Source organism: Nyctibius grandis, chromosome 11 (assembly GCF_013368605.1).
Source record: "Nyctibius grandis isolate bNycGra1 chromosome 11, bNycGra1.pri, whole genome shotgun sequence".
In the NCBI taxonomy this organism is placed as follows: Eukaryota; Metazoa; Chordata; class Aves; order Nyctibiiformes; family Nyctibiidae; genus Nyctibius; species Nyctibius grandis.
In genome coordinates this window covers 15984564-16056652 of record NC_090668.1, presented here as the reverse complement: position 1 = coordinate 16056652, position 72089 = coordinate 15984564, and the positions used below count along the sequence as shown (strand labels likewise).

The following is a 72089-nucleotide window of genomic DNA, read 5'->3' as shown; positions in this document are numbered from 1 at the left end:
AGGGGTAGTTTATTACATCACCCAAACTGCTGTTGCAACTTGAAAAGCATCGTGTATGTCAGTAGCCTGAAGGAAATGTATTTCCAGAATGTCTCCCAAAGGAGGTTTCTGTCAAGTATAGTTTCAATTATAATTGAAAATGATGATTAAAGTTTGTGAAAGATTAAAGTGCATAATTAAAAAGTAATAGAGCTGCTTGTCAAATAGAATCTTGCTAATGGTAAACAGCTGTTTGTTATTGTGATGAGCTGTGGTCTCTGAAGCAACATCAGTGAAATAATTAACCTGTTGAGGTTGGTGGAGCTGCATCCATTCACAGCAGACCTGATTATGACTTCAAATGCCTTTGTATTTGATGGTTAGCAGAGTATGAATATATTCCTTTCTAGAATGCAATTGGTTAAAACTTAGTTCTATATTTCATAAAGGTGTAGCATTAAAAGTAGAACTATTAAAATTGTTGATGCATTAATAAAAATTTCTTATCCTTGCTATCCATCTCTGGTCTCTTGAATAAGTCAGGTTCTTTAGTTAGGAAATTCTTAGCAGTCTCTGCCTTTCAAAGAAAGAAAGAAACTGTACAACATCTAAATTAATCTCAAAGGAACTTTAACTTTTTTCCCCTCAGGGAATGCTACAAAATCAGAACTTCTGAGATAAAGCTAAGTTTAATTTGGAAGTTATTTCACATGAACCACAGTTTAGGGTCCAGAGTCGTAATCTGGTGAAGCAAGTTGGTATAATCGCACATGGCTGACTACACTACTAGTAAAGTAATTTTTAGTGAAAATGTCCAGAAAGAATCCTTAAAGCATGTTAGTTCATGTAAATCATGACTAGGGAGTTAGTCAGGAGACATAAGTGATGGTTTGGTTGTCCCATAGATCAAAAAGACTGAAAGTGACTATTGATTGAATAGATCTGAAGACTAATTCTTTTAGTCTGAATGTTCTAAGTAGATCTTGTTCTTGAACAAATGCTTTCATAAAACTAAAGATTCTGGTCTTATTTTTCCAATCTATGAAATGAAAGTTCTCAGTAGAAACTCTTTTCCTTAAGACATTCATTGTATGTGTTTTACCCTCTTAATGCTTTGTTTCGTCACTCTTTTGGCTTTATTTTGTCAGCCTTTTTCAAAGCTGTTAGAGCTTGTGCTAATCTTGCTATGATCTTCATTTTCACTTAAGAAAGCTAGGGATCAGGCTCTGTATGCCTTCTAAGTTCACTTCATTGAACTCCGAAGTTGGATAAGCCACAGGTGCTTCCTAAAAGCTTAATTATAATAAAAGGCTGAGTAATAGCTTGGACATAGGTCTGAATCAGCTATTGGCTATATTACCTTTACCACACCCAGTAAGAGGCTGAGAGTTATCTTCCAAATTTGTAGAATTCTATTTGTTCCATTGCTTATAGACAACTCTTCTTACAGTAGAAGCAGCTGCTCAGTAGGGGATCAGTTATCTCTCAGAGAATTAATTTGAAAAATCCTACCAACGTTAGTGGGAGTTAGAGCCCTGTCAGCCATTCTAGGAAAAATGCCTACTTTGCACAGAACTAAATCTAACTGTTCAAAGCATACTTGCATGAAGCTTGTGGAGTCCTACTGTGGAAAGGCGTGTTGGAAAAATTACTATATCCATGTTTCTGAAATTAATGTTTGCTGATCAAATTATTTTTCACTTTAAGAATGCATTTTTAACTATTTGCCTTGCAAAAAGCTCTGTTGTAGATGAGATTTGAAAGGTTTAGCTAGAATACTTCCAGCTTGTGAAAGTCACTAGTAGTCACAATTTTACTTCTGAATTCCTATGTGTCATCTTCCATTTGTTGGTTTAATTTTTTCATCTGCAATACTGCCTTTGTATTCACAAAAGAAGGAAATAATCTTAAAAAGTGAAAGCAGGGACATTTAAGTGATTAAAATATTTACATATGCTTGCTCTTAAAGAGGAGCTGAGGACCTGCTCCGTTAGTCATGTGTTTCTGCCCAGAATATATGGCCATGTTTTTACTGCATTGCAGGTTTGGTACAGAGTGAGTGGACACATAGTCTCCTACTTCAGATTCCTCTGTCTCTTAATGATTGATAGGAAAATACACCTCTGCTAAATAAAATTAAACATATTTTGGAGTAATTTAGACACTTTTTTGTTCTGCTTTGTATTATGCATTGCATTATCTGAGGCTAATTCATATCAGATCTTTACTAGTGTTTTTTTCTATAAAAATGAACTTACAATGGAGATTAGAAAGCAGTATTAAAATACCAACTGTGGTTGACTTCTGGAAATCAGAGTACTTCCATTTTGGAGACATTTAAGTTTTAGGAGTCACAGTATATTTTACTTGTATTCTGACTTTCAGCAGCTCTTTGGGTAAGTTGTTCTCCCATCAGATAACTTCTCTTCTTTAGTGTTGTAAGGAAGCCTTTTCTCCTCTCATCATATGCTTTCTCCAGGGTTTTTTTGTGGGGCCAGTACCTCTGCACTTTTGATCAAAATGTTTGTGCTCCTTTACTGTTTCTTTGAGCCTTGATGGTCAGCTGGAATAATGTTGCAGATAAGTAATTTAAATTTCCAGGAAGTTTTATTCAATAGTATACATGGATGAAGTTTAGCATCCAGAAAACATGCAAACATTCCACTTTAATGAGTCTGTGCTAACGGTGTACTAAACAAGAACATCCAGTAGGGAGATGGAGTGAGTCTTGATGAAGAGCCTGTAGTACTAGGGAAAGGTGTGCTGAAAACTATCCTTGTGACAGTGACTAGCTCTTGCTGCACTGGAGAATGTGCCAGAGGGAGGTATGGTTGTTTGAGAACTCCAATTGCTTCTCTTGCTGGCTGGCCCCCGAGGAGACTTTGTGTTGTCATGCCACACCACCCCCTACCCTCCATTCCTGCCCCACAACTTTATGGCTAATGAATGGTGTCAGTTCAGGGATTGCACAAATAAAACCTTATGCATGTAAACCTATCTCAACATCCTTTATGCAACAGACATGGAATAGGAAAAAAAGTTTTAAGGCCTATGGAGTTTGACAAAGGAAAGTAATCTGGGTGAAAATGCTTGACAAAATATCATGATTTAACAGCTCCGAAACAGGCATGTTCAAGTCTTCTGGATCAAGAATACACAGGATCCAGAGTATTAGCCTTGGAGATGTGCTGGTGCCTCACAATTCATTCAGGGCTTGGGTCTCATTTTCTTTTCACAGAGATAGCCTGGATGGTGCTTTTGTGTGTTGTAACAGACACACTTTTGCAAAAATTGGAAGAGAACAAATTTGAGAAGCTTGTTTTGTCTCTAATATGCAGTGTAAAAGGATTTGTGAATAACTTGTTGAGATTTTTTGTTTTTTTTTTTTTTTTTTTTATGGCTTAGACTTGAAAGGATTTTTTTTTGAAAAACTATAATAAAATTACAGTAGTGAGGATAATGTGTAGTAGAATAGCAATATAAATCAAATGTACATTCTAAAAGGAAGTTGAAAGAGGTTTTATTTTGAGGTATCTCATCCTTTGTTACAAATTAGGATATATAGCTGTTGTAGCAGTTATGCTAAAGTTATCTTGTAAAAAGTTATACTCAATTTAAATGATCCACAAAGTGCCTTTTTGTATGGGCAAGTGAACCTGTGCAGCTTGTGCTGCACTTTGCAGTTATTTCAACAGATGTGCCTTCCCTGCACCTGCCTTGCAGTGACATCTGCTGGGAGAAGCGGGAAGCCTTTAGTATAATTACAATGGTTTGGCATGAGCGTTAAACTCAAATAAAGAGTGTAAGTATCCTTTTTCCAAGCATGTTTATGTTTCTCTGTGCAAAAATCTGGTGCTGCTGCTGCTAAGATGTAGGTAATACAGAGCATTCAATACTAATTTTTAAATGAAACTCAAATCAGTTAGGATTGCAGTTGTTTCTTCCTTAGCTACAGCCATATATATTGCTAGCATATTAAAAGAAATAATTACAAAATACCCGTAATGCTAAACTTGTCACTTAATTATTTTAACTGCCATACTGATGTATATTCCAAAGAAATGTGTATTTCTTTTTTTCTTCAAATTTTACAGGTGATATATAACTCCCTGTTTTTTTCCAAAATGTTTTTTGCTATTTTTCTTTCTGAACAAACTTTGATCTGTGTTTTATATGTGTTAGTTAATGCAGTAGCTTTAAACAAATGAAGTATTTCTGTGTTTGGGATATATAGGCATTTAAAGGTAGTTTAAAAATGACTGAATATACAGTGAGTCTTCCTGGTATGTGGTGTGGTACTTGTGCCAAGTTAATACTGAAAGGATTTGAAAAGTAGGGAAAAATCTGTGATGTAGAAGAGAAACTGCATTTTCTTTTTGGAAAATTTCAGAAGTGAAAAATGCTGTGTTTGGTAGTTAGGCAGTGGTGAAGAGGGAGACAGGACAAGATAAGAGTGGTCCCTGTCCTCCAGTAACCCAATGAATGAAAGTGGTATTATAAATATTTAAAAAGAATACTTAAAACAGGGGAAGTATTATGGAAGATTATAAAGTAACTACTTTCAATAATGTTATGAAGTAATGTTATGAAAATACTTTGAACACGCATACTTTTATTTAAGGATATCAAAGTTTTGCAGGTATTTTTCTATCAGCTGATGAGAGATGGATAGTATGTTTATTTTATGGATGATAACAAATAACTTCAGATTTGGATTACTCAGTAGCTCAGGGCAGCCCTGTGCTAGCCACGTGATTTAGCTCCATTATTAGAGCTTCACTTGAACTGCTTGAAGGTTGCATGTGATTCAAGAACCACAAATTGGCCATGCCTGCATTATGTGATCATAAGGAGCTTTCTGGACTTCATATAAACAGATAACTCTAATTTGCTTTAGTTTTTAAAAATGCTTGAAATACTTTTAACAAGTGAGCTTGCTTTTCCCTTGCTTCCCCTTGAATGCCTCTGAAAGTCAGTAAAATGTGTAACAAAACACAGCAAGACATAAGAAAAATCAAACATATTAGGGGGAAGAAAAAAAACTTGTGTGCATTCTCCAATGTTTATGGAGAACCTGCGCTTTCTCTTCAGTGTGGGCAAATCTGTTGTGCCCATGGTGAGAAACAGTAATTATTCTTGGCAGCAATACAAGTAGTTAGGAGTTGGGGTCTCAAAGGCATAGTGTAAACAAACTCAAAATAGTTTTAGGCAAAACATGCAAAAGTAGCAGGTTGGCTGTGGCAGCATAGAGCTCAGTAGAGTGCATGAAATTAAACCCAGAAATGGTTCTCTGCTGTGCTGGTTTTCTTACAGGCAGTGTAGATGCACATGAATTTCATGAGAAACAATCTTGTCTCCAAAGCCACAACTTACTTTAAAATTTATTGTTCATTATAGAAATTCAGCTACCATAGCTACTTACAGAGCTCTAATCAGTGCCTACTACATAAGCATTATGTTGGCTTAGAGAACGCACTAATGTGACTTGATAGGGAACTGAGTTCCCTCTCTTATAACTGCAATTGCTGTGGTATCAGAGAGCAACATAGTCATTAATGTATTTATCTTCCATTGCATAGCTCACTGTCATAGACCTTAATGTATCTAACATGATTTCAGTGCAAAACTTAAATACTGAAGTAAATCTATAATGTAGACTTCCCTTAGGACCTTTCAATGTACATGGTGGGGTGCCATGGGTAAGTGGACGTAGCAGCATTGTTTTTCATGCAGGCGGCAGGAAAAAATATACACGTTGAAATGCCAAAGTCGTTTATGTCTCTAGTATCTATGGAGATGCGGTGTAAGTATTGCTAAATAACTACAAAAGACAAACATCACCTCACAGAGCATTCTTCTGAGCTGACAGCCACAAGGCTAGATTCTGAAAGAAATAAAGCAGTAGTATTGCTGATCTCACTGCTGTTGTCAAGTTTCTAGTTCAAGGCTTTGCTAGTCACTAGTAAAATGTTATCATTCTAATAACTGTAAACAAATACGCTTTTTAGAATTACGTCAAAGGCATGTTTTCTGACACATCACATACAAAATATCTGTGGGGAATTTGAGCCATTGATTTTGAAGGGAGGCATTTAAATGAAAAAGCAATAAATTAAAGGAAGCCATTTTCTTTGTATGGTTTATTTAAAGGAAGACATCCGCTTGGAAAAGCTGGGTTACTTTCCATTTTGTTAATGTGTAACAGTAATGTAGAAAGACAGTAATAGATCACTTTGGGTGGGGGGAAGAAACTTGTTTTAGCAAATGGTTTCTCAAAAATAAGTTATTTTACCAGCTTCAAAGACAGTCATAAAAATGTAATGGTTATTGGATGTTGAGCTAAGAATGCTTTTTTAAATAAGTATTGACCATATGTGTGTTAGAAATGGAAAGAGCTTACTGTAGCTAGGGAGTTCAAACCCAAGAATGCTGCACAAGGTTCTTCAAACTTACATGGAGCAGTATATTTATTCAGAAAATAGGCTCATAGCCTGAATATTGCAGGATTTAGCCCTTTAACCTGTAACTGGCCTTGCTTGATCAGTGCAAAACCACTTCTGAGAAATGTCAAGAGGTTTTTAAGCAATAGTGGTAAACTGTAGTTTGGATAATATGTAAAACAGGTATATTTTTCATAGACAGCTTAAGGTGTGTTTTCAATACTTTGTGAATTGGTGTCATGATTCAGATTATTATAAACATTGAAGAAAGTATAGACCATTGACTTATACATGTAAATAAAATTTTTTAGTTGGAAACTAGAGGAAGGACTGCAATCAATTTATTAACCCTAACTGGATGTACATTGAACTGGTGGAAGCTGCAGCAACATTTGAGACTGGTGGCAGACTTTTATACTTTGAACTTGGAGTTTTGTATGTTAATTCAAATCAGATATGCTTTTTAATCTGAAAAATTATAAATAATTTTATAGAATACTTAATGTCATTAGGTTTGCATTCAGAATAAACTCTTTTCATCTCAAAGGGTGGGATTTTGTGTGGAGATACAATTTTTAATGAAAGTGCTATATATTCCTTAAATGTTTTGCAGATGCTGGTGCTCACTTCATGTTTAATGTTGCAGTTCTGCTGTAACAGTGATAACCAGGTGAACAACTGAATCTGAACTGTTCATTGGTGACAAGTAAGAAAACAATATTGCAGTTGATGACTTAATTTTTAACTATGAGATTATATTACTGAAGTCTAATGACTTTATTTGTATTTTATACTGTTGAGTTATATATATAAAATGCAAAGTGATATTTTCTCAGTCTTACTTTTGAACAAGTATAGGAAAAATTGTGCTGAGAACTAGCTTGATGTGATTACAATTCAAGATCTTTTGGTTTAGTTAATTGTTTCCATATGGCAGTACTGCTCTTGAATAGAGTGGTTAAGGCAACACTCAGTATTACTGTGTACTGATGTGGTCCTGTGGGGCTACTGTATTTTTTGCAGCTAATTAATTTACTTTGTTTCCAATTACTGTATTGAAAATCCTTAAACTAAATCTAAACTAATGGTCTGAGATTTCTGGAATCCACATAGAATACATTTTTTTGTTAAAATTCAGTCATCTCATTAATTTCCTGGTTTTTTTTCTTTCTAAACCAAGCTGGGTAGAAATGCAAGGAAATTCTTCTAGAAATGTGTAACTTTTACAGGATAAAACTTTTTTCACTTGAAAATAGCAAGATAGCTGCTGCTAAACTCAAGAGTTTATATCTTTTCTTATGTAATATTATATAGAGAAAAACTATTATCCCAAGCTGTTTGTAGCCACTTTTTTATTGGCCATTGCTAATCTTCTTGATTAGGACATTTCATATCTTATGTGTAGAAATCCATGCAGCAGAGGTACTTAAACTCGGGTATTTCAGTGTGCCCTAAAAGGGGAACTCTTAGAAGCTATGCAGCAAACTTCTTGAAAGATCCTATCACCAGTCCTTTTCCAGCTGTCCTTGATTCTTAATGACTTGCGTGTAATAATGAGTGTCAGTGCTCTCTGAAAGATCTAGTAAATAAAAACATTGATATTACCTGTCATATTTGTGTGTTTATATATACATTTTTAAATAGAAGAGCTTAAAACTCACAGGATTACAGCCCTAGTTATGCAGTATTAAATTAATAAAGGCAGCAAAGTATTTTTATTCCTTAAGTCAGAAAGAAAATAAAACACCACACCCTATCTTAAGTGATATTTAAGAAGCCTGGGCTTAAACATAAACTGAAACTCCTGCTTTTGTCCTGCTGTGTTTTAAGTGAAACAATGTATCCAAAGAGAATTCACAGAAGTCTTAAATGTGTATTAGTGAATAGAATTTGAAACTGCTTTTTGGATGACCCAGTTGCTGAAGCAGAGTAAAATTTGGCCTCTTAGTTACTTGATAGTATCTGTTGTATGGCCAAAGCAGATGGACTACTTGATGCTCAGCATTTTTTTCCCCCGTGCTCTCTGATGTCTTGCCCTTAATCTTTCACCACTTGTACACCACATGCACCAGACAAAGCAGCCATCAATGCAGTTAGTCATAACCAGATAAATCAGATCAAAATTCCTAGTTTCTGGTATATTCAGCTCTATTTACAAAATTTTTGCTTATAAACAGATGCTAGCAGTTCTCATTCAAATCTTCTCTTAAAATGTCTTTGCATAGTACATCATATTGAAATCATGCTGCTGTTATTATGGACACATGTAAGTCACACACAGAGCAGTAATGAAAAGCAGTCCAGTCGCTTTTGAGTTTTGTATGCTGTCGTAATTACAATTATATCCTTTGTATCATACAAGTGAAATTTGAATAAATAGGATCCTTACTGGGAAGAATATTAGACAGTCTATTCTTGTACTTTTCTTTCTTTTTGGGTGTTCCTCAAACATCTCTTCTAATAGATTTGACAAAAATGGCAACACATTCACTTTTTCATTAGCAACAGATTCTGTTATTACATAGTTTGAAAATTGAATAATACAGAGCTTAGATCCACTGTCCTTTTATAGTAAATGATGTGGGTAGTTCTCAATCTTCAAAAGCAGTTCTATATTTGAATATATTTAATATCTGTCCATATGTATCTATGCATTAAGTGAATCTGCCCAGACATTCAAGACAGAATTTCTTTCCTTTGTAACTCTCTTCCTTATCATTCAATGCATGAAGATAGTGGTACTATCTCATTTTATTTCTGCTGTCCAGTCAGATTATTCCATTGTTCAAATTTTAAGAAATAGCTGCTTTTCCTTTCATATTTTAGGCATGCAAACTCAGTAAGTTTATATAAATGTCTAAGTGATCTCATGCATTTGATGGAATTCTCTTTTCCCATTCTTGTTATGACTGAGGATATATGTCTGCCAGGGTGATTTTCCTTGGCTGGGACTTTCCTGATTATTTTTTCCTTCCGAACACAGTAGTATGGTGTTAAGGAGCTGATGGGTCTTCAATTAGTCTGCAATTTGTAAGATATGTGGATGATCTCTGGGATGAGGTACCTTTCCAGTTATCAAGACAATTAAAATGTATTTTTTAGGTTTTGTCTTAATTCTAATATTTAACACAGTTGCTATGTAGACAAAACAGAACTTTGTAATTTGATTTATTTCATGTCTTGTAAGAATCACAGAATGTTAGGGATTGGAAGGGACCTCGAAAGATCATCTAGTCCAATCCCCCTGCCGGAGCAGGATTACCTAGATCATGTCACACAGGAACGCGTCCAGGTGGGTTTTGAATGTCTCCAGAGAAGGAGACTCCACAACCTCTCTGGGCAGCCTGTTCCAGTGTTCAGTTACCCTCACTGTAAAGAAGTTTTTCCTCATATTTATGTGGAACCTCCATATTTGATATGGCTATAAACTTATGATCACATGTGGATTAATTTTTATTCTTATCAGTTTGGTTTCTATCCCAGGATTATGATAGATGATAATCTGAGACTGAGGCTCCCTTTCTGGTCTGTCTTATCTTGTGAGGAATGAGGTGGGTTACCCTATCTGTATGTTTGAAAGCTGAGCTGCTGCTTGGCTGTTACAATGACCAGAGATTCTTACAGCAGCTCTTTCTATGTGGTCCTGTCCCTCTGTATACTTTCACAGGCTTTGAACTTTTTTATACTTGGCAGTGCATTTTTAGTGCCTTACTGGTAAAGGTGTCTATATTTTATTCGGAAAGGTAGAACCAAAGCAGAATTGCTGATGTTCTGCATTGCTGGTTCTATAGTCTCTTGGCAGACATTTTATGTAATGCCAAGAAGGTGACTGATCATGGACTTATGGAAATAGTGCCTCAATTTGCACAAATAAAGTTCAAAATTATCATTTTCAGCTTCACAGAAAGGGAATGGGTTTATAATTCCTGATTTTCAGGATTCCTGTTTCTAGGTTATCTTTGCTTTTAAATCAAGATCTTAGAGAAACTTTAATTTTACAATAGTCTAGAAACATTATCAGAAGAAAGTACTTTCCTTGGAGAAGCAAGATACTTTGAGGTTAGAGTTCAGTTATTTGAACATTAGATTTCACATAAAACATCTAGAATTAATATGAGATAGTCCTTCTGCTGTAAGACTATGTTCAGGCAATCGGGCACCCTAAACACTGATGGTCTCAGTCTTTGTTTCATTCCATGATTGGCTCAAAATCTGTCATAAGACTGTGAGATCTTTGATCAGAATGCAACCAAGTAAATAAGCTACATCACTGGCAATAACAAAGAATATTTGTGTGCATTCTCTGCAACTGAAGAAGAGCCTGCTGGAGCTCATGCACATTTTCATAAGGCATCACAATGCCAGAGATGCACAGAAATAGTTTTGTATCTGGAAAAGTGGTTCAGCAGTTTCTGTTCGTAGCATGTCTCTGAGAACCCCTGACTGGGGTAAGTGAATCTCTCTTCATGACTGAAGTTTTTCTGTCGATAGTCAGTTGTAGGTTTTTTGGTGTTCTTGATTCGTATTTTTGTGTTTCTTAATGTGTATGTAAAAACTCAGAAACATTTACAAATGAAGCACATAGTATGGAAATAATCTTTACATGTGTTTTGGTGGGCTTCATAATGGGCTGGAAAACGAAGTGAGAGAAGATATTAACACAGTATTCAGAACAAGACTATATTTTGCATAACTTTTCACAATGAATACTATGTGTTAAAGGGCAGAGCTAGATCCTACAAAAAAGGTATAATGCAAAAAGTATATCTAGGAAAGGCAATGGAAAAACTTGCTACGACTTTTGCATTTAAAATTTTGTAGTGTAGGCTACCTGTGGATATAGTACCAAATGCTTATTTTGACAAAGAAATTTTGCAATATTGGATGTCACTTGTGCATGTTGGCAATATCTGGCATCATTTAGGACTAAGAGGATGATCTCTGTACTGCACAGCTAACTTTCTGCTGATTTATTTTCCCTAGTATTCTGCTCAGTGTAATATACAATAACTTAATAATACCTGCAGTTCTCTTCCTTACAAACGTCTTTCCCCAGCCTCACAACATACCCAATAAACAAATTCTTTTTACAGGGTTATGAGTTTCTTGAGTTCTTTTCAGTGTTCACAGCAGCTTCCTTTGTGTTTGCCTTCATACTCGGGGCATATATTGAAGGAGGGGTTATTCATATTGGTTTCCCTGAATGTTTCTGGTGTTCAAAAACCTTTGAATTAAACTACAAGTATTAAAAAAAAAAAGTAAATACCTATAAGATTTTTTTGTCATGGCTTTCTCTCCACTGTTTAAGAACGCTGAAATATAAAAGGGTGTGATTATGTTGCAATTTGTGAATACCTTTGCTAGCATTTAAAATGATTTTTTTTTGTTGTTGTTGAAATTAGATTTTTTTACAACCACAGCATAACTGAAAGCTGTCACCCTTTATCACTTTGTATTTGGATTAAAGCTTTTATCCAAAAGATAAGTGTTATTGCCAGTTTTGAGTATATTTCTGTAATCATCACCCATAGCTGTTCTGATATGTTATAAGTAATATTATTTGAGTTTTGTCTTAAAACACAAATATTAAAAATGTAGCTCACAGTTTTCTGACTATAGAAGTATGCTCAAAAAAGGAAAGCTAAAGTAATATCATGTTGATGATCTCAAAGCAAGAAACCTTGTAGAATGCCTATTAAAGGGCATCTGGCATCAAAGAGAAAAGAAAGGTGGGAGGATTCAATCTGGAATTTATTATTGAACTGGCAAAAAATCCATTTTGAAGTATTTAATTCCTCTAGATTTTTTTTATGTCTCAAAAATGACCATTTGCAGACATTTTGAGTGTTGCACACTTTGGCACTTGGTGCCAACAGAATAGTTTCTGTTGTACTAATACTAGATGCCAGTACTTTCCTGACTTGTCCCATTTCAAACTAAAAGGTCCAAGTTGTTCAGCTGCCTTTAAGTATTCCTGTTCTGCAAAAAAAAAATAAATAAATTAAACTCCTTGCTCTTGTATTACTATAACACCAGTTCTGTTTTGACTGGCATTTATATAGCAAGGCATTTGGTTTGGCATAACTTTTTTTTGCATAGATTAGAGCTTATTGCCATATTTTTTCTATGTGACTGTAGGGAAGATAGTGGTTTGGGGAAAGACAGAATCATTGTACAAATCTGCTTGGTACACAAGATGAAGTGTAGGGGGCAGATCTCCAGCTGAGGATCTGCTCATAGGAATCTTGATGATATACAGACAACTTTGCTGATACTTTTGGGTTCTCTTTGATCCAAATTCTTAGCTTGTGAGACATCGACACTTAATTTTCATTTTCACATCAACTGTTATGTTTCCACTCCAACTCCTTGACAGCTTTAGACTGTCTGGTCGTGCTATAGGAGGAATGAAAAGAACAGCTTTATCATGGACAGAATATCACTGGTACTGTCTCCTACTGCTTTTCCTGTTTCTTTTGGAATGGAGGACCTATTTTAATGGTTTGTAGGAGGTTGATGGGCCCCAGATATCTTTGGGGAATTAATAATAAAACACAGAAAATATAGCCTGTCTTGGTAACTTAGAGAAAACTGTTCTGTCCTATGAAAGTGATGCTTTCTCTTGAAAATTTGGATCCTGCTCTCTTGCTGTATTAGAGTAGGCTTGTTCAAAGCAATAGGAGGAATGGTATTCATAATGTGAATGAAAATAGACCCATATAAAGTGCATGAAGACTTTTTATTGTCTTACTAGAAAAGGAATAAAATATCATTCTGCATTCTTTTAATTTTGTAATTGTTTAGGTACTGGAACATTATGATTTTATAGGCACTCATGACTTATTTTGCTTATTGCTACTTTTACGTAGAATCTTGGATGGAATACATAGTGTCATTTGGGCCATAAGCAGATGAAAGGTTTAAGAATTGGTCTGCTGCATATATTTAACATATGCAGCTAGTCAAAAGCTCTAGAACTATTGGAATGCATCAAGTCTTTGTTATAGAACACAAGTTTAATTTATTTGACACTGGAACAGGTTGCCCAGAGAAGCTGTGGCTGCCCCCTCCCTGGCAGTGTTCAAGGCCAGGTTGGATGAGGCTTTGAGCAACGTGATCTAGTGGAAAGGTGTCCCTTGCCTGTGGCAGGGAGGTTGGAACTAGATGATCTTTAAGGTCCCGTCCAACCCAAACCATTCTATGATTCTATATTCTATAAACCCTGTGGACAGGAAAGTGCTTATAGTCAGTTGTGATTCCATTCCATTTAGGAACGGAGCAAAATGACAATTAAGAATCTTTTGGATATAGTTACTGCCCCAGGATTATAACTACACAGCAGTCAAAATATTATATGGTGCCAAAGGTTATCAACAGGTTTGCCAAACTAATCAAGGAAAAATTACTAGTTTTGCTATGAACAAAAGTCTTTAATAATCAGAGGTCCCGGTAGATTTCTAAAGGCTTGTTTAGAATTTCTCTGTGTGATTGTCCAGCACATATGTATATTTCTTAATGATTTAAAGGAACATGTTTTAAAACAACTCTTACTGAAAAACAACTTGCTTAGAAAGAATTTTCAGTGGCAGTAGGTGTAAAGAAGCTTTTGAAGCTTTGAAAAAGTCATACCAGATGAGGGAAATGAAACTTCAGATACTGTGAGGGTATCTGTACACAGTGTGGAAAGGCTAACCAGCCTGTGCAGGTCATTCCACTAACTTAACTTTACTGCTTCTAAATATGGGTCAGCACATTAGCAGTTAATTAAGATATCTCTACTTGGCACTGTATTGTGCTGTCCCTTACTAAAAGTAATGGGTGGCTTGTGTTGAGCTACAGATGTCTTATTCAAGAGCCTATTAATTTCATGTGTGGAAAAACTCAAAGTATTTGATATTTCACATGTATGAATACTGATTTTCTGTTTGCTTAAGCTGCTGTGTCTGACTGTTCTTAGTCAATGTGGATGCTTTATTGATGCAGTGCTTTCCAGACAGACTCTTCTGTGGAATCTTGCATTATAAAGGAAAAATAAGATGTTATGAAATGGGTTTAGTAATAAACTTCATACTTGCACTTTTTTATGTTGAAGCCCCATATTTACACTTTCCTTAACAGAAATTCAATGTATGAATGTCTGCTTGTGCCTGTCTTGCAATTCTTTCCCCATCCCTGCCCACACTTGCTGAAAATACTAGTTAAGTAACTTCTGACAAAAGTGTGTGTAGATGGGACAGAGCACAAAAGTAGTGGTCCAGGCAACTGTTTACTGAATGTGCCCAAGTTGAGGCTTGTTTATTTCCAAATGAATATTTACAGCTTCGAAATAAGATGACTTCCAATAATGCTAGACACAGCTTTGTCAGCCAGAGAGACTGAAATATGGGAAGTTCAATAGAATACTGTATAGAAGCATACTGTTACAACTTAACGTTGGGTTTAGATATGTAAATTTATTTTTAAATTGATGCACAAATTAAATGAATTTCCACTGTAGTTAATGTCTCTTAATTTTATGTGACTCAGATAAATGTATGAGGACACAAACATGTATACAGGAGCAAATACTTTTTTAATGTGAACTTAAGGTACGTGGCATTGCCACACAAAATACTTGCACGTATAAAACCATGTTTGTTTTATGGAAGTGAGTTTTACACTGAGATTTGTGGATTCAATGGGCATCATTTCCACATCATGAGAGGAATTTACTTGCTGCTTGAGTAAGCATGATCATTGTTTGCCTGTTATAGTTGTAGTACCGAATTTGTGCATGTAAATGTTTTATGTTTATTCCTCCTACTGTTGTTAGTTTTAAAAAGCCTGATTAACTGCAACAGGATTGTACTTAATTTTTGTATTGAGCACAACTTGGTAGCCAAGCTCTTGTTGGGATTAGTAGTCTTTAATTGTTGATTTCATTCTTGACAGATGAACAGTAGATTGTCTAGGCAGCGTCATTTAGATATGAGTGAACTACAATATACAACATTCATTTGGGATATGAAACTGAAGACTGCGGATCTAAGATTCCATTTAGATTGCTTGTAAAGATTAAAATTTCCATCTTGATTGACTTCTATCTTAACCTAAGCTTTGTTCTACAAATTATCTGGAGAAATAATACTGAAGATAATTATGTTTCCTACAACTGTTTTCTTTAAAGATTATCCAAATGCATTAGTGCACCTGTAAAACTAAATAAAATTAAGTTAAATGTGCTGCAACTAATATATATTTCCCAACTTAAGATAAAGTACAGAAGACAATAGAAATGGAAAATTAGTGCATTCTGGCTCTAGATGAAAATGCTGCTATTGAACTCTTTCCAGAACAACATGTACTTGGATCAGTATTAAAGGGAAGTGCTGTGCATGTCTAAGCCAAATGACCTAGTACATTGATAGTGCAGAGTGTATTTCACAGTTATACAAATACCTAAACTGTTTTTCAATCCATAAAACAAGTAAATTAGAATTTAAGCTAAAAGCAAAGCAAACCTGTCTGCCTTAAATATTTTTGCTCTGAAATTGACTCCAGTAGCTCAGTACTGCTATATTACTGTTATAGAGAAGCACTCTATTAACTCTTAATGATTTCAGGAGTCAAGATATCATGCTACTCTATTTGACATTAAAGAACCCCTCAAAGCTGCATTGTTACACCTACTGTGCCTTTAGGTAAAAATGTCAATAGGCTTCCACTTTATTTCAGCTCTTCATGTTAAAGTAGTATTTATCAACGAACAGGGCTTTTCCTCTATTATAAGGAATGCCAATATAGGAGATCATTGCAAATGCTGGCAACAGAAAATATTTTCCAAGGAAGTGAAAAAGAGCCTATTGTCTCATTTCTAGTTTCATTTCATTTATCTACATCTTTCACATTGCTTTGCTTGTTTTCATTTCCTTTTTCTGTCAACTGCTATCTTTTCTCTGTACTCATGCAAGCAGTGGTTTGTCAAAGACTGTTTTAGTCTATATGAATCACCAAGGAATCTTATGGAAAAAGTTAAATACTTATGTCACCAATAAAAAAAATGTCATACTTTCTTTTAAAGAAGGTTTGTTAATAAATGAGCACACTGTCAACTTCAGATTATCTTAAGTGTTCATTTTGTATTTTAATGCTACAGTTTTTATACCACTAAGTTTAAATAATTATCTGTAACTTAATAATGTTTTAACTGTGAATGTTTTCTTTTATATAGATTACAGAATAAAAAAATGGATGAATGTAAGAGTTAGTGATATCATTAAACTTCAAACTATATATATTTTGTAGTGCTTGTGACAAAAAAAGATATTGTGATCAAACACCAATACGATCTGGGTAAAATTTAAGGTCCTACAGTTTAAGGTGCTACATGGATGTATAGAATACTTGCTAATTTGTGCAGATCTACATTAAACAGGTTAAAAAGACTGCAGGTCTGCTCACAAATGTAGCTCTATGTTAAAGCAATCATATTTATTAATATAACATTTCTATTATGCACATCACAAAATCAGTGTCTTAGTAAATAAGTATCACTGTTGCTAATATTTGGCCATATACTTACACTAGGCAAGTATTTATTTATTTGTTTATTGTCATAATTTTCATCTTTTCTTTCTCATACTTTGTTTTCCTTCTGGTTTATTTGCATTTTATAACTCAGCAAAGGGAGGAATGAATCTAAATATTAAGTACCACTTTTCTTTTTTCTTATTGTGAAGCTTAAGAATTATTGCTTGAGAAGACTGCTTAAAAACTAATATTCTTAAGTCCTCGGGTATTGTATTTAGTTTTATTATTTTATAATAGTCTCATTATGTTAAACTATCAAACTATGTTTTAAAAACCTAGTAAGCTTTTGGAAATGACAATACTGTAGCCTATAGGCCAGTTAAGTAGGCTGACCTGATGAAGGGATTTTTTCCACATCAACACTGGAGGATAATAAAATTGAGGAATTTTCACACATTCTATTCATTCTCATTAATCATTCCTTCACCCTTAATCCCCCCATTTGTTTTCCATTAATAATCTGAAGCAACCTTCTCTTCACTCAAGTGCAGCTCCTTAAAACACTCTTGAGCTATAGCTGTGTGGTCCTGAGAAGAAATAGGAAACAAACCCTTCAGCTTTCACTGTTTTGAAGAGTCCCTTAGCATTATAAGTGCATTTTGAAATACACCCTATTGCTCTCAACACTCAGGATTTTGTAATTCTTTAACTTTAAATATTTAAGCAATATTTTTGTTGATCCTTTGTCGTCTTCCCTCAGTTATATTATCTTCTAGTATTTTGTAGAAAAAACTGTACAAATAAGAAATCTTTAATTTCTAGTTAAGTTTGAAGTTTTGGAATGTCTCAAAACTCCAAGTTAGTCTTATAATATTTGTTATACATTATATGTTGTCTTGAAACTGCTTTCTGGAATGTTTGACCTTTAATTATAACAATATTTAATACAAATAATATTTATTACTCAAATTTGGTATGTTTTTAACTCTAAAGAGAACCAATTGCTTGGGTAAGAGTAGCAGCCATTAGTTTTATGACTGAGCCAACTGGTACTTTGTAATTTTTTTCCACAGATGTGATGCTTCTGGTATTTTCCAGAAAATACAGTACTAATTTTAAATTAAAACTAACTATATATACATGGATTACTTTGTACTGGAGTAAAGTTATACTATAGCTCTCTGTATTATAACTGCAAAATTGTATCAGTTGTCTTCTGACATAAATATTTTATCTGTGGAAAACATGTATGTATTTTTCCAGGTAGGATAAAAATTTTTGGTCAGGAGATTATATTTTTATTGAAAGAACCATTGGGTTCTCATGGTCATCTGTTACACAAAGTCATGATGCCATGAATATATACCTTATACATACATATATGCAATGGACATATACTTCAGTTAACCAATCTAGCTGTGTTGGTACAGCACTTTACCTCACCTACTTAGTCGTAATGGAAAGCAAGGTTGTATTACTTGAGTAGAGAATGGCTGTTTTAATAGTCAGACTCTTACAAAGTTCGCAATGCATTGCTGTGTGGGTATTGATGTTTTCTGAATTTCTTGAATAGCTTGAAATTGCCTTCTCTGAGGCCAGAAAAGGACATGATATAACTCTTACTGTTCAATTTTAACTTTAATATGCTCCTAGTTTCATTTATAGGTTTTGTACCTTACTCTGACCATGGAAAGTATTTGCTAGGCCCTTCTACAATAACTTTCCAAAACACGCCTGCTTTTAATTGTGAAATGTAGAAGGTAGACCTAAATGATTGTTTTTATTGGCTAGTAGTTTCCTTTGAGTCCCTTTCTAGTATTTCTGTAAAGTTTCCTGTTTGTTTATTCACACTTGAGCTGCACTGAAAATTCTCTAACTTTTATGAAATGCATTTTAAACAAAGATATAAAAAAATGAATGAAATTGGTTCATGATATCTAAAAACCTGGTTATTTTTTGAATGTTATAATGTAAAAACAATTCTATCACTTCTGAACTGATTTTTGACTGATTCTGGTTGGGGTCATATTACAAGAGTTTATAAGATCCACTCACATACCTCATCTTCTGAAGGTCTGAAACCCTCTTAAATACTGTTTCTTATTAGTTGCTGGCAAATTAGAAGTTGTTCTGGAAACTGCTAAGGGAAAGGGCAGAAAGTGGCAAGTGTGTTGTTTGGCCGGATGGTTATGGATGTCAGTGGAATCAGAGTTTGAATTTTGGATTGACTCTCAATTGATCCCACTCATGGTAGAAAGATCATTATGAACATATATTCTGGATGGACAGATTAAGGTAGTTGATGTGTAGGGGTCTGAGTGTCAGAAACTTACTTCCTGACATGGAGGTCTTGGCTAGAATACCAAGGTTCCTGCTCTGAAGGAGTGGGGAAAGTCAAGGTACCCATTAGGGAATACAGTAGAGGGTTGATTTTCTTGCAGGCAATTTGTACAGAGTTGCTTTGAAATAGGAGCTTGCTAGCATCGTGTTGTTTTTACATATTGTAAAGTTCTGCTGAACTCTTTAGGAGTCTTACTCCTTTAACAAGACTCTCCATCTTCTCTGTTGCTTGTTGGGTATAGATTTTGGTCTTTTAAGACACTAATTGCCTGTTGTGGGAGGGGAGGGTCAAGGAGACTTTCCTCCACAGACTAAACTGGTGCTTGCACTTTGTTTTTTCTTTCCCATTTCATATGAACAGAAGGGTTTTGCTGTTAGTATTAAGCAACATAATGCCCAATGCAGGTAAAAATGGTATGTGATATTTCTAGAACTGAAGCTGAGTTAAGGCTTTCTTTAACAGAAGTTGTACCAATGGGACAAGTCTTCACAAATGTGTTTGGTACCCTTGTTCCTTTTAGAAGAGGACTTCTATCAATTCCATTCACGTGAATGAACTGAAACTGTTCCAGGCCTAAAACAGTTGTCTTGGAGTTATGGCATATGTTTTAGAAGCTAGTTACATTTATATGTAATGAAATTGTGGTGTTCTGCTTAATTGGTGTTTATTTCATTCACTTGTGTATTTTGATAAACAAGGAGATTGTTAGTTGTTTAATAAGCAGTAAAGGAGGATGTAGCAGGAGAACAATGTGGCATAGGTGAGTTTTAAACTTTGTTTGAAGGCTTATGGTAATTCATTACATATTTATTATAAATATAAGGACTTGAGTTTAAAAAATTCTTCTACATTATCAGGAATATATGATATCAAATACGGACTTTCTAACTGCTTTTGTTTTATTGTGTTGGGGATGCTTGTAGCTTGGATGAAACATTGTTTTCCTGAGTTTTAGTCAAAGTTGTTTGATGTTAACTAGGATGAATTTCAGAGAATATTATGTCCTTTCTTGGAATATAGAAAAGGGTTTCTTAAGGCTCTGTTTATAAGTTATGTGGCACTTATTTCTAAACTCATGTGTTACTTCATAAACAAAACTTTTGTGGGAAGAATATTAAATTATTAGTCCCCAAAACTTTAAGCTTTGTTTTCAGGACTTGCTAAGCACAGAGGCTATGCTTCACAGTACAAAGGGTCTTTTTGTAATGGTATATTTACAGGCTTTTAATAACAATGAAAATATGAGCTTGATATCTTGAATAAATCTCATTCTTTGGTCTACAAAACAAAAAAGGGTAGTTTTGTCTAAATAATTTATACAATTGTTAAACTCGTGCAAATACTTTTAACCCTGGAACAAATATTTATACTGAGTGGGTTCATTTCTTTAGTTTCTTATTAGAATTTTATAGGCATTACAATTTTTCCAAGTAAGGGTAATCTAAAAATATCAGAAGCTGCACATACTTTGGTCTTATTTCTGGATGAAAGTACAGTATATGCCATTTTGCATTTAATACAGTCTTGTCTAGCAGTCTGATTTTTGACTGCTGTTATGATCTGTTTTATGTAACTTATGGCAAGTTTACATATTTTCATGACTGTTAATACTAAATTCTATACTAGCAAAAGGTTTAGGAGTCCTTTACAAAAAAAATCCAATACAATGTGGTCATTTTGAGAACTTATCATGAAATGGAAAAGGAGCAAAATAAAATATCTGTTTAGCAAAATATCCATGTTTTAATACTTAATTCTCCTGATAGCATACAGGACTGGAAGTGTATTTATGTTTATCTTAATTTAAAACTGTTCTTAAAATGAAGAACTGAAATCAAAGACTTCAGCCACAAATCCTTATTTCTAAAAATGAAACCATAGGGTAGCCAAACTCAAGTGTGGGTTTAGCAAGCAATTAGTTGTAAATGCCACTACCCTATCACTGTCCCTGCCCTATTATCAGTTACTGTTGTGTTTTGTGCTCTTCTAAGTGACATGGGTGAGACTGGGCAAACTATACTTTGTGTTAACATCGCATTCCTTAACCTGCAAGAGTTCATTGTTGATTTTTGCTTTCCTATGGTAAAAGACTTAGCTTCTTATGTGCAATGTCTTTTGGGTTATAAATTAGTAAAACCATTTTACAACTGAATAATCTGGAGTAAAAAAAATGTAAGGTAAGTTAGTCATAATACTTAAGAGGAATGGGGATGACATGCAGGAATTCCATCTTGTAGTCAGCCTGATGTAGCTGTGAACAGACCTTGTTACACTTATTCTACTATACTATAGAATCTTCTAGTGTTGAGATGTTTAAAACTATTTGTTTTCACATAACACTGCTGTAAAAAGAACCATTGCATAACTGAGACTTATTTCTGTATACCAAATGGCAGGTTCTTTTTTTTCTTTTTGTTTCCCCCCCACTGTGACAAAAGAGACTACCAAAATCGGTGTTGCTGAGTCAGCTGCTCAGTCTTACCCAACAACAGCTCTATGAAATCTTTAGACTTTTTTTTTACTGTAATTAGCCAGTGTAAATTGAAATACGTGAGGGAAATACAGTGATATGTCAACACCTTGACTAGCACAGGCAAATAAGTAAATGATGGTTAAAGCAGTATGTTCATTTTATTCATCTCCAGTTTGTCTCCATAGATTACTTATGGTCAAAAAATCAAAAGAGATTCTTCCCTGAGGCTATTCAGTGCACAAAGATTTAGTAGTTCTCCAGAGGAATTTCTTTCATTGTGAAGAGATGGAGATTGTATAGATAGTAGGGATGTTACAGGCCAATTTAGCCAGCTAATGCAGATGTCTAAAACTGAATGGTGTGACAGAGCCTAAAGCTAAAGCTCTAAAGCTTGTGCTTTATATTCAGATTTGACTGTGGTAAGTGTGGGATACAGAAATTGTACCAGACTAAATAATGAATTAAACTTAAAAAAAATCAATCAGATCATCCTGCTAAAAGTTCTTACTCATTTTTCTGAAATATTTACTTATTAAAGTTATTTCATGTGAATTATGTATATATTAATCTAAGCTTTAAACCTTTGAAAATAGTAATGAAGAAAATAAGTAGCCAGTGGCATACATGTAACACAAAACATATAGCTCATGATAGAGGATTTTTGTCTAAGTGAAAACAATCTGCCAGGAAGCAAAATGTGTGTGTGATATATTGTGGTCTGACGGGACATCTTTGACATCTCTAGTAACAATTTTAATATGAAAGAACTTATTTCTATCAAAACAAAATATGTACTTTTTGGGGGGTGAAACCAAATGTGCTTTAGATTGCATAACAGGCAATTATTGCACATTGCATTGAGCTACACAGTTTAGCAATCTTACATTAACCAGAGTTAGTTCAGTTTTGATATTTTATATTGTACTTCACTCAACCTTCAGAGTATGTGAATTAAGGACAAATGGTTTGTTAGTTTGGAACCAGTGACCAAACTTGGGGTAATTTATTTATATCACCTCTATATGTGGGTGGCCTGTGATTTCACTCTCAGCTTTCTGTTCCTGCAAGCTGTAGGCTGCCATCTCTGTTGTCACTGTAGAAGAATTAATTCCAGTTGGCTGCTACAAGTGTTTGCTTTTGTCTTACATCACATGATGTCCAAGATGCTGTTAATGGGATCTCTTTAGAATATCTTGCCATCTGCTGCACAGTACTGTATGTTTGCTGGTTTTTCCAAATTTGAGCATTGCCTAATTAGGACCATGGAAAATATTAAACAAAAGTTGGGGGCGGGAGGGGAAGTAATGGGACAGCTGAAAAGAATCACTGGCATTTCAATACACTTGTTAAATAAACACAAGCTGTGTTCTGTGGTTAAACATGCACTGTACTCTTCCTGAGCCTCAGTTTTCTGTCTGCAGTATACAGCATTAGCCAGAGGATCATTCCTATTTTTGCCAAAACATTTAGAGAAATAGTGTTCTATCATAATGCCACTGAAAATGCAGTCTGACTTTGTAGCACACCAGAATGAGGAACTCAATCACAAACACAATACCAGAAATGTGAATTTTTCACTCATCACCTCCTATTTTCTTGAAAATCTGAAAGTTTTAGGGAAATGCTTCATAGGTGCATGTTTCAAAGGACAGGTAACATCATTTCACTCTTAATGCTGTCCATTTGAACCCAAGAGCAGGTTTGTCTTATTGTGATATCTTAACAGTGATTCTCTATAGGGGAAAACCAATTTTCAGGTGAATCTGGAACCTGAGCTCTAAAGAGTAACGAGACATGTTCTTTGCTATGTGTAATCTTTGTTTAAAAGCAAAGATATGGGCCAGTTTTCTGTTTGTTAGTCTTTTTATTATCTGTGGATTTGGAGTTTTTCTTTGTAGTGCATAATGCCGTCTTACTTTTCTGAGCTAACCAATGCACCTAGGAGGTATTCACATGAGTCAAATTTGGCACCTGATGTAGTCAGCTAAAACTAAGCTAGGATGTCTCCTCAGTTTCACCCTGAAGTCAATGGAGATAAATTTTAAGATCCTTTAACAAGTGATTCAGAGAAGTCTTGTGTGTCTGCTGATTTCTCTTTAATGGCTATAACTGGAGCTTGGAGAACCTGCCTGACAAATTCAGGTGCCTAAAGTTACAAATATTTCTTTTTCCCCCCTCTCATTCATAGACTCTCTGCTTATGTGTTTGAGCCCCCAACAGCTGAAATGATGAGGTGACTGCCACATCAGTTCTGTCCCAGAACAGCAAGATAACTAATTCGTGTTGCAAGATTAATGTCAATATTGCTTCCTTCACTTATGACAGGCAATCTAAAATTTTGATGTAGCTCATCTTGCAGAACTTGTGTGACATCAACAACTTCTACGTTTTACCTTTGTTTACCTACTTCGTCTCTCCTTTGTATTTGGACTGCTGAATTTTTCACGATGTCTTTATAAAATGCCTGGCTCTTAGCATCACCATTATGAAAATAAATTTAATAATTATATTTGCATCTACAGAATACCACTTCATGAGTTTTAGTTGAACTTGATTCTTATGATACAAAAAGGTTTGCTTGTCTTCTGTTTAGAGAGAGGAATGTTATTCCAGAGTGATACAGTGTAAAAAAACCGAAACAAACAGAAAAAAAACACACAAAAACAAAACAAAAACAAAAACAAAACAACCAAAAAACACCTAGTCCTTATTTTTTTTTCCCAGGGGAAGTTGCTAGTGAAACTCCTAAAAACAAGTTAGATTCATAGGAGTTCTCCTTTGGCAAGTTAGTAAATACTCTCTGAATAATGAATATATGCTGTTTCAAGGCTGTGTGAGAAACACTGGTGTGTTGGGATGGTTGTTTTTATATGTTGAGGGGAACCCCCTCTTTGCTTGTTTTCAGGGGTCTCCCCTAATGTAAACTTAAAGGAAAACTGAATAAAATTCTTATTTCTTTCTTTAAGAATTCATGTTCTGTGTAAGTGTCCATGTTTAATAGAAACCATGCCATGATTTTTAAAATGTCTGACACTACTAAACCATCATCATAACATATTTAATATGGGTTACAAACATAACTATTGTTTTCCTCTCTGTAATAGAGGTTTCTTGGCTTTCTTTTAATCTTTTCCAGAAGGGCAACATGTTTTATATGAAAACAAAGCAGGAATCATAAGCATCTGATCTTTTTTTATAGTTCCTTAGATGCTAAACCCTTGAGTTTCCATACTTATTCTGTAAAGTTAAGAGGGGGCTGTATGTTTGTGTGTGGCCAGTGTATAGCTGCCATCTGGATAAGGGAACAACACAGTGGTATGGCTGAAACCGGTGTATTGTACAGCATGCACACACTGAATTAGATGATGATGGCTAGCAAGACTTGTTCCTTAACCTCTTTCTGTCAGCTTGCATCTGTGTCTTTATAGTCAATCTTTCTCCTTTCCCTTTCTCTCTCTCCCACTCTCTCCCCTACAGTCCTGCAAATATTTTTTCCCCAAACAAGTATGGTTTTCCCTTAATATTTGATTTATTCAGTTACAAAACTTTGTTACTTTGTAGTCCATCAGTTTTTGATATTTAATGTTCCTCTTTGTTTTTTCATTGTAATATCTTATACTAGAATACAGGGAATGATCAAGCTATACTGCTGTTAGTGGTAAGGGATACAACAGTTTGTTTTGTTGACATGTGTTTAAGGTGAAAACCATTTCCTGACATACTCTTGCCTTTTAACAATGAAACTGCTCATGATCTTTGCACTTCAAAGATATTTACTCACTGAAACTTTAAGTTATAAATAATGCAGTATATTTTGCTTAATAAAAATGCCTCATATACAGAAGAGTACAAGTTTCGAATCCCATCACATGCATAGTAATATTGATATTTGAGAACTTAACTGTCGATTTTGGAGTCCAAAGCTCAGTCTTAGGACTTTCCCTAGTGCAGTTGTAATGGGCATGGGTCTTTAGAGTATCAACATGAAGGATGAAAATCATCATCATATCTGTTGCTTAATATGTTTGGAAGTCTTGCAATTTGGCAGTGAAGTATATGTATATATGTGTACTGACCTGTTCTAATACTTATTAAATTGGGCATCAGACTTCTTTTGATGGCTTGATGATGATATCTAGATTGAAGTTCTTCTTTTTCGCTTATATTCTAGTACCAATTTCCTGATTTTTTAAAGTTAATATTCCTCCTATGTAACAGTTATGACATCAACTGAATATAAATTATATTTCCCTGAATATTTTCATCATTGTTGTAACTGCTATTATTGTAGCATAGTTTGATTAAAGCATAACTCTGAAGGTTCTGATACAGAACACTAGCCATATTGTGCTTTATGTAGTTATCTTTGGAGAAAGGTAATGTTGTAAATGGTTCTTCTGATGGGTGTGTATAATACTTAAAGGCTACTCATCTGTGCTTTGGGAGGTTGAGTTCTTTGCGTATGATTGTAATATATCTTTAGACAATATATATGATATTATGAGGTGAGATTTAATGGGACATGCACTTATTTAGTCAGTTTGAATATTGCCACAAATTTTGTGTTTTATATTCTCTGGATATTATGTTGATGCTAGTTTGATGAAAGTTCTTGGAACTTGTATTCTAAATTGAATATCAATCCTTAATAACAAGCTCTAAATCTCTAAACTTAAAGTATGCAATTTATTGTAAGACCAATTGCATAGAATTTTCTTTATGTGACTCTGAAAACATTCTGACAAGACAGTGTGTTCAGCGAGAAAGAATGGAGCTTATGATGTCCCCAAACAGAACAATGATACCTCAGTTTTAATCTCAGCTATTCCTTTGATTTTCATTTTTTTCCTCAATGCCTTTCTTACTGTTCCTGTACTTTGATTTGCGTATTTAGACTGAAAATTCCTTAAGCTTTTGCAAATATATTTGTACAGTTGGTATCATAATGGCAGCCTAATTGCAATGGTGTACGTTAAGTGCTGTACTACAAATAATTATGTATTTCAGGTGAAAGTGCACATTAAGCCCTAAAATAAGTATAAAAAAATGGTAGAACTATATGGGACAACTTATAGTATTAAGATTGTCAGGATAGATTACCTCTGAAATGAAGTAGCTTTAATTGCTATCACATTAAAAGGGTATTATCTCTCAAACTACCATGAATATCAGTTGTACCTACCATATGCTGACAGGTGCAATGAAGGAGACTTTCATAATGACTACTCACACAGTGATTAAGAACATGAAGAACTCTGGTAAGTAAATGAGAGCAATGCTTTTTCTAGATTCCTAGACACTGCAATATTCAGTTTGCCATGCCTAACAATCCAGCAGCTTCTTAACAGCCCACCCATGCATGCACAAAGAATCTTTATACTTCTGAAGCTGTTACATCGATGAGAGATTCCTAAAGAGTACTCAAGTGCCTTTGAATAGCTTGTTGTTGGAGCTATAAGGCTCAGGTATACTCAGACAGTAGACTTTTCATGTATTTCCAGCAATTTCTTAGGTAGACTTCATACTATTTTGGGGCAGAAGGCTGTCTAGATGATTCTTTGAGTCCTTTCAAGTCCTAAGATTCCAGGAAAACGGCTTTATTAATTTTATTGGCTAACATTTGGTTTAAATCTTGTGTGATTTTGTCAGAAAAGCTGTTTCATGTGGAAATGTTTGATTCTTGCATGTCTGAGGGAAAGAAACACCTGTAGTGATGGTGACTTATAGGCAACTTAGCTCACCAGGTCAGTGAAAGTACATTTAAATTGGGGTGGTATACACACATAGCTGTATCATGTATCAGTATACACCTGTATAAGATCTGGGGTGCCTGCTAAAATGAAATAAAGATGAACTGTCATGTTTGCTACTTCCAGAAAGAAAAAATATTTACATCAAAAGATGGAAGTACTGCAAATAAACTGCGAATGAGGAAAAAATGATGTTACTTATAGAAATACGGAGAGGAAATAGAGCTGCTTGATGTGTTAGCATTCATAATCCTGTAATCTCCCTATATCTCAAACGGCTTCTGGATGTCAAGATAATATCTTTAGCCAAAAGCTGTTTATAAATCAGGATAAATTACTTTAAAAATAATTATGTAATTTGTGTCATTTGCACAATGGATAAAATAACGTATTGGAACATAATTAATCCCATGCACTATTTTGTCATTTTGACTTATATTAAAATTCTACATTGAATTTGTAATAGGTAAGAAAGCACATTAATATTTTTGGGTTTTGCATAGCTGTTTCATCACAATACTGACAGGAAAGGTGACACTAACTTTACCATTTGCTATGAAATCTGTATACTTAATTTGTATAAGTAATTTCTATACTTAGAATATTTTGAAAGGCTAAATTATTTGTGGAATAAACAAATTAACTTTCTATAGTTAATTTTCATGAAATACATGTATGACAACTCAGAAGTTAGATTGTACAATAATATACAGGATGTGGTGGTGTTGTAATAAGGTGGTATTCATTTTTCTTGGGAAAGCCTGAGAACAAGTCTTGCTCAATGTAACAATTTTAAAAACCCAGAACAACCAAAAAACCCAAAACACAACCCAATCTTTTACTTCATAGGTCAAGAGTTCCATTTTTTGCTGCGAAGCAGATTGATTTCAGTATATTTCATTTTTAAATGGTTGAGTAATGTTCCATAAGGATGAATGCTTAAGAATTTCCCCCCTGGAATCATTCTGTTCATCTGGTTTTGGTAGTCCTTATGAAGAAATACTGTTCCATAAAGAAATTGCTTTCACAATACTGTTGATGTGCTCATAGATTTTTTTTTTTTTTTAGAGAAGTGAGGATGCATTAAGGATGCCATGTTAACATTTTGAAAGGTTGTGACACGACATCTTTAATGTCTGGACATTTGTATAACAGTATTGTATTTGCATATTACTTTTTTGTTTAAATGAAAAATGCTCATAGAATACTGTTTTTTCTCCTGTTACTGTTCAGTGTGCAGTTCTCTTTTTCAGATGTTTATTCTCACTGTTTCTGTCCAGACGATAATTGATCTCTTAAAAAAAACAGTCTGAGACAGGGCATCTGAAACACTTTGCGAAAATGTTTCTTTCTGACTAAAGGAAGTAATTCAATGAGTTCAGGCTACACATCTAAAAGTTAAATGTATAGAATTAGTTAAAATGAATCCCACTCATGAGTGCCTTAGGCTGGGTACCTAGAAAATGAGAAACTTGTATACTGTGAGAAGGTAGTTCTTTGCAGTCTTTAATGTAAATAAATGATTGAATATTAATATAATGGGGAGATAATTTGCCTCCTTATGAATGATGGAGACTTACAAACAGGCCCAAGAGTCAAGCAGTAGTAGTAACATGATGGTAAGACAACTTGACAGGACACTCCTACCCAGAAGTAGGACACTTAGAGTGTATGTGAAAGGGCAAGGATAGCACTGATGTTAGAAAGCAAATAGTACCAGCATTGCAGAAAAGTTTTTCTTTGCTTAACTTTGTCTGTAACATTCATGTAACTTACAATAATAGTGTAAAAATAATTCTTCCAGTATGAGGACCCAACCAAGCCCTGGGGTAAGTAGTTCATTATACTGGCTGAAGTTTTTGTCTAGGTTGTCTTACCTGTTGCCTAAAATCTGAATGCTTTACACTGAAGGAGGAAATCAATCATAGGTTTTGTAATCAGACTGTAAAGGCCTCTTCTCTTTAACTTTATTTGCAGGATGCTGCCTATATAAAAATGTGGTAGTGTTTGGCTGTGCTACAAAGCAAATTCACAAGTGTGCTGAAAGAACTTAGGCTATTTGTGCATCTCTTGAGAAGGAAAAGGTGGGTAGGGTTTAGATGAAAGCTGCTGCTTGTTTCACTAGACCAGTTAGGAGATAACTTGACTGATAACCCTTTTTTTTCTGAAAAGTGTGATCATATGTTATGTAAGCTTATTTAAAAATATAATAGAACTGTGCATTCAGAGAATGAGTTAAAGGCTTTTAGTATTAGGGAGCTCAATCCAAAGGAAAAGAAAATAATTAGCTGTATTTTTGACAGAGGCCACTCTTATATAAGATTTCTGTAGGTTGTCAGCCCTGAAGCTCATTCAGATGGCATAGTGTGCAATGGAACATGTGAAACAAATTGCAAAACTGACATCAAAGGAAAAATTAATAAGAGTATAGGAAATTTGTGCTCAATTTTCCACAATCGGTTAATATTCTGGTAGTAGTTAAGGAAAGCACCTGAAGGAACAGAAAGATGAAACTTTAAGTAAATAAATTCTGCTAGAGATCCATGGAAATGTAGACAGCAGGTAGAGCTGTAGGAACTTGGTGTCACAGTGGAGCTGGTGTTTTGTGGCAAACATAAGATGAATACATGAATTGTGCTATTCTGTAAGCATTTATAAGAGCTTGTTTGTTTACTTAAAGCCAAGTTGGATTGGATTCTTATTGTGTTTCAACTTCTAATGAGGACAAGATGAGGTCATGAATCTCCCTGATAAATGTGAGTATATACATATGCTTTGAGGAACACTGCTGTTCCACAGAGCCTTTTTTCTTGGCTAATGAATCATATAATGGTTTGGATTGAAAGGGGTCTTTAAAGATCACCTAGTCCAACCCCCTACCATGGGCAGGGACATCTTTCACTAGATCAAGTTACTCAAAGCCCTATCCAACTTGACCTTGAACACTTCCAATGGTGGGGCATCCACAGCTTCTCTGGGCAACCTGTTCCAGTGACCCACCGGCCTCATTGTAAAAAAAAAAAAAAATTTCTTCCGTATATCCAATCTGAATCTACCCCCTTTCAGTTTAAAACTGTTGCCCCTTGTCCTGTTGCTACAGACCCTGGTAAAAAGTCTCTCTCTAGCTTTCTTAGAAGCCCCGTTAAGTATTGAAAGGTCTACCCAGAACCTTATCTTCTCCAGGCTTAAACCCTAACTGTCTTCATAGGAGATGTGTTTCAGCCTGATAATTTGTGGTCCTCCTCTGGACCTGCTCTAACAGGTCCATGTCTCTCCTGTGCTGGGGACTCCAGAGCTGGATACAGTATTCCAGGTGGGGTCTCATAAGAGCAGAGTAGAGTGGGGAGAATCATCTCTCTTGACCTCCTGGCCATGCTTCTTTTTATGCAGCCCAGGATACAACTGGCTTTCCAGGCTGCAAGCACACATTGTCAGCTCATATCCCATTTTTCATCCACCAATATCCCTAAGTCCTCCTCCACAGCAGTGCTCTCAATTCATCCCCCACCCTGTTTTGATAATGGGGTTTGCACCAACCTGGTGCAGGACCCTGTGCTTGGCCTTGTTGAATTTCATGGGGTTCACATGCGCTCACTCCTCAAGCCTGTCAAGGTCCCTCTGGATGGCATCCCTTCTCTCAAAACCCACAATCTCTCCCTCAAATCTACTTATAACAGCAAGGATTTACTTTATGTGATGGTGAACAATTTAGAGCTCCTGGGCTGCTTTTTTCTTGTGGCCTGAGACTGTTTTATCTGTATCTAATTCTATGAAAATACAGGTCTGAATTCTAAAGTGACTAGAGTCTACTTTGTACACTAATAGTGATGCAGGCTGCCTTTAAGACTTGTGTTTATGGTTCTACAAGATCACCTTAAGGTATGTGGGCTGAAATAACAATTCTGACGCTGTTTTATTGCTGTGATGCCAATAACAAGAGAAGAGCATATATGTCTGTTTCTTAAATGTCACACTACCTCCTGAGGAATAATGTATCTGGTATAAGTTAAAACAGCTGTTTGGCCGCTGTAATAATTATATCTGGGAAAAAAAAATCCTGTGCATAATAAGACCAAGATTAGGAGTCCTCTACAGTGATATTACGCTACCTTTTTACATCCTTTCTTCAATTGTATTAGTTACTCCTTGGCTAAAGCTTTTTTCTACATTACTTGGTTATCACTGGGATATTGCAATAATCTTCCCTGTGAGCTGAATTACTGGGTATTTCTCAACTACAAATGCATCACTACAAAGTTCCAAGCAATGTTTTTTGTAATTAAACTATTTCCAGTTTATTTTAATTTGCTTACATTATCTGGTTAGGCAATCATTGTCTGGAACATAATAAAATAATCTAAACTACTGTTCTTGTATGAATAAACCAAGCAATAATTAATATGCTATTGTTTCCTTAGGGACATTCTTCAAACATTTCAATGAAAAAGTTGAGAAAACTTGAAGAGAAATCAATAGAATATGGAAATCATGCTGCCATAAAGGAGTATTTGAACAGTATATTTCATTCGAAATGCTCAGAGAATGTTAGAATTAAATAAAATGTAAAAACTAAAAGATTTCCTATGGCAGGAAGCCTTTAAGGCAAAAGTGTAACAAATCATGTGAGGAATATTGCTCAAGTGTAGTTCCTGTTCTTAAAATTGTGGTATTAAGGGTGTGTGCTTTTGTGTACACGTGTGTGCAACATTTTTATTCACTCTCCTGTAGATGTAGTTAAGCTAGACTAACCCAGCAAACGTACTGCAGTCTAACAGCAGTGTTTTTTTACTGTAATCAGTGGTAGACTTTTGAAAGGCAGAGTAAATATACAAATAATATGGCTGCAATAAGGCTCACTGCCGCAGACAGATACACACTACTAGCTGATCTTGAGCTAGCCACTTTAAAGCTGCATGAGTGGCTGAAATTAGATTTTTAAAGATTTTTCATAATGTCTATTGCATTAATTTCTGTTCCCAAATGAGGCCTTTAAATCTCTCCCCATATAAATAATGACAACTACTCCCCAAACCAAATAAAAAAACTCCAACAGCAAGAGATATACTAACACTTCTCTAAAGCAGACTGCAGAAAGCATTTCATACTATTAACACTTGAGTGTTTAAATTAGACTTTGTAGATTAAATGGTTGAAAAGATGGTGCTTTCTCTTGCTGGATATTCTACCTGCATGTAAATGCATTACAACTGTTCTGTGCCTCAATATATATACCTCAAATATATTTGCCTTCCCACTGAAAGCAATGGCAAAATCCAGAAGACTATCTTAAAACCATAGAAACATTTTGGTTGGGAAGGACCTTCAAGATTGAGTCCAACAGTTAACCTAACACTGCCAAGTCCACCTACTAAGGTAAATTGTTGGATGTTACTGTTCAGCTAAAATGAAAATGTTTTAAAAATGTCTGTTCTTTTCCTTCACAAATCTTTAATTGACTTTTCTAGTTTTTTGACTGTGAACTTCTCAATGAAGGGCTATCTTTTCCTGAATTCCTAGAAAACTGTTAGTATATTCTGTGAGCAGCTATGGACAAATAACGCAGTAAGTGGCTAGCCCTGAATAGTGACTATTTTTTGATAGATCTTAAGGCATACTGCAAAAAATACTGCTTTACCCAATGAGCTTGGGCCTGGAGTCAGGTATGTGTGTATTATACAATATTTTTTCCTAAGCTAAGCTGTTGGAGTTCCTTTAGAATATAAGACAACATAAGGGTGTGGTTTATGTTGCTGCCAACTATATCCAGACTGAGAAGACCTGTAGAAAATTTTAATTTTCTGGAGGAGGTTTGACCTGGATACACCAAATGCTTGTTGCAAAGAGTTTAAAGCTTTAAGTGTCTGACAGAGAAATTATGTCAGAAAGGAAGAACTATAAATCATTAGAAGAATGCATGATCTATGATCTGTTGTAGAATGAAATAATAAAACATTACTAGGAGAATGAATGTAAATGTTGAAAGAAAAACCTACTAAAAACAAATGTCAAAGTTCGACAGTATGGGAGGCCTACTACCTATTAGAGACAGCTAAAGAAGATTTTAAAACAAAAGAATTGTACGAATGATTTTCAGTAATTTACAATTATCTGTCCTTCCTAATGGAAGGACATAACACTTGTGTGTACGGTAAAGACACATAACTAATGGATTTACTTTAGTGACCTGCAAAAAGTTCAGTAAATGATTGTAACTAATCTTGTACACATACACTGGCTCACAGTCTTAATGAGGCTGTAAATTTGCTTTAGGACATGATGCATGATTATTCAAAACTATTTATGTTACTAGAAGGTCCCAGGAATATGAAATTCAGAAATATTCCTGTGGTTTTGCTCATGGCACCTAAAAAATGTAATTAACCTACTTCATATGCATCCTAGTTAAAACCATAAAAGAAAGGAAATTATCTGAATTCTTCAAATGCAGTGGTAAATTTTCCTGTAATTATTCTTTCTGCTGTACAAATGAAGGACTTAAAGTTGTACTATACTAATGTTAATTATTCTTAGGCAAGCATTCTATGTGTGTGTGTTATTATCTATAAGCTCATTTACTGACTTCCTGTAGTCTATTGTGTTGTACATAGTAATACACAATGTACCTTAGACCATTTGGTAAAATGTGCTCAAAGGAGAGTCAGGGCTGAAATAGGTATGATTTGCAAGTGAAGGAATGATTTGCAAGTTCATGGGAGCTTGTGCAACTCTTACCACTTTTACATATATAGAGATAATAAAAAGATTACTTTCTTTCCCCCAAAAGTGGCTATGGGAAGAATTGTATTAGCAGAAATAGCAGGTTTAGGATGCTTTTTATTAATGCGGTCTATACTGCACAAACTTTCAGAACAGTATTTCACTTTAAGGTAATAGTTGTAGTTGCTTGCATGACATTGAAGCAGTGGTATGTCATGCAAAAGATTTGAGGATTCAGCCTTTTCAAATTTGGAATATACATGAAAATACCATTTCCAAAGTAAAACTCAAATCTAAACCTTGAAGACCAGATGCTGGTCTGCAGTGCTGTCATAACATCAAAGAACGGAAGCTGATATAGATGAACTACAGAATTGACTACAGATTGAAGGCTAGTGCTGAAAACCAATTCCTCCTATATTATGCAACCAGTTTGCAAAGTATTAGAACGTTCTTATGGATAAAAAAAAAGTGTTTTTCTATTTGACCTTAGGAGAAACTAGGGTACAAAATTTACCATAGGTTAAATCTTTTTTTCTTATATTTGCATAATTCTATTAGCCATAAGGGGTAGAACAGGATATAGGTTAAGCAGTTCCAGAACCCATTTTTGCTTTGTATTACTTATATCTTGCATCAGAGGTATTCTGTGCTTATTTCCTTCCTAGAGTAAATGGGCAGGGATTAGAGGGAGATTTTGCTTTGCTTTACTTGCTACTCATTAACCAAGCAACAGAGATACTGCAAGTGCATTGTGTAGAGTAATTGCTGATAGTGATGAATTACTGTTTTCCTACTGAAGGACAGGGAGGAGCTATTAATTTGATGAGTGTATGTGAAGCATATTTTCTTTCTTTAACAGTTGATTGCATATCTTCCCAGGACTGTAACAAAGAGCTGGTATTTTCTGTAGTACTTCACGTATAAAGGTTTTCCTTTTTAATAAAGTGTTTTCTTTTAGCTTTATCTTAATGGCCTGAAAATATCATGCACATGTGCAGGATGGAACTGAGATTTTTCCAGTGAACTCATTATGACACTTTTCTTTGTAGAATGATAAATACTGGCAGTTATTTCCTTAGTGTCAGTTAAAGTTCTTATAGTTGTTCCCAGCTTTGCTCTAATGCCATGTGTATATCCTTTAAGCAAAATGTGCTCTGTACTAAATGGCTTTGTTTAGAGTGTTTCTAATAGAAGTGTCCCTGCCACATGTATCTGCTTGGTCTGTGTAATCTCTTGTAGAATGTTTTCTGGCATTGAGCTGACAGTGTATGTTTAAGCTAGAATGCTTTAGTTTTTGCATCTGTGCTAGTAATGGATGTATAGCTTGGGGTATCCCCAGTTAATTATGGGGACAACCAAGTTTTAACGAGATGTATGCAATCAGGTATTTGATTGTGTATAATACTTAAGAAAAACATTATTTGCAGAAAAACTTTCGTGAAATGATGTGGGTGTGGTGAAATATTTGATTTGCTTTTTTTCATTGGTCTGTTTTGGGGCTAAATACCAGGCCTACCCGATGTTTGTGAGAACACTGCTTTTGAATGGAACAGGAACAGTACTTGGATGAAACTGATTCATCTTTCACGGCAGCTCCCTGGTTCTCTATGCCTACTACTTTAACAGACAGCGTTGGCTTTTGACAGTATTCTGGAGGATCAAGCCATAAAGGTAAATCTAAATTAGTTTAGGGAAGCAGTACGTAGCCTTTCTGTCATTTAAACTGTGTTTTGAAGGCACAGGCAGGATTTGGGTGATATGTAGTCCTCAAACTAGTGCTCAGCACAGGAGAGTGTAATGCTTAGAAATACAGCTTCACTGAAGTCAATGAAAATCTTGCACTGCCTGCAAGATAGTGATTGAGGAGAATAATAATCTAGGACTTTATCCTTCTGTGGATCGTCATATTTAGCATGGACATGTGTGTACAATCAGGCATACATATATTTATATATTTCTTTTATATATATAAAAAATGTTTACATGCATATATGTACTGGAGGGAAGAGGTATGTTCCTTAGTCTGCTTCACAAAATGACTTCATTTCTTTATTAACAAAGCATGGTTTATTCACACACAAGCCAGGAAAAACAAAGTGTCCTTTCCTAATCCTTCAGTTTTGTTATTGGTTTTCCCACCTCACGTGTGAGTGGAATTGAGGTTGTCACCTCATTGTGGTCAGTTCCACACCTTTTTCAGGGTAAACAGCATGCCAACTTGTATAAGCAGCATCTAAGCCAAGGCCCTTTTATAAACCAAAGTTTAATTTGTTATTGTTTTGGCATTTATGAATGTGTGTGTGAGACCATGTGGGCTGGCTGTGGAAGATGCGCTATAAAAACTAACACGGAATGTTCATCTGGAGATGTTCTACGTTATTTACGAAAACTTGGGGCCCAATCCTGCCACCTTCTATCACGCAAACCAACCCACTAAGGTCAGCCAGTCATACTTCTTTAAGGTTGACTTATGCCCATAAAAACTTACTGGATTTGATATATGGATGGAATTTTCAAACTTCGTAGGGGAATTAGATAAACCATGTCCCTGACATCCGTTGGATGTTGAAATGCAGTCTGTGCCTTTGGGATTAAATAAAAACAAAATTGGCATGAACTAGGGGGGAAAGTCTTTATATTTAGTTCTATTTTTTATTTTGTAGGTGTTTGCTGGTTGTGGGAGTTACCAAAAAAATGTAAAGGTGAGAAGTGGGATGCAGAGACTCCTACTTGTGTCCAGTCCTTGGTAAAACGAGGATTAAAAGTGTAAGTGAAACATAAAGCTGACAAAGCAGCGAAGTTAGTTGCTGAGCAATACAAAGAAGGCAGAGAAGTCATGTTGTGAAAACTGTTTTTGGTTCAGATATTGTTTTAAAGGTAAGTTTGTCGTTTGATGTGAATAATGTAACCATATTCATTCCAAAGACCCAAAGGTTCTTTTCATATTTGTACCAAAGTAGCTGAATTACCTATAGTCTGATTTCATCAGCAATCAGAAGTAGCTTTGTATATTTTCAGTAAATGAATGGATATTTTGTATGCCAGCACTGTAGACTTCTATTAAATTTCTTTTGTGTTAGAGGTCTTGTTCTATGTATGTCCCAGACCATTCTATTGGTGATCTCTTATCTGGCTAAAGGTTACACAAGCTTAAGTCACCTACCCCACTGGTGGGATTTTGGTCCCTTAATGCAAATGAATTTAGTCTACTTTTGTTTGCTATTGCTGATTCTAGAGTCTCAACCCTGTGCCAGGATCTGTTACATCTGTACTTAATATAGTGAACACATTGAGAGCATAGTAGAGGACAGCACAAGGGAAAAGATTCTATATGATTATTTAAAGCTGAATCTTAAATTAGACTTAATACTACCTTAAATTATTAGTATGTTTAATTAAACAAGCATATGTTTTATGTCCAAGCTTAAATGAGAATCTAGAAGTGCATGTAGAAACTTTGCTCAAGAACAATATAGCACTTGTCAGCCTTATCTGTCCAGCTCAGAACCCATTCCTTCTGACAAGCTTACTGAGTGCAAAGCTACAGTTCTAGAAGTAGACTAAGTTGCTCAAGGATATGATGCCCTTAGCATGCTGGCCAACATCTGCAGAGTACTGCAAGACATTAGTGCACTACTGTTATTCTTACATGCCAGATAATATTGGATTATTGTTTTTCCTGCTGTGGGCTTCACCACACAGGTAGAATTATCTCAGAAGGGAGACTAGTGCAATGTTGACAGTTTCTAGAACCTGTTTTCAAACAACTGCTGGGAGAGGAGGAGCCAGCTGAAATATTGTCTACATGAAGCAAAACAGAGCTAGCAAAGGATGGTTTTCCTCACCAGTCGGGGCACCCAGCACAACCCAAAGGAGGGAGTGAAAAAAGAACAGAATGAACCTAATCTGTGTCAGCTAAATGTGATTGTCAATTTAGAAACTAGAGCCATTTGAGCTTTAGGAATACTCCCATGTTTTCTGGCTTCTGCTTTACACAAGCAGCCCTAAAATAGTTTTGACTGCTTTACCAAAAGGTTGAACGTTTTTTAGGGCTTATGTATCATGGGTTTTTTCTACTGGTTAAGCATCACTCTTCCTTTTGTAAAATACACTATACATGCCCTTTCTAAGAACAATAGCTATTATGTGTATAAAACAAAACTAATTTTAGTAAATCCATTGAGACATATGGTAAGAAATTCCATCGACAGCATGATAAATGTATCTTATATTTGGCATAGCTTTTACATACCACATTTTATTATTTTTCCATGATAATCTGTCACATAAGTAGGAGTGAAATATAAGATCGTTTGCAAAGGAAAGTGTGAAATGATCACAACATGCAAACAGGATTGTCTTCAGCTTGGAGTGGAACCTATAATACTGTATTTGAAGTTGCTGTGTTTATTTTGAGGCCTGGCCCTCGGGACAGTATGAGCTAGTTAAAAGAATCTGTTACCCTTCCTAAACTTGTAGCCTCTGACAACTAAAGGTGCAAAATTTTCACTGCTAGTTTTGAACTCTGGCTCCACATATAGTATCACGTTGCATTACTGCCCAACAGTCGAGACCAGTCATCATTCAGTATCACAGTATAAGACACATTTTGAAACAATTCCTATTTGGAATAGATTTCAAAGCCATTTAGATTTCTGTAAGGAACTAGTTAAAAAAAACCCACACAAACAACTAGTTTAAATACTGAACCAACTATTTATGTACATAGGCTACATATTGAAATGCTTTAAAATTTGAACCAGTTCATCCCAAGCAGAATCAATTTGGTAAAGATACCAAACGCATGAGTGCTTCATTGAACAAGGCATTTTCTCTGCCACTTGCTGCCTTGACACTGATGTTTTATTCAGAAATCATCTGAAAATAGTTTTTCATATCACTGCTTATGGTATCATAGTATTCCGCTGTTGAGGTACAGAGTGAATGTAGTCCTCTGTTTTCTGCATCATGCTTAACATGCTGTAGCAAAGTAATTTTATGCATTTCTCTTCTGCTCTCTGTATATCCAAAAAAGTTAAGTGCTCTTCCACAGCAAGAAGGATGCTTGGGCCCATCCCTGGGCCACTCCTGCTTAGCTGTTAACATCCTGTATGCAAAAGAGAAACAACTCTCTCCTGGTATTTTTGTTTCTGCAAAACCTGTCCAGGACTCTGTTTCTAAGTGTCTTGAGAATCGGTAAACAATAAGTTTAACTTTTAGTGTAAACTATACAAAATCTATTTTTTAATGCAAGACTCTTTAAATCTTGACTAATTTAAGAATAAGGTACAGCTGGCCTGAGGTACTCAGAGGCTAATGCCCTTATAGTATGTCTAACAAAACAGCAGTGGGACATGTAGGGAGTTAAGCTGAATCAAACCATAAGTAGTTTGATTTCTTTAAATCTGAACAACAATTCAAACAAAGATCTCATATTGTTTTATAGGAGACCTGTTTAGCAAAAAAAACCGGGCACTTACTGCAACTTGCAGAGCAGCAATTTGTACTCCCTTCTTTTCCCCACAAGAGGTGAACACTAAGCTGCTATTGAATGGAGAGAACTGATTTGCTCTTAGATACCTGTATTCTCATGCTGTTATTCCTTGGAGTGCCCTGTAAGTGCTTGAGGTCACATCAGCTTTCACACAAGCCCTGCCTCAATTCCATTATAACTCTGTCACCATGTGCGTGTTTGTGCTCTGTGCCATGTGTATGCAGGCTTAGATTTGCCAAGGAGAAAGCAGCCTAAGAGAAATTCAATCCTCTTCACCATATTCTCCTGTTTCCTACTTTACTGTCACAGTGGTGTCACCACTGCTTTTCAATGCAGTTCAGTTGCCAGCATTTCTCTTAATCCTCAGCCTCACATCCTATACTGAGGGAGCTGGACCTACATTGGGATGCTGTTTTAAGAATATGGCAGCGAAGAGGAGATGGGGTTAATATCTTAAGTTTTCTGCTGTCAAGATTTCTCACATCCTAGTGAGAAACCTCCTTCTGGTTCTGATGGAACAGTGACACTTTTGTGCAAGTACCAACCCTGACTCTGGTTGGCAAGCTCAGCACAATGATGTAAAGCAGTCTTCTGTGACCCCTGTCTACTTGCAGGTGGATAGAAAGAGGATGCTTTATCATGTATCCTACCTGGTTTGGCCCTCCATGCTTTCAGGAAGTCATAGGAAATCACCTCCCAGTAATTTTTTCCCTACCTTCTGAATCCATACAGTCTATGGACCTTTTAATACACCTATTAAATATCTTATAAAATACTAGTGTTCACATTTCTCTTTGTCTTCCATTCTGGCAGGGAGCATGTACAGGATGAGTTAACTGATGAGTATGGTGGGAGCAAGTGAAAGCTAAATAAGTGAGAAACCCCTGTTTATGATTAAAAAAGGGGGATTCTGCTACAGCTTTAGTCCTTCCAGACCCCTTGGACTAAAACTTCTTTATTATTCTTACTTGCAAAATAATATAAATTACTAGGGTCTTTTATGTCTTTGAGAGAAAACACAAAGTGGCTAATGAACAGAACTGTGCAGAAATAAGCAGTTAATTTCAGTATGATCTGAATTAGTGTCTGGCTATCTAAACTGAGGTTTAAAAAGAAAGGGAAAAGAGCCCTGTTACTCCCTCAGTAGCAAAGAATCCACAGAATAGGATTCAGTAATGATTACTAAAGAAGGAAAAGAAAGAACTAAAAACTCATATGCTGGTATTTGGAGAGCTCTGATGGGGTATTTTTGTTCCCTGGTGTTTTCAAATCAGACTTTTGTAGTCAGACTAAACTGAAGCATATTATACAAGCCATAAATTATCTTTTCACTTTCTATGCATATTTGAGAATGAAAAAAGTTAGGTGAGATAAATTGGTGAGCAGTAAAGTGTGTTGATGAAAGCAAGCTGGGAGTTTGCTGATCACCACTTGCTGTTAGCTTTTTTTTTCCCCCTCGAGGAAAGAAAGGACATCTGGGCTGAAGAACAAAGTAAAACTTCCAGAGATCCAAGAGATATCTGATGCATCTCTATGCAAACAATAACCTAAATGACAGGCTTTCTTGTGATGAATATATATATACACACATAGCCTTCCCACAGCTCTAGGGACACAAAACAAGACCTTGTCCTGTACCTGTGGGGGAAAAAAAGTCTGCTTTTCTTTCCAACTTGGTGCATTTTTTTATCCGACTTCAGTAAGGTTTGAATTGGATCAGGTATGAAGAAAGGCCTTTATCCACAGCATAAGTTTGGTTCAGTAGATTTGCTCCTTTGTTTGTATCTCTAAGGAAATTATGACTAGACCTCACACTTCAAATTGCCTTTACTAGGAAACATTTCCTACTTACTATTTCCAAAGCTAAATTATGTTTATGATGGGGATTATGTGTGGTGTTTGCAATTGAAGGAGACTGGACCTCATGGCTTAGATTGGGCCCTTCAGTTGCATCTTCTTATCTTATTAAAAGAGGTATTTTTTCTTTTGTTGCAGAAAGAGATGAAGCTAAACAAATCACTTTTCATGTAGTCGGACACAGTGAAGTTAAGGGGGAAAAAATTACAAGCCATGATAATGTCAGCAGTCAATATTGTTTCTCTTTACAGAACCATAAACAAAATCATGAAACTAGTCTCTAAAAGGTCTTGATGACAGCTCTGGTAAACTTAAGCAATCTGGCTACAAAGATGAATGGTATTTTCCTGTTACATATTCTCTCTCTGAAGCTATTTAAATCTAATTAACCTAGTGTCAAACTCTCTGATTTCCTTCCAGTGTTCTAACACAGGGCCCTAAATGTTGATTTTTTTTTCTTTTTTTAATACCAGCTTCTCTTAAAATGTTTTCAATATTTATCCTTTTATTTGCCTGTAGACTAAGATAAATTACCTCAGGATTGTATGCCTATGACAATGAAGCAGATGGTACCCACAGAAGAAAACCAGTTTTTTTGACTAATACAGAAAGCATGTGTGTACAATGACTGTCTTGCCCTGGCTCAACTTGAGTATTAGCAATTCTAATTAGCAATAATTTTATTTCCTTCCACGGGGTGGAATTTCACTTCAAGGAAGCCAGTAGAAATTTTGCCATTAACTTCAGCAGGAAAAATTATCGCTCAGCTACAAAATACTAATTTTGGTAGAGTGGTATAGGAGTTCCCAGAATGACCTATCTTACCCTGTAGTACTGACAACGGACCAACTTCTCTGCCATCTGTATCCAAGGAATCAGGAGAGTTGCACTGGATGCACTCTGCTTCACCATTTAGATCACTGATGTTAACCTGGTTTTATATCTGTTACCCTTTTAGGATAAGGAGGATTTAACTCCATGAGCAGCTTAGTTTTATTTTAAACTTTGAAAGGAGGAAAAGGTTTTAAGTGAGAAAACAATAAAGCTGGAAAAAGTTTTCCAATTGTTCAGTTTTCCAAGCAAAATCTTGAAGTTGCTTGTCCTTTTGGAGTTGCTTGTCCTTTTGGCCAAATACTATAAAGCACTAACAAACCCATAGTTAACTGGCCTGAAAATCTTTCTTTAACAAAACAAGCCCAAACTAACAGCAACCCCCCTTCATATCATGGCACACCTGCAGAACTTTTGAAGAAATCAGTGATTCTTTCCTTAATTCTCCAACAAGTAAAAAAAAAAAAACCCACAAAAAACCCCTGAACAAACCAAAAAAAAAAACCAAAACCAAACCCCAAACAAAAAAAAACACAAAAAAACCTCCCCAAAAACCAAAACAAACCCCCAAAAAACACCCACAAAAAACCTCCAAAAGTATTAGATGTTGCAAACCAAAAAGCCTGCTGTAACAAAGATATATTTTTTATTCTAGTGTTGTCCATATAGCTACAAAATGTTGACACAAGACAGCATTTTAGTGAATATTTTCTAGGCAACCTCCTGTTCTCTGAAGAAAGAACAATAAATTGAAAATATTTCTGAGCAATAGCTTATAGGAAGAAGTTGTACATGAATGCTTAAGCAGCACATAACTATAATGCAGCTTATGTTCAAACATACTTCCTTTTGAAGGTAATTGAAAGGTTTGCCCTATTTTCCAGTTATAATTAACAACTTTTTACTTTAATAAGGGAATCTGTGCTGTAAATTCCTGTAATAGCTATAAGCATTTCTGTGCACTGTCCACGTTCTGTGCAAGTGGGCTGACAGTCAATATAGGCATGTCAGCTGATCCACAGAATTAAATAATGCAAATATGGCAGCTGCAAGAAGCACTTTATGCTATGAGTCACCACCTTTGGTATGCATTCTTTTTGCAGCATTTGTCCTCCATCGAACTTTTAATTTTTAAGCCACTGGTATAAATTGGAATGACATTTGAATATATTGTTTCAAAATTTATTGCTTTAAGATGTCCATTATGCTATTGTTATGAGGCTTCTATTAATTATCTAATTGATTTTGTTTACATATGTCTCAAGAGGTTTTGGCTCTGTGTCTGTAATTTTTACACAGACATCTGAACTCTAGGGAGTGTGATATTTCATGGTGTATCTTTGTCGTGGATACTTGAATGTTTTCTCATCTGAGGGTGTCACTACCTATCTACAATGTTGTCTGTTTACATGTTATAGGAGCAAATCAGTAGTGCTGGCATCTAATCCTTTTGGCAGGGATTTTACTGGTCAGATAATGACAACAGGACAAGTTTCTCCCATGAAGGTACAGTTGCTACAACTGATATTTACAGAGTAAAATTTTGCACTGGAAAGCTAGACTACTAGTATTACAAGGCAGTTCAGCTCTCCCACGTGATCCTTCTAAGAGGTAACTAATAGTGTTTGATTTCTTGTGCTTTTATTTGGATTTGCTGGACGGTACTGGCTTTAGACATTTGAGCCATCATGTAAAAGTTGATTTAACTGCATTTGAGCATTTCTGAATGCAGAATTTTCTTGAATGGAACCTTTTAAGACTTCCCAAAGGGGTCAGGATCAGATTGTTCAGGGTTTGGGATCCTTTTGGTCCCAAAAAGGGTATTGTACTAGATCTACTTCTGCTTGGCAGGACGCTAACATCAAGGATGACTCCTGTCTGTTCTCACCTGCCTCAACGCAGTACAGCTAAAGGCAATTGAAGGTTGTGGGTGAATGTATTATGTCTGGTTTAGTTCTGCCTTGGGTTTTTCATTTATTTTTGGCAAATGCTGAACTGATTGCAATTATTTCAAGTGTAAAACTACCTTAAATCACATCATACCTCAGAAGGACACTCACTGTGGTTTTTTTTTAGGATCTTAAATCAGTATTTTTTCCATTCTGAGACTGAATTCTGCCTTCTGATACCTATTTTGGCATACCTGTCAGAATTCATATCTGAGAAGAGCTATAGTAAAGGAAAACATTTGCATAGCTCCTGCCACCAAACCTTGCAATTTATGCCCACTGCAGTGCTCACACATGAAGTGATTAGGCACTCATGCATGGAATAATTGGGTGTTCATGTGTAAATTGTGTGCTCACATGTTAACCCTGCAATTTATTTCCAGGATGCTGGTGACTTTCTTTGCCACAAGGGCACATTGCTTGTTCATGGTTGATGTGGTGTGCACAAAGACCCCAGGTCGCTTTCTACAAAGCTGCTTTCCAGTCATTAGTCCCAATCCTGTACTAGTACGTGGTGTTATTCCTCCACAGGTTTCTATCCAGCCTTCTGTTGTAGATCCTGTATTCCTGCCAGTCAAATTGCTTCATATTCAAACTTTCAAAAACTGGAAAACAAATCATAATAATTTTGGATAGAAAACTCTTATGTCATGCAGTCCATTCCTCTGCCATCGTAATCCATTACCTACAGTCCCTTTTTATTTGAATAATCAAGTTTCTGTCCCAAGCAACTGAACTTCTGTGGTTCCTCTCACATTCTTTGGGAATCTATTTACTTGTAGTCAGGAAATGCCTTTTTTTTTTTTTTCATTTTATTCAGACAGTTATGTAGATGTGATTGGGCCCCAATTCTATATTGAAGTCTGGGGACTGTTCACCTAGCCCCTATCAAAATAAAATGGGAATCGGAACCTGTGCAAGAACAGCTGTTCCTCTGCATGCATGAGATCGAGTTGGGACCTTGATATTGTAGCAGCAATGAGTAGTACTGCAATTTTAAACATTTGTCATTAATGAATATAATAGAATTATGGACTAACTTCCAGAGTATCTACAGCAAAAAATGAAAGCACTACAAAAACTCTTTAGTAATCCATATAGCTTATAATATACTTTAACATACAACAGAGAAAATGTGCCACTTAATTGCTGCAGAACTTATTGTAAGTGGTTTATCCAAGGGAACAACAACTCTCATTACTTAAGAAGGCAGGTAGGTTTTTTTTAATTAAGTTATTAAACTGTATGCTTAAACATGTGTTAGGCACAGACTCTTTGAGCTGTGACTGCTTAGCAAAACCAGCCTTTTTTTAGTTCGGACAAACTAACTTCTGTTTTTCTTTAGTAAAATAAACACCCAGGTAAGTATTTTCACGTCTATGAAACTAATTTTAATGATCAGTTTATTTTTGAAATTTTTGTTTGAAATAAAGTTTAGAAGCTGCTGAGGTAGAGCTGATAAACACGCTGGTACAGCCTGATTTGCTTAGTGCTTATTAAAAGCTGACTCTTGTGCTTTTTCTTTTAACAGATCTAGTTATGATGAGAGGGTTTAACTACTGTTGCCTTGCCTCTGTTAACACAGCAATGATTGTTTTTATAAAAATGGAAAAGAAATACAATCCTATATCTGTCATCTCCATTATTTTTGCTTGGGCCTGCAGCACTGGAACAGCTTAAATTCTTTGGAGCAGAATCTCTAGAAGGAGATAACTGCTGAAACAGGAAAGGGTGTTGGAGGCTATGCAAGAGAAATGTCCCAAGAATATATTGAAGCAAACCTGGTATTATTTGCCAAACGGTGTGAAGAAGTGGATATTGGTATTAGTACAACTCTTATTCCAGGTAAGATACTGCTTATAACATTGCAGAGCCTAAACACATGTCCCTATTTGTATAATATGCTTAGTGAAATATGTGTGTATCTAGATACATAGTAAAAAGTAATAATGAGTAAAGGCTTCAGGATTAGGTTTTATTTAGTTTTTATTCAATGGCTTAGAGTATTTTCTTCTTTGTTAATGATTGCTTAGTAATCTTCAATTTGGACTCAATGCGATTAATATTTTATATTTACTTCTGAAAGCACCCATGTGTATTACATATCTCCCCATTTACCCTCTTTATTTCTAGGAAGAATTTTAAACTTGTTTGATCTGCTTTCTTAAACATGAAGTTGGGGAAGAAAACCCCAATTCTAATCACTAAGAGTATGATGGAGTCAATGAAAGAATGATCAGTAATGGTGGAGCTGAGGCTATACGTATGGTAGAAATGACTCATCCTGTGGAACTTTACATTTGTCAAGCATGTAGATTATGCATCAGCATTTAGAAATAACTGATGTGCAGAGAAAATACAAATAATGTCAGTGTTGCTCTAACAAATGGAAAAGTAATAGATGTTATAGTAATAAAGACTGTCTTTCTTGAAGCCACTGCAAGTCTGTCATGAAATTCTTACCAATGTGTTGTGGGGTAATAAAGCAGAGTCTGTCATAAGTAATGAAACCACAAATTGGAATATTATCCAGACACCATTCTGTCTTTGAATGTTTTATGCATTGTGACTTTTATAGGCATGGTAACATCATTTTTAACAATAATATCCATAAATGCCCTTAAATTCATTTCTGGAGGTTTATTAAGAAGAATTTTGAGTTTCTAATTCCAAATATAGGAAAACAAAAAAATCAGTTTAGAGACTTGTTTAATTTCAATATTAAAAAAAGTTTTTTGTGTCACTATTTTACAATATGAATGGTAGGTTTTAACAGATTACCATTCAGAGGATTACTATTTTTAGATGAAGACTAAGTTCAGGTGTTATCTGGAAAAGTGTATAATGGTAAGATCACAGAATCACAGAATCACAGAATGTTAGGGATTGGAAGGGACCTCGAAAGATCATCTAGTCCAATCCCCCTGCCGGGGCAGGATTGCCTAGACCATATCACACAGGAACGCGTCCAGGCGGGTTTTGAATGTCTCCAGAGAAGGAGACTCCACAACCTCTCTGGGCAGCCTGTTCCAGTGTTCAGTCACCCTTACAGTAAAGAAGTTTTTCCTCAAATTTAAGTGGAACCTCCTGTGCTCCAGCTTGCACCCATTGCCCCTTGTCCTGTCAAGGGATGTCACTGAGAAGAGCCTGGCTCCATCCTCTTGACACTTGCCCTTTACATATTTATAAACATTAATGCGGTCACCCCTCAGTCTCCTCTTCTCTAAGCTAAAGAGACCCAGCTCCCTCAGCCTCTCCTCATAAGGGAGATGTTCCACCCCCTTAATCATCTTTGTGGCTCTGCGCTGGACTCTCTCTAGCAGTTCCCTGTCCTTCTTGAACTGAGGGGCCCAGAACTGGACACAATACTCCAGATGCGGCCTCACCAGGGCAGAGTAGAGGGGGAGGAGAACCTCTCTTGACCTGCTAACCACACCCCTTCTAATACACCCCAGGATGCCATTGGCCTTCTTGGCCACAAGGGCACACTGCTGGCTCATGGTCATCCTGTTGTCCACTAGGACCCCCAGGTCCCTTTCCCCTACACTGCTCTCCAACAGCTCTGTCCCCAACTTGTACTGGTACATGGGGTTGTTCTTGCCCAGATGCAGGACTCTACACTTGCCCTTGTTATATTTCATTAAATTTCTCCCCGCCCAACTCTCCAGCCTGTCCAGGTCTCTCTGAATGGCTGCGCAGCCTTCCGGCATCTCAGCCACTCCTCCCAGTTTTGTGTCATCAGCGAACTTGCTGACAGCGCACTCTAATCCCTCATCCAAGTCATTAATGAATATATTGAATAGAACTGGTCCCAGAACCGACCCTTGCGGAACTCCGCTAGACACAGACCTCCAATTGGACTCTGTCCCGCTGACCACTACTCTCTGGCTTCTTTCCTTCAGCCAGTTCACAATCCACCTCACTACCCGATCATCCAGACCACACTTCCTCAGTTTAGCTGCGAGGATGCTGTGGGAGACCGTGTCAAACGCTTTACTGAAATCGAGATAGACCACATCCACAGCTTTACCATCATCTATCCACCGGGTAACATCCTCATAAAAGGCTATCAAGTTGGTTGAGCAAGACTTCCCGTTGGTGAAGCTATGTTGACTGCCCCTAATGATCCCCCTATCCTTGATGTGCCTAGAGACAGCACCAAGAACAAGTTGCTCCATCACCTTTCCGGGGATGGAGGTGAGGCTGACCGGTCTATAGTTACCCGGGTCCTCCTTCCTGCCCTTTTTGAAGACTGGAGTGACATTCGCTTTCCTCCAGTCCTCAGGCACCTCTCCTGTTGCCCATGACTTAGCAAAGATGATGGAGAGTGGCCTAGCAATGACTTCCGCCAGCTCCCTCAGCACCCGCGGGTGCATCCCATCAGGGCCCATGGATTTATGGACATCCAGGTTGCTTAATTGGTCCCTGACCCAGCCCTCATCAACCAAGACAGATTCCTCCTCTATCCTGACTTCTTCTGAGGCCGCAGGGGTCCAGGGATCCTCAGGACAGCCTCCAACAGTATAGACAGAGGCAAAGAAGGCATTCAGTAACTCCGCCTTCTTTTTATCCTCTGTCTCCAGGACCCCCACCTCATTCATCAGTGGGCCTACATTGCCTCTAGTGTTGGCTTTACCTGCAATGTATTTGAAGAAGCCCTTTCTGTTGTCATTGACCTCTCTTGCAATGTTTAATTCCAAGGAGGCCTTAGCTTTCCTAGTTGCCTCCCTACATCCTCTGACAACAGACTTATATTCCTCCCAAGTGGCCAGCCCTTCCTTCCACGATCTGTACACCTTCTTCTTCCACTTGAGTTTGCCCAGCAGTTCCCTGTTCAACCATGCAGGTCTCCTGGTACCCTTCCTTGACTTCCTACCTGTTGGGATGCTCTGATCTTGAGCTCGGAAGAAGCAGTCCTTGAACGCTAACCAACTATCTTGGGCCCCCTTACCTTCTAGTACCCTGTCCCATGGGATTTCCCCTAGCAATTGCCTGAAAAGGCCAAAGTTGGCCCTCCTGAAGTTCAGGGTTGCGATTCTGCTAGCTATTCTGTTCCTGCCACATGAGATCCTGAACTCTACCATCTCATGGTCGCTACAACCAAGGCTGCCCTCAACCTTCACCTCTTCCACCAGACCCTCCTTGTTAGTGAGGATCAGATCCAGCAGCGCTCCTCTCCTAGTTGGCTCATCCACCGTTTGCATCAGAAAGTTATCATCAATGCACTGGAGGAACCTCCTGGACTGAGGATGGCTGGCTGAGTAGGCCTCCCAGCAAATATCAGGGTAGTTGAAATCCCCCACAACCACCAGGCCCTGTAATTGAGAGACTGCTCTCAGCTGCCTGTAGAAGGCCTCATCACCGTCCTCATCCTGATCCGGTGGCCTGTAATAGACACCCACAACAGTATCACCCCTGCCAGCCTGCCCCTTAATTCGCACCCACAAACTCTCAACTCGCTCCTGATCCGCCTCTGGACAGAACTCAATACATTCTAGCTGCTCACTCACATAAAGAGCAACTCCACCACCTCTCCTTAGTGGCCTGTCTTTCCTGAACAGGACATAGCCATCCATGACCACATTCCAGTCATGCGAGGCGTCCCACCAAGTCTCTGTAATTGCCACTAGATCATAGCCCCCCGACCGAACACGGATTTCTAACTCCTCCTGCTTATTCCCCATGCTGCGTGCATTGGTGTACAGGCATTTCAGGGAGCGAGCTGGGCACACCGATTTCATCCCAGATTCACCCCCTGATTTCACCCCAGGGGGATGGGGGGCCTCCTGGTCTACCTCAACACTAGAGCATTGCCCCAGTGGTGCAAGCCCAGCTACCACCCCATCCCCCTTCGAATCTAGTTTAAAAGCTCTCCGAATGAGCCCTGCTAATTCCTGTCCCAGAACCCTTTTGCCCCTACGACATAAACCTTTCCATGTATTACCGTCACGCCTGTTGTCTTATAAAACCAGCCATTATCAAAGAACCCAAAGCCCTGCCTGTAGCACCAGTCTCGTAGCCAGGCATTAATAGAGAGAATCCTACTATTCCATCCCACGTCATCACCTGAAAATGGAAGGAGGGAGGAGAAAACAACTTGTGCCCCAGACTCTTTCACCAACCGTCCTAGGGCCTTGTAGTCTTTCTTCATCCCCCTCAGACTACGGGATGCAGCTTCTTCCCCACCTGTCTGGAAGATCAGCAGGGGGTAGTAGTCTGTGGCCTTCACCAGGTTGGGGAGTTGCCTGGTGATATCCCTGATTCGGGCTCCAGGCAGGCTGCAGACCTCCCTGTGATGGGGGTCAGCTCTGCATATTGGGCCCTCAGATCCCTTTAGGAAGGAGTCTCCAACCACTAAAACTCTTCTCTTCTTCCTTGTGGAGGAGGTAGCTATACGCCTGTCAGGTTTTTCTGACTGTGGTCAAGATGATATAAAAGTGCAATTATTTGTCTGCTGCCAAAGCATATGTTAGAGTATAGTCTAAACAGTTCAAGTTTTACCAGTTGCCTTTTTTTTTTAGAACAGCATAGTCCTAAATGGTGATATTCAAAATGTGTGAAGATGCAATTAATCTTAAATTTTCTTTCATTAGCTCTTCAGGTGTCACATTTCCAACTTATTTCTTTAGTTACAAGGGTGTTCTTTTTGAATGGAAGATTACTTTTATGTAATAATCTTGTTCTAGCAGTTAAAACCTGAAGAATGACAAACATCATAAAACTGATGATATCAAGTGTTCATAGACTCACCTACACTGATGTACTTCTAGGAGGGCCTAGCTTTGTCTCTTGATTTTTTCTTTTTTTTTTTTTGCATCTCTAGCTTTGTGCTAAATTGGTTGTCAAAGTATTTTAAATTTGTAATGTTGGGGCCTGATTAAAGATAGACAAGTTGGCATAACTCCCAACTTGACGTTTAGCAGAGCTGAGAAGAAATTTGTTATCATCATCTTCTCTTAATGGGAAAAGTCCTGTTATGTCTGTGTCTCTGGGAGGAAAGAAATATTTCTGCTAATTTTCTGTTGAAAATTCGAGTTTAAATACTTAGATTTTATGTAGATCTTGCAAATTTAAATACTCCTGTTATTGAACTATTTTCAAGTATTTTGTTCTGGGTCAGATTGTATGACATGTTGTCAGTACACGTGGTAGCACCACACGTGCTACCCAGACTGCATGTCCCATGTTGCACCATGTTTACATTGGTGTGGTGATGGGCTTCAGGCACACAGAAGGCTGTGGGGCTCAAAGGATTGTTCAATCTATTAATTTAAATGGCCAGCTTACTTATTGAAGTTGAGAGTCCTGTAGTGTGAAAACACTTCAAATACTATCGTGCATGAGAAAAACCCTCTATGCACCTGCTATTTTCTACCTTACTCTCTTCAGTAATAACTATAATGCTGCATTTTTCCCCTCTTTCTAGTACTGTCATTTGTTTTCCTTTGTAAAGACCCATTATTTGAAGCAACTAAAAATGTTGTCATATTAGTATGTGGGAATTCACATGACGAAGAAAAGTCTCATCAGAAACCAACTTTGGAAATGGACTATAAAGCAATAACAGAATACTTGCAGCCTTCACTGTCCTCCAGGTAGTAGATACATGCATTGGCCTGTTCTGGAAAGCTAGGTGAAAAGGACAGTCCAGCTAAAAGAAGTATTTCAATTCTACCTTGTATTGACTTCTTCTGTGGCTACCATACTTGACTATCATGTGATGACTTACTCCAGGATGTGTATTGAAGCTAACGTGTGGCTGCATATGGGATGAACTGGCAACTGCAATGTCCAGATGGCTATCCTGGAATGATGTAATGAAAGAAACAAACAATAATTTAGGGTACAGTGTTCAAGATCAGAATTCAACGTAAGTTGTTTTCAGAGCATGGCATTCAAAATACAATGAAGGGATGTTAAAGAAACATGATCTTAATCCAGATGTACTTGCAAAGAATTTAAGTTTTGAAGGTATCTCTGTCTTCTTCCTTGGGATTGACTGGAGTGCAATTAATCTCTGAAACATATTTTGCAATGCGATTTTTATCAGACATTCATGAGGTGTTTTCAAATTTGAAGTCGTTGATTTCTTATTCTCAAAAATAAGCACCATATGGTTTTGTAACCCGTTCCCTGACTGGCCTCCCAGCTCATTTAGTTTCTGGCTTCCTGACAAAATTGCTGACTTTCTTTGGTCATGCATCAGAGTAAGCTATTAGTTCTAAAAAGAATCCTTAACTTGCTTAAAAAAAAAAAAACCAAAACAAACAAAAAAACCCCCCAAAAAACCCAACCCACAAAACAACTTTAACTCATGTCTGCAGTAATATGCAAATTTGATTTACCAGCATGTATAAAACAGGCATCAGATCTGTGGAGAGTATGTGAAAAGCTTCCAATATATGAAAGCTTTGACAACTGTTTATTTTTTTCTCTCATCAGGGTGTGGTGAACACTGGTTACAAGGACTTGCCAAGAAGAATGGCTACTCAAGCCAGTAGCCTTTATTCCAATAACATCTTGAAATTATTAAAGCTGTTTCTCCTGAGAAAGAATATTTTCACTTTGAACAAAAGGATGATTTAGATTATGGGGCTATTGATCATGTCATTAAAGGAATTTTGGTAATGAAGGTGAGTTTCAACACCACTTAAACATTTTTGATTAAATCATATAAAATGTGTTGTATGAAAGCAGTGATTTTGTTAGTGGGTTTAGTCATTCCAAGGAAACATTATCATACAATGTCTACATGGTAATATGGTGAAGGGAATTTCTTGCATGTTTGAAGCACTAAAATATGGGGCAAAAAGATTTATAAATATTTTGATACTGTAAAATTACTGTTGTACTTCAAACTTGTGTTTTTAAAGAATCTGTTACTGAGAACTGGCCCATCACCTGAGCTACTGAAGTGTGCCTTAAGTGATATGACTTCAAGTGCCAGATAATTTATGAACTCAAATCAGTATGTATCGAACAAAGGTGCTGACAAGTAGGAATAGGTGAGCTATGTGTGATACTCAAAAGGACTTCAAGTAGAGCAAGTACTTCAAAGGGCAAATGGTTTGACACTTGCTACGTCTTTGTGCCAAGGTCAGGAGAGGTAGTGCATTGTTGCTTATAAAGATACAGTGTTTTTCTATTAAAACAAGCAGGGGTTTAGCCTCAGAATATGAAAGGTATTTCAACCCTGATATGACATCATTAGGCTATATCTTGTGTAGGCTCTGTTGTAATAGCAGTAGCCCTCATACTTTCCTACATCCTTTGGCCCCTTATTCTAGGAGGAGAAAAGGAACTAGATATACAGTTAAATCAGGAGGTAGACTTAAGATCTGTGAAAACGGATATTACTTGTATGTTGGCTGCAATTTTCTGTATACAAGATGTTTCTTGAGATAGACTGATTCTTTATCAGTTAAGTTTATTTTGGATGTACTAAAGAGGAAGGCTTAATTTCTGTAGTCACAGTGAGTTGAAGACTGACAGGCATCCATATTTGCCTGCAGGTAGCATTAAACCAAAGTACAGTCATGCTAAATGTTTAAATATTGGCAGACTGGAATTGCTATTTAGCTAAGAAAGTGTTTGTAAAGAGAAGCATATTCATGTTCAGTTTTTAAGGAATGTAGTCTAGGATTTAGGTAGGTTTTCTTGTTTAATGTTAGTTTTCTGGGCTTCTTTTGTTTGTGTTTTTTGAGGGTTTGTTGTTTGTTTGTTTTTTTTCCCCCCTCCAGTGTCAAGTGTATTACATCTGAAATATATCAGGCCAAATTTGGTGCAGTAAGAACACAGAGTTTTTACAACTGACTGAATTCAATGGTCAGTGCTATTTCACAGACCAAGGGTTATTGTAATCAGCATAAGGTAAATCCCATTCTATTTACTCATGTAAGTAATCCAACTAATTTCAGAAGGACAAATGAGTAACCATGACAGAACTTTGCCTGAAGGGTCAGTCCATAATATAATGAAAGGCAAGATACAATAGGAATCCATCATAATGATTGTTTTGTTCTGCAACAGGGAAGGGTAAAGAGTTATTTCAATAACCTTTCCCAAGAACAGCGCCTCTTGCTATTTAAAAAAAAAAATAAAAGCACAAGAATGGGAAGAGCCATACTCTTACAGTCTAGGAAAAAGATGACCACAGCTGGAATTTATATAAAAGGTACGAGGGAATTAATTTATCTATATTTCTTGCTGTCAGTTTGGCATTTAAATGATGAGCCATGCTAGGAATAATTATGTAAAAATAAAATGAGCTCCTGAAAGGTAGTGTGGGTTAACATTGAAAAGCAGCAGGCAGTGGTAAGTCAGGGTTGCTAAGATATCATATTGCTTTCCAATTGAAAGGCTAAAAATTCAACTTTTCAGGATCCTTGGTGAATCATTGTATACCTTTTGTTACCAAGAAACTTCTTCTGATATTAATTATGTATGAAATAAAGAGCCAATATGGTATAGGTTAGGGACCTAATCCAGGGCCAATTGAAATTAACATACTGTTCTCAAAAGCTTTTGGATCAGGGCCTGTATGTACTGCATAACTCCAGATGTCATTATCTGTGTTGTAATATATGTATGAAATGGAAAATGAATCATATAGCAAGGTTTTGATTATGTTGAATATTTTCCTTATAAACAAGATTGTTATGCTCTTTGCATTAACTGCCTTTGTTCTTTTTCCACTGTCATTATTTTTAATCTAAATGATAATAGAAAAGGATACATATAGCACCCCTTTTCAAGGCTTCACTACCGTTGAAGCTCCTGTTCAAGGTAACTAAGTAACAGTAGAAATATCTATTAGTTCAAGGAAAGCAATTTTGGTGGTACAGAAAGTTGATTTTAAAGGAAGAAAAAGAGAAGGAAGTCTGTTTCACTTAGTGAACCATTCCATAACCAAGCTTTGTACAGCATCTGAAAGACCTTCCTTACTGCCTCCTCCCAGGGTCACTGACTTAAAATGTTTTGTCCAAAGTGTCATCCTTGTTTGAAGACCTATTTTTGTTGATTAATGTTGGGAAATTTGTATATAAGTTTTAAAGTTTTTATTAACAACTTCCTAAAATGATAATCCAACTGAAAATTAAACTCCTGTGATCTCCAAGAGCAAGATTGTGATATCTTTCTACATTGGAGAATTTCATACTGTATGCTGATTAGCTCAGAGCTTACTTGGGTATATTTAACAAAACGTTGTGCAAGTGATGACAAAATATGTCTCCAAGTAAAATATCATATTATCTTAGAATAATGAAATGATCTAGTCTTTTCCTAAAGAGGGAAAAACATTTCCTTAAACCACCAACACATATGGTCAAAGAGACTAGTACTGGGAGCAATAATATTTTCTTCCAAGGAAGTATTGTTGAACTCTGTGTGGTCTGCATCTTTTAACAATGTTCAGATGCTACACTGTGGTCTATTCCTACTAGAGCAGTAAAGGTTGTGAGAAGTCACTGGGGAATTTGACATATTTAATGTTGGGGTTTTTGATGAATTATTTCTCCATATTTGCCCAAGTGAAATGTTTTTTTTTTTATTTAAGAAATTTAGTTTGGCAGTCCCATATGCATCTGCCAGATCCTGGGGTCCCCACTTCATCCACAGGTTGACAAAGATTCTATTATTCCAAAATTAGTTTTCTGGCAAACACAAGGTATAAAAGTTATGCATGTAAAAGAATGTGCAGGAAATGCCTTCTGCTGCCATGGGTGTCACTGAGAAAACTTCAGTGGAAGTAGGATTTGGGTTCAACGCCTGCTTTTATTTTATGATTAATAAAGAAAAGTGCTTTTTTTATTCTTCAGAGTGCGTACTTTTTTCTTTATAGGTTTGGCAGGTATTAAGACTGAAGCTTGTTTCTCGTAATCCTTCTTTTACTCAAATGGTAACCAGATTTGTTCTTGCTTGGAATAGTGGTTATCACACTACCCAGGGAGTCACACCTGGCCTCCATTTGCCACTCATACCAGAAGATGGTATTTATTGTTGCTGAGTGTACTGTCTGCTGCTTTCTTCTCTTATATGTTTCATTATGACAGATTTGAGTTCAATTTCATTAGGAAGTCAAAACAAGGTTAATGATTTATCCAAAGTGAATTACAAATGAGATTAGAATTTGAGTTCCTGCCTCAAAACTTTTACTCCAGGCACTAAACAATGCCATTTTCATTTTTACTTAAATCCATGATGCATATTCATGCACAGAGATTTTACTGGCAACCAAAGGATTGTATAATGATCATTGCTTGTAAATATAGGAATGCCAATATAAGCATTGGCTTTGTTTATACACATTCTCTACAGTAAATATACATATTTCTGTGAGTGATAAGATGACCAGAGATGAAAATGTTTAACGGAATTAATGGGAATAGTGAGAAGATGTGATGAGAACTTTGTCACTTCAGGTATGTGTGTCTATATCCTTTGCTTTTTCATCTGCATAAGACCAGCTTCTTTCTGCAGGGTCTTATCCAAAAAGGAAGATGTTTCCAAAAAAGGAGAATGTTTCTTCAGCTGATGAAACTACTAGGTTAAATTTTCCAAAAATCATTGATACACAAGTAGCTAGGTTACTTTGCCAAATTGAGATACTACATGTATTTGCCATGATATAGAAGTACAAAGCTGCATGTGGGAATTTACAATCTGAGCAGCATCCTTACTGAGTCAACTGTCAATTTCTTGAAGTAGAGCATTTTGCAGACCAGACTTTTCCTGATGTTTTCAGCTTTAAATTTCCATTTATGATGGAAAAAGTATTTGAAAGGTGGATTCTATTCTAAGCAAAGCTGAATGCAAGTGGACCTCAGTTTGGCTTTAGACGTGTTCTAATTTCAGTTTAAATTTTTATAGAACTTTAGACAGAAGAACCTGCTCTTTTAATACAACTGCTTGTGTATAGTTTTTTGTGAGTAGTCTAATTGTTTTGGTAATAGAAATCAGTTGTCACTACTGAAGACCATTGCTCTGAAAAAGCATTTTCTAGGAAAATTGACTAATTTTTTCCATATAGCATACCTACCTCTGACATTCAGTATTGTCTAATGTTAGGTTGCTATATTACTAATAGGGTGTCAAAATCAGTAACCTGATTCTTTTAAAGTATTAAACTGTTAGGATAGCCCCTGAAAATTTTATGCTCACCAGTTCTGTGAAAGAGGTGAAAGATAATTATGAACTTTTGGTTCATGAGATTGAGTACTCTCTCAGCCTTTCCTCACAGGAGAGGTGTTCCAACCCTCTGATTATTTTTGTGGCCCTCCTCTGGACCTGCTCTAACAGGTCCATGTCTTTCCTGTGCTGAGGGCCTGAGAGCTGAATGCAGTACTCCAGTTGGGGTCTCACCAGAGTGGAGTAGAGGGGCAGAATCACCTCCCTCGAGGCCCTGCTGGCCATGCTGCTTTTGATGCAGCACAGGATATGGTTGGCCTTCTGCACTGCAAGTGCACATTGCCGGCTCATGTCCAGCTTTTCATCCACCACTACCCTAAGTCCTTCTCTGCAGGGCTGCTCTCAACCTGCATTGATACCAGGGGCTGCCCTGACCCAGGTGCAGGACACTGTGCTGGGGCATTTGTTTATCAGTTGTTTCAATCAGTGGGTTTGTCATGCTGATTAGGGCATCATAGTAACTTGCGGATGTAGCAGATCTCATAAACTATCTAGCCAGTCTGAGTTCTGAGTAGTAATCTGTGGTCAACCAGTGATGTGATGAGGTGGAAAAGAGACACTAGAATCACAACTCAAATTTTTCAGTGATTAAAGACAAGAAACTTCATGCTAACATTTTTCTAAAATGCTCCCCAAAACCACATATACAGACAAAGTCTGTGTTGATAGGAAAGAAAGAATTTGATAAAATTAATTTTAAAAAAAATAGCATAAACAGTCAACATAAATTCCCTTCTAAGTAGAAAATGAAAAAACTAAGCAAACATACTATATATAGTACCATAGCCATGCTAGAAGTTTAGGAAAGAAGGTGGATAAGGAAAGCCCGACTTTGAGAGAGAATAAGGAATCCATTATAAAAGAGCACAAACAGTTAATAAAATTGAAAGTGCTTATACTAAAAGGAAAACGAGGTAAAGTCTGACACCATATGAGAACTGAATTTGCAACTGGAATAAGCTGCAGAATACAAAATGACAGTGACACCAGTTTTAACATAAAGGGATGCACAGAGAAAGCATACTCATGGGAGCTTCTACTTGCGAATTCTTGTAGGTAAAAAGTTATATTTCTGAACAGGTGATTTCTTAATTACAGAGAATGCTGGATATGTTCAAGTGACCTACTCCAGAATATGATTATCTCTGCCTTCTCCCTAAAGCAGTGCTTATAGGAGGACATGGTACCTTTCTGTGCCATTGGACATAACATTGAAGAGGTTACTCAATGTTAAGTTTTTTTCTGTTCAATAGTAAAGTAATCCAAAACTAGGACAGTGGTCTTGGCTAGCAAAGCTAGTCATATGAGCAAGCAAAGAGTCTGATTCTGCCTGAAATATTAATGCTACAAGCAGTGAAGAACAAGGGGTATGTGCAGAATCAGGCTCTCCAGGAAAACTATTCACTTATATGGGCAAATATTTGCCATCCTTCTTCATTAGATCATGGAATCTGTTATCCCCAGGGCCAGGGAAACATTTTATAGCCTTTTTGTTTTCTACTGTCCTTATATGAGCATATTCCTTTGTGCTATGTTTCATTCAAGAGAAAACAGCTTTGCATTTCCAGTTTCATAATATTCAGTCAGTTACAAAGCAGCAACACATTCAACAAAGAACTTAATTCATTTGCAGAAGTACCAATCTGTAGGTAGTTTAGAGTGTAAGTACATCAGGAGTCCATATTTACCTTTATTTGATATTTTTAAATCTACCTCCAGATGCATGTGTTCAAAACTTATTAAAACTGAGCTATTTCTTATTAGAGGTAGAATCTAATTGGCAATATCTTTACTAAAGACAGAGAAAGGAAGTATTTGGGGAAGAAAACAGTCTGATAGTAATCAGACCTGAACTGGTTCCTTTACCTGCCCTTAAGGCTTCCTACATCCTAGAAAAGTGTTCAGCACTAAATCTGGAAGAAATGAGGTGTCAGATTTCATTAATTCTTTAAAGGGTTTTTTTTAAACAATACCATCACTGGAGAGAAATCTGATTGGTGTCCTGGAACTTATCAGAAGGTCACATGGCAGTCAATATACATAGTAACAAAGCTTATTTTCCAAATGTTTGTTTCACAGTTTTATATTGGAATCTCATTCTTTAAAATGATATTGTATTACTATACTAGAATAGTTCATATGTGTATTAAAAGAATAAACTAAAACATTTCCCTCTGTGCTATAATACACAGAAGGAATGGATCAATAAAATCTTCAAAGTAATAAATGCCTCAAAGACTGAACTGGAAGCAGTAGCAGATATTTTCAGTTTATATTCTGCATACAAATAAAGGAGACTCTAATTCTTATACTTAGATTTTGACCTGATTCATTGTAAGGACCAGGTTAATAATTAGATAAACATTAGATCAAAATTATATGTTGCATTGCTGCTTCTTAAAGATAAGGTGTAAAATCACTGAGGCCAATATTTTTTTTCCAGTTTTCTTACAAATGAGTACTTGAGATGTGTTCTGGGAAGCTTGTTATGTTGCATCTTGCTTCTTGTTATGTTGCATCTTTTCTACAAGCCATAGTACAAGCCACATCAATACAGTCATACAGCTATTCTGTTTAACCCCAAATCTCCTCAGGGCTACAGTTTTCTGTGTTTAAGGCTGGGCTGGCTGTTAAGAAGATCACAGATGCTCTCTGTTAACCCTTTCCTTCCCCAGAGGGGCAAATGGAAGAGAAAAGGGTGATACACTTACAGGTTGGAAAGCTAAAACAGTTTTAATAAACAATAACAATGAAATAAGTTATTGGAAATAATTAATAATGGAAATATATATACAAAACAAGTATCAGGCTCTTCTGATGATGGTCATGTCACCACTGATGCTGCAGGGCAGGCACTGGGAAGTCCCAGACTGCATCCAGCAGCAGACAGGAACTGGATTTGGGAACACATGGATTGGCATTGAAAGCAGAAGAACAGACTCCTCTTTGGATGATGGCCATAGAAGAGAACATGACCCTTGTGATCCCTCAGCTTGAAACAGAGAATGACATGTATGGGATGGAATACTTTGGTCAGTTTTGGGTTACCCATCCTGTCTGCTCCTCCCTGCAAGTATGAACCTTTTGTACCCTTTCACTTGTGAAACATAAGAGATTCAGCAGTGACCTTGGTTTCTATAAGAATAAGTATAAGCAAGAGTCTTTTTGCATACCATACCTACCAAATCCTTAATAATAACTATAAACTTCAAGTGTTATCAATTCTAGAAGTGGACACTGTCTAAAAAGCATGCAGTCAAGTTCAGAAAGTGCAGTTACTTAGAAGAAACTTAACTGAGAGGAAAATAAAATTACTGAAAGGACAATTGGTTCTGTCCTAGTCCAAACCAGGACAACAGTTATCTATAAACTTGCTCTATCTCAGCATTGTTAATATCCTTATATGACAGTTTCCTTTTTGTCAGACTTAAGTCTTTGGACTTAAACTTCTGAAAAGCCCATAAATATTTCTCAAAGATATCAGCGAACAGATCATCTTTGGCCTTTCCGAATGTTACAAGAATGTTGTCGAATGGCAATATTTGTCTGTTAGTTATGACTTGAGTATCATGGATTTTTCTGACTATATTATTTTGTATCATACTTTCAACTCATTCAGTGATGTAGGTTAAAAGACAATTTATCATTTAAAATTAAGTCAACATGTGCTCTTTAAATATCAGAAGGAAGACCACATGTTTACTAAATGAGGTCATGTAGGAATTTCAGGGCATTTTTTATATCAAAACATCTAAAATCAAAATATGAGAGAATCAGAACTTTGTATTTAGCTTGATAAAATATACTACTTTTACTCATAAAGAATCTAAAGGCTAAAAGAGTTTTAAATTTGTCAAGAGCAGGGCAAATCTAGCAAAGGTGTAATATCTTTCCACTTGAACTAAGGTGATAAGTATTTTCTTCTTGGGACAGAGTATTAAGAAATAAGGCTAAAAACAATAAAGAATAAGGCAGTAAATGAGGCATTGTATACTAATATTAGAAAACAATACGTCAGTGTTGATGATAATTTAAAACATGTACTCAAATATATGTCAGTGGATCCTGGAACTGAGTTGCTGGGATGCTAATTAGTTTCATGGTTGCTTGGTGGATTGGTGTCATATAAAGAAATACAGAAACCAGAAAATGTGAAGGGAGGAATGTGCAGAAGTCTTAGCAGAAATGGATATTCACTTGCATTAATAAAGAAGAAATCTTTCTCATCTTTAAAGACAAATTATTTGTTCTCAGTCCTGGAGATTTTAAGCCTTTCAATGCCTTTATACTCTTTTACAAATAGTAAAGCTTGAAGTACAGCAATGCTACATGTTCATTTTTTCTTTGTTTTTCAGATGATGTATTTCGGCTCAGTTGTGTGCTGTGCAGGAGTTGTCTAGTCAGAACACTTCTGGATTTGTGAATGCCCTTGGTACGATTGGGGTGTCAGATTTAGGAGCAAGCAGCAGTAGGAGCACTGAAATCCTCACCAGAAGTACTTGCATAGATGTCTATAGCCATGGCTCTGGGTGGCACAATGGGTATGTATACTTCTTATACAGTATATGTGCTCAGTTCACAGCATCTTTGTTAAGTGTTATTAATTAATTTTCTATTCTTTGAGAGAATAGGAAAATACATTATGAAAGTATACTAATTCCTAAAGGCGGCACTCTTAACTAGGGGGGGAGTATAAGTTAGGGTGAAAGAACTTACTTGCTGATAAAAAGCTTAAGTTCTGTTGAAATTGAATGTTGTTCTAAAATGAAAAAATTGATGTTTCAAAAAGCATTGAAATCATTAGATGTTTTTGGAACTTCCCATTTTTCTTAACTGAAACAATTTTCTTGTTATGAATCTACCAACCGCCTCAGTTGATCTAAATTAGAATTTATTAATTTGTGGCGAAAGAAATATTTGAAAAACTTAATTTAGTTTTAATGCTAATTCTTTAAGGAGGATTTTGTATCTGATACTATGGAGGCCAGCAGAAAGTCCCAAAGGTTGAGGTTGAAACTTGGTAAGAGAAGAGTGGAAGGTACTACTTCTTTGCCAGTTTGCCACTTACATTGAGGTAGTCTTCTAATGTGTCCAGAGGCATTTTGCCTGCCTTGATTCTCTGAAAGCAAAATGTGTTTGGAAACTGTGGTGGGTGCATCCACAACTCTCTCTCATACATAAGAAACAGTGGCTTCAAAAGAGCTGTTTTGGCTCTATTTCTTACAAGCTGTCATCCCAAAATGTTCTAGCAATGTATTTTTGGAAAAGACTTAAATTAGATTAAAATTTCCTATAACTATTATATTCCTATTTCATTGTATGAAAAGGAAAACAACATTAAAAAATAAACAGTTCTTTGTTGCTCAATAGTCTGTTTATACTTTGAGTATGAAACACAATGTAATATTTTATTTTGGATCTAAATAATTTAATTTTGCAGGTCTTACTATTGCAAAAGGAATTGAAATCTCTGACCTTTCTCAGCTTGTAGCTGCATTTCACAGTCTTGCTGGTTTGGCAACAGCAGCTCTTGTATTGCCATATGATTGAATATCCACGCCTTGCTGTTCACCCTTCCGCCAAGGTTCTCAAAATTTTGGTGTATCTGGGCACTATATTGGGGTGCACCTTTCAGGGCTTCTTTAGTGACTCATGGAAAACTGCTGGGTACTCTTTACCTTCGTCTGTCATATGAAATTTAGGATGAAGTTCACTAAAGGCCCTTCTTTGTTTTCTTCAAAATACAGTTGAAATCTGGGAGGATTTGAGGGCTAATTCTCTTAGCTCCTTTGTGAGGGGAGGGAAGTAGCATTACACAACTTTGCTTAACAAATTTGGTAGGACTGGAACACAGGGAGGGAGGAGGTTAGTGACTTCGGCTTTTGTGTTGATTAGGAGAGATGTTGATGTTGGTCTCAAGGATTTCTATTGCTGGATTTGCTACAGAGTGTTCATTTAACTAAGCATCTGACTTAGGTTCCACAGAGCCTTACTCTTAAGATTCTGATGTGAATAACTAGTGGCTAGAGTAATTGTAGTAAGAGATCTTTTAGATCCCTACGTATCAGCTATTTCCTACTGCAACTATATACAGCTATTGAATTATTACTGTGTCTATATGCTACTACAAAGCATTCATATATCAAACTGCTTTTGTTTTCCCATAATTAACAAGGCTGAAATAGGGGGAGTCATGGAGTATCACAGGAGCTGAAGCACTTCCATTTCTGAGAATTCCTTCCAAAAAAATTCTTAAGTTTTTGTCTTGTATCTGCAATAGGTGGATCTTTCTTCCAGCTAAATTAATTTCCAAGGAGACCACTGTCTTCAGTATTTTTATTCTGTATCTGTAGCCTGTCTTAATTTCTAGTGCTTTATCATTAAAAATATTTTGGTGCTAAAGTCAATAAGCTGTTAGAGCAGCCATGCTTGCTTCCAGGTTTGCTGAACTCTGCACCATTTCTACCTGGGCACCACTAGGTGAATGCTGGCTTGCTTGACAGTATCTGTGGCTAGTATGATAATTTTTACATTGGATCCAGGCTACACCCCTGGCTTAGTGTGCAGCCTTGGTGTTACAGGACTCCTCAATCGTGGTAATAGTATCAGGAGAGCAATTTTGAACCTCTTCATTGCGAGTAAACGTAAGGGTTTTGCATGCACATCCAGCATTTGCTGAATGCTAGCCACAATACAGTATTGCATGTTAGCTGAAAAATTTGGCATAAATTGAGGAATCAACAAAGCACTCCACAGAATGTTTATCTAGCCCTATAGAAATTCCATAACAAGTCTGCAAGATTCTGCAGGATCCTGCAAACCGCATTGCAGAGATCCAAAACGTTTTAGCCAGCTGTAAAATAAGCTGTAGATGTTTATGTAGTCTGATGTATATGTAATCCTAGCCATTGCTGTAACTGTGGACTAATTTTGGAAAGAAATGAGAGAGTAAGGGTCTTGTCCTGCAAAATAACAAATTATTCCAGCTCCTATTATTGCCTGTATCTTTCAGCACAAATTCTAAAGGCGTATCTGCTTACATGACTAAACCTAATAATGATTGCAGGTAACAATCTTCTGGGTGTGTGAATGAGCTTTTATTTGCTTTTTTTTGGCTTATTAAATATTTTAGGAATTGCATCATTTCTTGAAATAGGAATTTAATTTTTCTTTCCCTGTGTGGTGTTTACTAAATTGCAGGGAATGATAACGACAGCTGTAGGTGGAGCAGATATGCCTGTTACTAAAATACCAGACAGTTACTCTGGCAGAGCTTTGTGTGCAGAAGGATTTCTTCTTAACAGTCTTGAAGATCCGAGGGTGCCTTGGTTGGCTCCCCTGGATCGAGCTATCGTGTCATGTGCTGCGTGTGTGGTAAGGAAATACCATTAGTTTGTCCCCTTTTCTATGTGAAATAGGACTAGGGCATCTACTTTGGAAACTTTTAGAAATAAGATGGTGTAGGAGACTGGATGACTGGACTGGCTCCCTCGCAGAATTTTGCTTATAATGCTAGTAAACAATAAAAAGTTATGACAACTGGATAGATGTCTGGTGGGTGTTCTAGAATTAGGATTTGGCAAATGAATTCAAAAATGCCAAGGACAGCAAAGAAATTGGAATGTCTGGGCTGCATGATGTAGAGCTATATAGAGATATCCAGCCAGCTCAAGGATTGCAAGCAGTATATATGTGCTAGGAGAGCTGTTCCCCATTTTTAGCCTGCTTTTTAGTAGCTTCTTGACCCATAGCTCAAGCACTTCCATATGGCGTTTCACTGAACAGTGTAAACATGCTAACAATTCAATTCCTGCTGGTCACACACATGGTGGACTGGGCATTGACTGGCACTCACATGTTGGCATGGAGATTAAACTACTGGCCTTGAGAGTTGATTCTTTGAGATTAGAGTGGTGGTGGTGGTCTTATACCATAAGAGAAGTGGCATAGCTTTGTCTGAGTTCTAGCCATTCTGTACTTAAACAGCTGCTAGTACACTAAATCTGGCAATTGAACTTTAAAATCAACTAGGAAAAGCAATAACAGCAATGTGGTTTACTTGTAAAACCAACAATGTAAGTTAATATTTTGTAAAATGCTGAATGGCCTTCACTGAAGGATCTCACCCAGCAACTGATTTGAGGAAATGTGAAATGTGCTGTTTCATAACAAGAAAGAGGGGAGTTATTTGAACAAAGAACATCTTTGTTTTGCTAAGGAAAAATGTAGGTAGTTTAGGGAGGAGAAGAAAAATCGTTTAAAAATGTCTGAAAAAGTGATCTCAAAGGTGTATCTGAAAATCTGTTTGAAATGTGTGATTTTTATGTCAACTGGGATGCTGAAACTTTCAAAAAAAAATGCAATACTGAACTGTTGAACCACTGCTGTATTGGCTTCACAGCTTGTTAATGTAAACTTTAATGAGCTGAAGAATAATGCAGTCTGCCTTCCCAAACAAACTACATGGTAATTTACAGCAAATGAACTATTTATTTTGGGATTCTTAACAGACTTGGAACTGTTGTTTTGACCAGTATGCTCATTTAATGTGTTCACATTTAGGCCATGATCAGATCTTTGCCAAATGTCATTTTTGGGTGGATATAGCACAGTATCTACAGCAGGAGGGAAACCTATGGAAACTGTTGGAACTTGCACTGAAGCTGGATTAGACCAAGCTATTGAAATGACAAAGGAATCTAAGTCTATCATTACTCTGTGTGAGAGTTCAGATACATGTTATTCAATTACTCAATAGTAGGATTTTCAAGCTACCTTGGGTCTTGCATAACATTCTGCATATTTCACTGTTCACTGTCACTTTAATCATGTCAAAATCTTGTTTCCACTTCTTTTGAATTTATCCAGTTCATGCTTCTTATCCAAATATTAAAATTGTTAAATACTTCTTCTCTCCTTACATGCCACCTGTGTCTCATTTGATGTTAGAAGTCATTCCTGCCTGGGCTTTGCCCATAAATACAAACCTCTACAATCATTAGTCAACTTTGTGCCTACTCATCTCTGGTCCTATGCATATGCTATGCTTCCTCAGAAGCTGGAGCATCCTGAGCTTTCCAACAGAGTACCACTTTTCTTTACCTTGAAATCTTGTTTTGAAAGCTAAGCCCACCAAGTCATTTACATGTAGACTACCTGAGTGTACATTATTAAAGCATTGCCCAGCTTCACCTTGACAAGTCTACTCTTGCTGTCTTTGTTAACTTTTAGTCTTGACTTTAATTGTCTCAGGGCACAGATTTTGATTCCTTGTCTGTTGCAGAATAGTGCTGAGTATTAACCATTATTTTAGTGATGTACAAATATGCAAGAGACCTGAGAATTTGCATTATGGACCTTAAAAATACAATATAAGCTAAGGGGGTTATAACAAATATTTGATCACAAAATGCTAGGTTGCATTTATTCTTTTCTACTTTTGCAGTGAAACTTTTTGTTCAGATGCATTCAAAAAGTATATTTTTGTGACTTGGTGCCTCCTTGTCACCTCCGTGTCACCTCCTTGTCACTGTATTAAACCCTTTTAATACAGTATCCTGGATGTATATGACGGTGGAAGTTGAATGCTTCCTGATATAGTGAATTACAACTATAATGGAATAGTTCTAATGAAAAACCTTGGTTAACTAGAAGTATCACGCTTGATAATACAGCATACATCCTGGCAGTACCACAGTCCTCATCCTTTTGTAATGAAACAGCATAGGGCAGAAGGGTTCATCAAAGCCCTAGACCTAAGAGTACACTAATCTTAATTTCATCAAGTTTACGCCATTTGTCATATACTGGAATTTTGAGGATTTACTATTGATGTATATTCCAGCTATGATGCAAGTCAGACCTGCTCTTTATGATTAGACCTTACTGAACAATGCCTCACTTCCCATCTGTGAACTCTGGGAGTTTTTCCTTGTCTTAAAATAATGAGGGCCTCTAGCATTCAGCTGGGGATAGGGGAAATACAAGGAAGTTGGGCACAAACCTTAAATGGATTTTTTTTTTTTTTTTTACCCTTTGAATGGTACTGGTTTATAGCAAAGAAATATGAGATGAAGTTACTTCATTGGGCCTCTCTCTTTGTGTCAATTCTCATAAAATAAAAAAATCTCTCACTTTTCCTAAAAATGGGTAACCCATCACTGCCAAGATTTATGCAGGGTCATCAGCTATTCAGTCTGAGATTTCTCTAAGAATGGCAAGCTTTGACCAACATTCATTTTCAATTTGCAACAATAACAAAGTTTGTATCATGATATTTTAGGAGAGTTTAATTTCTTTAAGATCAGTATACATGGAAAATATTAATGGAGATCAGGAAACATAGTTTTCACATGTCTCATCTACAGGACAGCATAGCCACTGAGTTGACAAGTGCCAGTTAATAATTTTTCTTTCATTATAACAAATTGCAAAATTACAGTATTTTATGAGTGCATGTGAACAAAAGACCAAATAGGTAAGAGAAAATCCTTAAATAAAGTAGTTATGTACTGGATTGCCTGAAGCTATTGAGCACTTGCTGTGTAGCTGGCTGATCTCTTTTGCACCTCTGCTGCAACCTGAGGTGAGGCCTAGGTTTTCCCTCCCCTAAGTTAGGGGCATTAGAAGTACTGTATATACCTACAGTTGTAATCAAGCAGACTTTTCCAGCTGAACCAAGAATATAGTTGGCTTCTTTCAGATGCAGCTGCATGCAGCCCTTAGCCAAATGGATCGGTCATCATGATGAGGGGCCTCTGAAAGGAGACAGATATGGGAAAGAAAAGGAAGAGAACTGCCAAAGTGCCTCCCCCAGCAAAGCAGACTGCTGTAGAGAGTAATGTTAAGTGCAGTTGTTTTTGTATAGTCACATTTAAAAAGTCCAACAGAAAACACTGAAAGTCCTAGAAATTTGTTATTAGTCAAGATGTTTATATATTCTTCCCCTGAAGATTAAAGAAATTATTTTTAAAAGGGTCAGAGGCTTTATTTGAAGTAAAATAGTGAATTCCAAATAGAACATTTCAGTCTTAAAAACACACCAAAAAAAAAAAAAAATCAATGTTCAGGGTGTTAATGGTTTGTTGTTTTAATTTTCACTCAGTTATCTCTTAGATTTTTTTTTTTTCCTGTATAAGTCCTAAGTTTGTGAGGATGGCAAATCTTTACTAATATATTCCACGCTGCATAAGTAAGGAGGGCCGTAACAGCTGTGATCACTTCTCTAGAGATGCCTATGATCTGCAGCATCAGGAAGAAAGGCAAAAGTGGCTCTATACTGCCTTTAGGCCTTCACCCTCCTTCTGAGGCTGCCAACTATTAAACAAGAGACTACGTAGGCCACTGACAGGTGGGTATCTGGTAATTTCAACAGCACCTTCTCAGATCTTTGTGTCACCTTGCACTGGCCATATTTTTTTCACATAAGAATTCTTCACTGCTTCATCTGTTTTAGAGCTGCTTTGCATTACTGGACCCAGCTGAAAGGATGGGAGTCAACATATATGATTTTTTTCCAAGCAAATATGCAGGTGATAGCTCATAAAGGAAAGTTTACGAGCTAAGCTTATTACCATGGGATCCTGAATTTACTGCCTCTGAGAGACTCCATATCAAATCTTTTCAGCTGATAGTCTTGAAATATTTGACTCACCATCCATCCTGTAAACTCAGTCTGGAAAGGCAAGTTGATGTATGTACTTCTCATAAATGTCTGAAATAGGTGTAGCTTCGTTGCTGTAAATGAGGCTAATCTGCTTGCATTGTATCTGATGATGTAAGTTTGTTGATGTTATATTTGCATGCATTTTAGGAACTTGGAAACAGCAGGGAAAACCAGACATTTCTATATTAGACTGCTTTTACTCCCCTCGCTGCTCAAAGTAGACCTATGGTTGTTTTACACATGGAGGCTGTTCTCCATGTAACAGTACACTAAGTTCCTTTGGCTCATGCGCCTCTGCCACTTGGAGGGCTGTTGCAGAAGATATAAAAATATGGTACAGCCCAGAACATCCTTTCCTTCTCTGGTTGCCAGGCTCCTGGGAGGCACAGCCAGCCCTGTGGTTAAAAAGGTTAAGAGGAATGGAAGCTGGAATGGGCATACAGACCATTAAGGTTGACTTTACTGGGCAAACTGTGAGGAACTTTAAAAAAAAAAAAACAAAAACAAAAACAAACCCCCCCACACACAAAAAAAAAAACCAACCCCCCCCACAAAAAAAACCAACCCCCCCCACAAAAAAAAAACCAAAAAAACCCCACACACAAAAAAAACCCCCAAAAAAACCCCCACAAAAAAACCCAACAACAACAAAAAACCCCAATAAACAAACAAACAAAAAAAATACCAACAGAATTAGTAGGCACAGGGGTATGTATGTTTGGCAAAGGAATCGCTGCTGCTTTTGTAGATGTCACATTTCACAAACCTGTTGAGTTCCTTGAAGGATTCAGTGAACCTGAGGATAAGGGTGATTTAGTTGATACTGCTGGTGCTACAGCTATACTGATAAAGAAATGGGGCTTAGTTTAGAGTTACTCTAGAAATACCCCGTTCATGAGCACGGTGGCTAGACGTTTTAGGAATTATTAGCAATTTTTAGAGCTGTGTTCTACCATCTTGACTCAAGCTGTGGCACCTCTTGGACTACTAAAATGTTAATTCCTGGACCTAAAATGGATTGTGTGTAAATGGAGTGCTGTTCGCATGCAGAGCCATGGAAATGAGGAATTGAATAGACTAGAGATTGTAGATTTGGACTGTGAATGAGTAGTGTTGAAATAAACTACATGTTCTCACATAATGGACGTCATCCTCAGATTCCACATATGCGCTCTACTTAGCAACATCACAAGAGCCTTGTGTAAGACTGCCTCTTAAATCTTAGGAATATTTATTTTCATGATATCTTACACAGAGAATGCACAAAACTTTTTTAATAGCTTTCATTAGCACATATAACTGCCAAGATTCGGTTCTAGGTTTGAACACCAACAGATGGACCTAATTTTTTAATTCAGATGAAATAACAAACTGTCATCATTTATTGTATGCTTGATTAATGTGCTTTGGTTCTCTTGATAACTTGAAGCAGTGGCTTTTCCTTTCATAATAAGACATTTTGTAATATATTTCCTTTTTGTCTCAGATATAGACTTGGCTCTGGTCATTGGTGCAAATGACATAGTAAACTCAGCAGCACAGGATCCCAATTCTATTATCACTGGCATGCCAATACTGGAACTCTGGAAAGCAAAAAAAGCTACTAAAAACCAATGACAGAGTTCATTAGAGTGTTAGTTATGATATGTTAATTTCTTGCAAGAAAAGTGCCAACTAATAGATAAACAAGAAATGTCTTTCCTAAATTGACACCTCACAAGATGAGTAAACATAGGCACATGTTTAACTGCCTATACAGAGAGGGCAGAACTTTGCAGGGTCCTAGAAAAAGAAATCTGGGCCACTGCCATAGGACCATCCATATGTTGGAACAGCTACAGCACATTACCTTGCTTGCTTGAATCTACCGTGTTAGTTTTCATGGACTTCAAAAGATTCAAGATTTCTTGTTTCTTACCCCATTATATTTTTTTTCAATGGATTCTCCTTTTAAAATGAGCAAAATCAGTAAGGGTATGCCTATGTTAGAGATTATTCTGCATTTAAGAGTTTGGCAGTATAGTTTTGTTGGCAAATTCCCTGGCAGCTGCTTCAGGCATTGATTTTAAACTAGATCCCCAGATAAAGTAAGCCATATTCAAGGAAAAGAGGAAGCTTTTGGCAATGTAAAGGTTTCTATGTTATATTTTTTTGCCAACACATTCATGATAGAAAAGAATGCAAGCATTTTTGTACTCTTATCTGACATAGATATGCAGATTGAAGCCAATACTCTAAACACGCTTGGACATGTGTGAGGTTACAAGAGGAAGTAGTGCAATTCAACTGCTTCAAGTAGACTGAGGTGTTTTTCATGATGTTTCTAAAAATTGAAGCTGTATAAAGTTGCTTCCTTGTCTGCTGTAAATATGAAAAAAAAATGACTCTGCAGCATTGATTTGGCCCGAAGGAAGCTTGTGAACAGAAAGCTAGATAGAACGTTTCCGCTGCATAGACTAATCACTAGAAAATGCAGGTTCAGGTCAGCTGGAATTCATGCTACATTTGGCAAACTACTTAGTCATGAAACTGAAGTCCCAAAAATAATTTTTGAAAGAAATAAAACATTTATGTTCCTGAAATACAGAATTTTTATTTAGCATTAGCAGCAACATTTGAAATTAAGTCTGTCGTTTCAGCCTGAGCAAAGTTTTTGCTGGAACCCAAAGTATTGTTCTTCTGCAGAAAAGACACTAAGGATACTTTTTTTTAGACTTACAAAGAGTCTGATTCTGTTCAACTTATTAGAATCTTTCTCCAAAGCAAATAAGTTTCAGAAATTGTGCTAAAGCAAACCTTTAGGCTGTGAGGGTGGCATTCAAGTATGGTTTAAAAAAACCTCACTGATTATATGGGACACTGCAAAATGGAGTGCATTCTAGGAATGTTTTTT

General features: G+C 36.6%; 1 pseudogene; it reads left to right on the top strand.

The window, feature by feature from the left end:
- The first annotated feature begins 26903 nt into the window (after positions 1–26903).
- Positions 26904–63081, top strand: LOC137668937 (NAD(P) transhydrogenase, mitochondrial-like; annotated as a pseudogene).
- The last annotated feature ends 9008 nt before the right edge of the window (positions 63082–72089 follow it).